The sequence below is a fragment of the Phyllopteryx taeniolatus genome, chromosome 6 (assembly GCF_024500385.1).
Source record: "Phyllopteryx taeniolatus isolate TA_2022b chromosome 6, UOR_Ptae_1.2, whole genome shotgun sequence".
In the NCBI taxonomy this organism is placed as follows: Eukaryota; Metazoa; Chordata; class Actinopteri; order Syngnathiformes; family Syngnathidae; genus Phyllopteryx; species Phyllopteryx taeniolatus.
Genome location: NC_084507.1, coordinates 7,335,114 through 7,407,202, shown reverse-complemented (window position 1 = coordinate 7,407,202; position 72,089 = coordinate 7,335,114). Strand labels below are relative to the sequence as shown.

Here is a 72,089-nt window from a genome sequence, read left to right as displayed (position 1 = left end):
CTTTTTTTTTTTAAATTGTCTCCTGCAAGTTACTCTGCAATCAATGAGGACTATGCATGAAGCCTCACAGCCAAAATCAGAGGAACTACAGTACATGATTTTTTAAGTTGGAATGCAAAACATGTAAAACTGAAAAGATGTTATGAAAACTTGGCATCACGGGAGAGATGAACATCTGAATTTGTTTTGCTCAGTTTCCAGCTGCATACTGTACATGCATCAGGCGCTACAGCCTTTTATCATATTCCTTTGATCTTTCTATAGCTTTTTATATCACATTTTGGAATCCTGCGTTGGAATCAACAAGCGGATCTTTAAATCAACGCTGTAGTGGTCAAGGTGATAAGCATATTTTCATTTATTCATAAATTGCATTCAAAATTAGTTCAGTCATTACATCCGCACATACTGTATTTTTTGACTGTAAGAGGTTTTAAATGATGCTTGTGGATTTTCTACCAACACTTTCGAGGGGAAGAAAGTCCAGATCAACAACAACAACAAAAAACCTAATAATTTTTGTCACCTCTGACTTTAATTTAAAGGGAGTGGACAGATGGTATCACGAGCCTATGCATGCTTAGAATGCACTTGTACACAATGCCGATTACAACTATTGCAAACAATGTACGTTTATTATTTCATGCATAACAATTTTTCAAGACAAAGAAAAGTCAGACTTACAATTCAAAATCAGTTTGGTAAATTGGGGAAAAATAAAAAAATAAAAATAAAATACTTTACATGGCTTTCGTACATTCAAAATGTTTTCCTTTGCTGGCAGAACCATATTTGGAGGAGTGCTCCCAGAATTGTATTTGTACTACTGGAAACAGTAACAGATGCACCTGTTTCATATTAGACTTGAAAGTTTGTTTTATGAGGTGTCAACACTTGGGGGTTCTATGCACAAAACATGTGCTTAGAAAAACATTGTTGCTCAAGTTACTTTCCAAAGGTCAGCTTTTGTTCATTGTCCTGGAAGAATTGATTAAATGATTGGAAACATAAAGTGACAATTTATTTTTGGCATGTTATCTGGTTTCCTTCTTTTGCTCTGGTCATAATTACTGTGGCTGCTGCGGGGCATATGTATGTCACGAGAACTAAATTAAGACTTTTTAGAGCTGGGTTCCACGAATCTGTTTTAATGCGGACACTTGACACCGGCAAACTGGTTAATGAAAAGAATGTGACCTTTGCTTTTCAGTCGGGGGAAATATGAAATATTAATAGTGGAATTTAACGCTTGGCGTGCTCACAAGCTCTTTAAGGACTTGAATATCATTACTGTGTGACAGCTCTACATGGATATGTCCACTTTATGACAGCCTATCTACTTTTTAACTATTTACTTTATTTTATTTAACCTTAATTCAACCAGATAAAGCGCATTGAGATCAGGATCTCTTTCACAAGGGTCACCTGGCCAAGAGGTCAGCAGGACGTCATAATAACAGTTAAAAGGAAGTGACAGCATAGAGTAAAACATACAATGTTGGAGGTGCAATGATGATGATTGTGAGCAACTGAAGACAACCCACGCTAAAGATGAGCGACAATTACAGCCGACAGCCTTGAAAATTGCACAGCAAAGGTTTGAATTCCCTGAGCAGCGTCTAATCAATATATACAGGTCACAGTTTGCTAGCTAAATTAGCTTTTAATTAAGCTGATGTAAAATAGTAATGCAACGCTTTGACATTGTGAGCCTCGTGGCAAAGTAGTTTTTACCACTCGTGTTCTTTGCAAGCTGGGAGGAATGTACAATGAAGACTTGTGACTTAAGTATCCATTGGTAGAAAGACGGCGGCACGGTGACCGACTGGTTAGAGCGTCAGCCTCACAGTTCTGAGGAGCGGGGTTCAATCCCCGTCCCCGCCTGTGTGGAGTTTGCATGTTCTCCTCGTGCCTGCGTGGGTTTTCTCCGGGCACTCCGGTTTCCTCCCACATCCCAAAAACATGCATTAATTGGAGACTCAAAATTGCCCGTAGGCATGACTGTGAGTGCGAATGGTTGTTTGTTTCTATGTGCCCTGCGATTGGCTGGCAACCAGTTCAGGGTGTACCCCGCCTCCTGCCCGATGACAGCTGGGATAGGCTCCAGCACGCCCGCGACCCGAGTGAGGAGAAGCGGCTCAGAAAATGGATGGATGGATGGATGGTAGAAAGACATTTCATTTTTACACATGCACACCTTTGTCAATATGGACACATGTAAGTCTGATTAGAATATTGCATGTACACATACAACACAGAGTGGTGACTGTTAATTCCTTTTATGGTACTAAATCTGACCAATCTTATTTTTTTATGCTGTGCTTTTGCAAAATATGCCATTGTTCCTAAAGTAGACATCATAGGATAGTAATGAATGAATGAATAGCGTAAAAATGGAGAACCACTTTCTTGGCAAATAAATACAGAACTCATTGGATTTCCACTTTGGTCATGAATGTTTTTGACCAAAGTGGAAAACCGTTTGGTTAATCAGTCAAATTCGCCAATTTGTAATGACACATACACTCCACCTCTCTCTCTTCTCCTCATCCAAATTCTCTTCACCTTTAGACACACCTCCTTTCTGTTTTCTCTCCATGTAGCACTCTTGCTCTTCCAGCTCCGACTGTCATGGAGGAACCGGTGCAATGTCCAAGAAGGCACCGAGCCAATAAACCAGAGCGAAAGCCCTATGCCTCTATTTGAATCGAAATCCATCCATCCATCCATTTTCTGAGCCACTTCTCCTCACTAGGGTCGCGGGCGTGCTGGAGCCTATCTCAGCTGTCATCGGGCAGGAGGCGGGGTACACCCTGAACTGGTTGCCAACCAATCGCAGGGCACATAGAAACAAACAACCATTCGCACTCACAGTCATGCCTACGGGCAATTTAGAGTCTCCAATTGAGGCATGTTTTTGGGATGTGGGAGGAAACCGGAGTGCCCGGAGAAAACCCACGGAGGCACAGGGAGAACATGCAAACTCCACACAGGCGGGGCCGGGGATTGAACCCGGGTCCTCAGAACTGTGAGGTTGACGCTCTAACCAGTCGGCCACCGTGCCTGCCCTTGAATCGAAATGTCAGGCAAATTGTAGGTAAACTTCTGAATCGTCACAAAACAAAGGAAACAGGTTTCTTCCATAGTGTGCTTTGGTAGTAAATAATCAAGATTCATAATGTGTTCAGTTATAACAGTTAGATTGTCTTGCATGTGATTTTTTTGGTATAGTTTTTAAAGATAATTTTTGAACACATTTCTCATCATTCTCATTCACGAGACATGCAACAATCACAAATCTTACAAACATTCCAGCACAGCGCTACCTCATCCACACTGCTTCTGTGCTCGGGCTACATCAGGCTGATGACACAGATGTAACATCTCTTATGAATATTATGCTCCTACAGCAGTTTTCAGAGGTGATTAAACATTGTGTTTTAAAGTGTCTCACTGTTGTGAGGAACAAAGAGAGAAGGGTGATCAGAGTGAAGAATGACGGAGAGAGAGGGAGATATTCAAGCATCGCTGCTTTTCCTCCAGGTGTCTTCGGCCTGCATGATTTCATCAGAGCCGCCATAATAAACTTCCTTAATGAAATAAGTAATTAACATATTATAATTGTGCGGTGGATGATTTTGACAGAGATCATTTTCCATATCTAATGCTATGCTAATTTAATCTGTTCCCCTCCTCTGCCCGACACGACCCTTTCTGTGATTAAGTTTCATGCCATCTCACTTTCGCTTTTCCTCACCTCTTCTTCTTCATGCAACCCTCCTCATCACCCACCCATCCTCTGTCTTTCTCTTTCCGGCTCTCCCTCTCTTTTTCCAGTGATGGATTGACTCCTCAGCAAAGGTTCAAGGCCTTGTTGTTGTGGAGTTGCAGGCGGTGGGACATGCACAGATGGCTGGGGGACTGGAGGTTGGGGGATGACGGGTGGAGGTTTTGCATCTGTATGTGTGGTCTGATCTCTGCCTCTTCTGCATGGAAAAGGGAGAGTACATGAACAGGAAGCACAGGCGGTGGGGGTAATGGTGCTGATTGAAATATATGTCTAGGCTGGTGGTCATATGGACCGTCACCGTTTTCGGGCTTCGTTTTTGGTAATGTGCAGTTCAGACTAACAAATCTGAGTGTCATCAAGTGTCATTTTCCTCATGATGAATCCATTAGTACTGCACTTAGTGCAAAATGGCTATGTCTCAATATTTCTTCTAGCCTTCAAAGGAATTCCACGGTCCGATTGGATTTTTTTGCCATTTATATTTTTCTTTAAAGACAAAATGTATACTTGAAGTGAAATTTAGTGCTTCACCATTTATGTCTAAAGTTAACACAGTGTAACACTTGCATGACTACAACATGTAAGGCCGAAAAATACAGTAACAACCTGGGGATGAAGCACGATTTGCCAATTACCTAAAAACAAGTTATAATAGTTATGGCTTGGAATGAAATGCAATATAGAGGAAGATAATTTCATCCTTCAGCTGCCATGTGCCTCATGTTGTCTGGCAGTACCACATTTTTACACAGTGGTGACATGTAAACGTGGACAGTGTTGGAGCTGCCATAATTTAAAATCTATAATTACATGACAGAGCACTAAGGTAGGGCTCAGTTCCATGGTGTGATTTGGGATGGTAAAACCTTATCCAGCTTCAGTTTTTTTGCAGGTGTTTGTGGGATACATCTGTCATCCATCCATCCATCCATTTTCTTTACTGCTTATCCTCATCATACCCCTTTTTAAAGGTGCATTTTGTGTTCTTCCCATTCTATTAGCATAGTCCAGTCCAGGAGTCAATAGCCTTTTTGAAACTGAGAGCTACTTCTTTACTGATTAATACGAAGGGTTGCCAGTTTGATATATACATCAGAAATTTGCTCAAATGACCTTAAATTATAAATTATTATTAATAATTGATTATATTTATTTATGTGAATGCACTGATCATGTAAATGATTTCTCACAGCAATGATCAACAATGATTTAACAGGGTAGGAAACAGATAAATGTCAATTTGCCACACTTTATTTCTGTAACTCTGTAACTGCTTTTTTTCTACCAAACCATGTTGGTGACCCCTGACATAGTCCCATTGGTGTGACAAACCTTGGTCGACCAATTAAAGGACAGCAGTGTATCCTGCCTCCACCGTACCATTGTTTCAAGTTACTTCTTACCACTTGTATACAGTTACATCTCGGCAAATTAGAATATGGTAGAAAAGTACATTTATTTTAGCAGTCATACATTATCCAGTATAGACTCATTAAACACTTGGGGAAATAATTTTTAGAGAGAAAATTCCTGCCTAATTTCTACATTAAAAATAATTTTCATTGTTTCTTGATTATTTGTTACTTAATATTGTAGTTTCTAAAGATGATGAATTTGGCGGTTTTGTTTGCTATAAATTATAATATTCAAAACTATACATATTAAAACAAAGTCTTAAAATAGCTCACTCTTGAGTGTGTGTAGTGCATTGCTGTAATATGAGTTTCACATTTTGAATCCAACTACCAAACTAAATTAAGCTTTTGACACTATTCTCATTTAGTGAGATGTACCTGTATACCCATTGTTAGTCACTCATTGCTGTTGTTAAGGGTTATTTAGGTTAAAATAGGTTAGAATATAAAGTTTTGTAAATTTGAATTTAATCACTACACTTGGAAAAAATGAAAAGATCAGTTGTATTTTAAAAATATCATAATCAGCTTTGGTAATTATCCATCCATCCATCCATTTTCTGAGCCGCTTCTCCTCACTAGGGTCGCGGGTGTGCTGGAGCCTATCCCAGCTGTCATCGGGCAGGAGGTGGGGTACACCCGGAACTGGTTGCCAGCCAATCGCAGGGCACATAGGAACAAACAACCATTTGCACTCACAGTCATGCTTACGGGCAATTTAGAGTCTCCAATTCATGCATGTTTTTGGGATGTGGGAGGAAACCGGAGTGGCCGGAGAAAACCCACGCAGGCACGGGGAGAACATGCAAACTCCACACAGGCGGGGCCGGGGATTGAACCCGGGTCCTCAGAACTGTGAGGCTGACGCTCTAACCAGTCGGCCACCGTGCCGCGCTTTGGTAATTAGTGTGTCCAAAAGAGGACAAATAAATGGGTGTTCAAGGGCAGAGAGAATTGAGTGGGAAGACTTGGGATGCCTGAGGGATGAAAAAAAAAGTCCGGCGGTGGTTTAATCTGTCCCATGTGATGACAGGCAGCTCCACTCATGCACTAATGCCGAGTCTCCAAAGCCTCAAAACCTCTGCTTCTTTGCGCACAAAAAGACATCCGCCACTGATGATGCATATACAACACAACCAATCTACCCCTTTGCCCCCCTCCTTTTGAAATAATATTTATTTTTTACTCTATAAGGGACGTGCAATGAACAATCTCCTGTATCTTTAAACTCAAACGTGGTGCTACAAAAAACAATAGAAAACTAACAGAAGGTAAGAACACTAAATTATGTATAAGCAGTAATTGGTAAAATTGGTTCTAAGTTGAGCACATAAGAACAACTGAGATGCATGAATATTGTAGTTTGCACCAGCGTCAATACTCATGCGTGTGTGAGTGTGTGTGTGTGTGTGTGTGTGTGTGTGTGAGCCTGGGTGTGTGCGAGGTCAGGCAGGAAAAACAGCTGATGAGTAATGTGAATGGGTTCAGATGTGAACGTGGCCAGTAACAATGAATGAGTGACAGGAGACATGCCGCGTGTAATGAGACGTTCACACCTGCGTGTTGCCCTTTGCTGCCAAGCTGATTTTAACCACTCTGCTGCCCAAATACAGACCAGAAAGGTCTGTAAAGAGTGCTGAATTAAAAATTTAAGTAATAAGATTTGAACAGCTATGTTGTAAATGGCGGCACGGTGGTCGACTGGTTAGAGCGTCAGCCTCACAGTTCTGAGGACCGGGGTTCAATCCCCGGCCCCACCTGTGTGGAGTTTGCATGTTCTCCCCGTGCCTGCGTGGGTTTTCTCCGGGCACTCCGGTTTCCTCCCACATCCCAAAAACATGCATGAATTGGAGACTCTAAATTGTACATAGGTGTGAATGTGAGTGCGAATGGTTGTTTGTTTATATGTGCCCTGCGATTGGCTGGCAACCAGTTCAGGGTGTACACTGCCTCCTGCCCGATGATAGCTGGGATAGGCTCCATCATGCCCGCGACCCGAGTGAGGAGAAGCGGCTCAGAAAATGGATGGATGGATGTTGTAAATGTTAATATCCTTTAACACATACATAAGACACCAATGAGTCTGTGGAATGGTCGAGTGATAGCATCCGCTATGTTATCAAGTGGGCGCCCTCCTTCCTCGATGATTCACTGATAGAGGGTTCAAACAGTGAATTCCAGCATCCCAGGTTTACCCCCAAGATGCCACTTGAAAGCCCATGTGAAGTTTTTTGCCTGACCTACAGCCACTGACTCCTCTTTTCAGCAGTTCAGCAGATGTCTTTGACACTGCCCTTGCTTTGCCTGCGCCGCAGCTTGTGCACACCTTCCCATTTCCTCTTCTTAACGTATCTCCTGGACCACCAGTTTGCGTCTGTGAGAGGCACCAGGCTGGTGCGCAGGCCCCAAGGCCAAGACCACAATGTCACTGTGCTTCAGTGCTCCCTGTTGCAATCAATGGGGTCCACTTCCTCCCAGTGGCCAGAATGGGTCTACAAATAGGTCACTTGAATCCAGGAACATCATCTCCAGTCTGACTTTGGCTCACTTGTACTCCTCCGATAGACTGGAAATGGCCAGTTCTAGCTTTCCTTAGCCACAGAGCTCAATACTGCTGAGGCACCTGGGAAGGCCAAGTCACTTCCTTGCATATGAGCTAAACCACAGATATAAAGAGAAGACTAGATAGGCCAGCGCATTATAGCAGCCTGGCTAACTGACATGCATACGTGGCGGCCATGTGTACAGGTGACGTTCCCATCAAAGGCATTGACATTAAATCGTAACTTGCTCATTTCTCAACCGATTTTCATGAGGTTTAGTATTTTTATCAATGCCAAAGCGTGTGCTATCAAAACAGAGCATTTGGGGGGAAAAGGCCCCCAAAATATGTTTTATCCACGAAAGGTTATTTCAAGTTCCCTTGTCGCAATTGTACGGCATTGTGCGTAACCGTACGCAGCACAATGTGCCGGCACTCTTGTTTTTTTGGTATTCTTTCCGTCCCCACACATGGAATGTACTGATGACTTTACCCATATTAGCTTAACGGTGCTTAAAGGCACGCAGCTCAAAAGGTGCCTGTCGTATCTACCTGCGTTCATATTTATGAGCTAAAATAGTCTCTCCAGCTTTGCCACCTTTGAGAGTGGGACTTCATGAAGGTTTTTTATTTTTTATTTTTATTTTTTTACATTCAATTTACTTTTACTTTTTGTGTGTTTTAGTCAGCTTTTCTCATTTCTTGACTAATTATACTAGGCCATCTTTGTTTTTTTCTGTTTTGTTTTGATTTTTTTCTGTGAGCACTGAAAACACAATTATAAGGTCAATGTATAGGTCAAAGGTTGCATTAATTGTAGAACATATTGTAAATATCGTAATCGTGAATGATGCAACCTCCCAAGTCGCTTATGAATCTAGCTAGACATAGAACATCGTAGTACATAAAGGTCCACCTGTCAAATTAGAAAGGCTACACGTGTGTATCCTCCACACCAATGTCTGCAGAATTGTATTTCATTTTAGTTTTACATTTATTTGTGTTTACAAAAGGGCAAAGCAGGGTCACATATTTTTTTTTATTCCATCCACCCTGGCTACTTACTTTTAACTCAAAAGAATGGGGAGGTAAATTGCGTGGCTTCACTGAGATGCTTGGAGAACCCAACTTGAAACTCCCACTGCCTAGCCTCCTAGTATTTGATTTTAATTTAGCTTGATGCTATTTACAATGAAAGATGCAAAATGACCTTTACAAACAACAGGCACTCATATGAGTAAAAGGCCACCAAACTGAGAAAAGTGCTCTTTTTGTTTAGCCATAGTAGAGCTGCCTTTCCTCTCACTTCACAACTGTATAAAGCAGATTACCGTATTTTCACGACCATAAGGCGCACCATATTAAAAGGTGCAGTATCAGTTACGGGGTCTATTTCTGTATTTAACACATACATAAGGCGCACCGTATTATTGGGTGCAGGCATGGTAAAACATACGCTTGCTTAAAACATACGGTAGCATGTGTGCACGCTAAAACAATGTTTTTAAAAAGGCAGCGGTAGCAAAACTGTGTTCGGCTGTCCTTTATTGAAGTATTTAACAATGTACTCACATTATTTTTTGATCAATCCTCATCCACAAATCCATCAAAGTCCTCATGTTCTGTATCCGAAATGAACAGATGGGCAAGTTCTCCATCAAACACGGCAGGTTCCCTCTCGTCATTGTCGGAGTCAGTCTCGTTGCCGTTATCAAGAACATTGCAACAACTCAAAATGCTTATACTTCAAGCCTTTTCTTTGTTTCTTCCTTATTTAATATTTACTGAGATAGGCGCCAGCATGCCTGCAAACCTAGTGAGGATAGGCAGTATGGAAAATGGATAGATGGATACCTGGATGGATGTATTTAGGTAATTTTTTGGTTTACAGGCACTCTTCTATGCCTTGTTCAAAGCATTTCATTTGCAAGGTGCAAAAATGTTGAGCATGTCTGTCTCACTGTCACTTTGCCCTGGATTTCAATCTCTGCTGTTCTCCTGTGCACGTCTGTTTTCTTTGGGGACTCTGGTTTCCTAGCTCCCACGTTCCCCCAAAAACATGGATTTTAGGTTAACTGAGTCTTTACCAATGGGTGTAAATGTGAGCATGAATTCAGAGTGTTCCCTACTTCGTGCCCAATGTAAGCTGGTATGAGTTTTAGCTCAGCCTCTGCCCTGAGCAGGATCAGTGAGAGAAGATAGATGTAATTGAGGAATGTTTTATTAGTTCTTCCATAGCAGGGTGAAAATCAACATGATATATTATTGGAATAATATAAAATGTTATCTTTTAAATTTTTTGGACAGTATGAAAACATTTTTGGGGAGCTAGCTATTACACTGTAATTTCTAACTAGTTCAGTTACTTTAAAAATAGAGTCGTGAAACCAATTGCCTCACTTTTTTAAAGTAAACTTCCAAGCCAAATGAAAGTTAAAGTACTAAACAATTTAAATTAGGTCCACAGATTATATTTAAGTACATTTACTTAATTTCAATTAATATTAATGAATTATGACAAGGAAGTTTACACCAAGATTTCAATTAATTTCAACTAAATAATGGCAAGTAAGTTTACGCTCCAATTTCAAGTAAAATTAAATGGTAAACGGGCTTACACTTATCACATATTGCACATTTCTACGCTGACATTTTTTTTAGCTCCCTTTACTTAGAAAATGTAAGGCAACTAATTGTATCTAATTATCAAGTAGATAAAGAAAAACCTTTTTGTTATTAAGACAACAGCACTTTTCAAATTTGTAAAATACAAATTTGCAATTCAAGTCAATTTGAGTTTCCTAATTCACTGGTTAATCTTTCAGTCTTTGAGATTAATTACTTATTTGAGTTTATATACTGCTTTTTATGAGTAGATTTTTTTTTAAAAAACATCCATATTACTCCTTTTAAATATGATCTACTTGTGTTTTCTGTTTACATTTAATTGGCTTATTGGGATAGAGAAGTTACAAGTAAAATGTACAAGAAAATAAAACACTGCTTTTCAAGTACTTTATTAATCCTAATTTTAAAAAAAAAACACATACACAATTTAAACTGTACAATTATTCAATAGTGCTGAACTTTATGCACAACTTGCTCATCTCTAACAGGAGTTGAAAGACAAAATGCTTTTGTTCCAAGGATAATCCACTTCTTTCTTTCTGGGACTCTTCCGGTCTCAGTCTCCCGAATGCAACCTGCTGATTACACTATGACACTAAGCTCAGTGTTTTTTCACTCCCCCGCGAAGATTTTTATGCCAAATATAATATATAAAAATAAAGTTAATTATATATAGGATATATAATACAACTTTTTGTGAGTAGCAGTGTTGGCTTTATACAGTCCTCTTTGGCTTGCTGTTTATTGTGACATTATGAGACAAGATGACCCCTAACAATTGACATGAGGGGGCTTCAAATAGGATGTTCTCAGAGGGAAGTGGCCACTGATCTTAAGAGTGTCAGTGTCATCATCAGACAGGAACAGAGATGAAAGTCACAGAAAGTATAGAAGTGGTCGTGTTTGAAAATTCTTAAAGTATATGAACCTAACCAACTCGTGACATGTAAACAGACATTAAGTTCCTGTACTTTTGAGGACATCTTTTGGTTGACATCAAGCTCCAAAAATACCTTTTGAAAACACTCAGACGTGTACTTGAGCTTCTTTGGGTAGCTACCTTTAGGCCCATACATGAGGCCCATCAGAAAGACAAGCATTTGCCACATCTGGGATTCCAAAAAGGACCTCAGTTCCCTTAATGTATATTCCAGCTTTACGTTCCCCCATTTTCACAACAAATACTGTATGCGCAGGACAAATGTGCTCAGGGCCTCTTGGATAGCTACAGGTTCATCATCATCATAAATCTGTAAAATATGTGAGAATTAAACCTTGTATAGATGTTAATCGCATGCTGTTTGTGGTATTTTCTCTTTAGTTTCACAACTGAGATTACTGCAGGATCTGAACAACAGTTTGTCAGTCAGGCCATCAGAGACATTACATCAAAAAGAGATTGTGCACCCATTTGTGGCCCTGTTTTATTAACTTTTAAAAACTTGCCCCCTTTCTCTCAGTCACAACCTTTTGTGGATATGAAATCAGTGTGTGTGTGTGTGTATCTATATACATATACACTCACACAAACACACGCACGTGAATAAAAATGTTTGTACACTAGTGAAAAACCCACAGTGGTCCCGGGAATAACTTAAATTTGACTACCGTAATATACATCCATATATTTTCTGTACCGTTTATCCTCACAAGGGTTGCAGGCGTGCTGGAGCCTATCCCAGCTATCTTCAGCCGGAAGGCGGGGTACACACTGAACTGGTCGCCAGCCAATCACGTGGCACATAGAAAAAAAACAACCATTCGCACTTACAGTGACACCTACGGGCAATTTAGAGTCTTCAATCGTCCTACCACTCATGTATTTGGGATGTGGGAGGAAACCAGAGTGCCCAGAGAAAACCCACCCAGGCACGGGGAGAACATGCAAACTCCACACAGGTGTGGCTGGGATTTGAACCCCGGTCCTCGGAACTGTGAGACAGATGTGCTAACCAGTCACCACTATGCCACAGCCTCAAAAGCCCTGGTTGACACGCCTCTGCAACATCGGGGACAGTGCCTCTGGATTGGCAGACTGGGGAGGTGATCCCCCTTTTTAAAAATGGGGAACAGAGGGTGTGTTCCAACAACATCACTCCTCACCCTCCCTGGTAAAGTCTATTTAGGGGTGCTGGAGAGGAGGGTCCGTAGGGAAGTCGAATCTCAGATTCAGAAGGAGCAGTGTGGTGTTTGTTAGCATAACAGGTGTCTTCAAGTGGCCGTGGAACAGTGGACCAGCTCTACACCCTCGGCAGGTTCCTCGAGGGTGCATGGGAGTTCGCCCAACAAGTCTACATGTGTTTTGTGGACTTGGATAAGGCGTTCGACCATCCCCCTCGTGGAGTCCTGTGAGGTGTGCTTCGGGAGTATGGGGTACTGAACCCCCTGATACGGGGTGCTTGGTCCCTGTATGACCAGTGTCAGAGCTTGGGCCCCATTGCTGGCAATAAGTCGGACTTGTTTCCTGTGAGGTTTGGACTCTGCCTAGGCTGCACTTTGTCACCGATTCTGTTCATAACTTTTATGGATAGAATTTCTAGGCGTAGCCGAGGCGTAGAGGGGGTCCAGTTTGGTGGCCTCAGTATTGCATCTTTGCTTTTTGCAAATGATGTGGTTCTCTTGGCTTCATCAAGCCATGATCTCCAACTCTTACTGGAGCGGCTCGCAGCCGAGTGTGAAGCAGCTGGGATGAGAATCACCGCCTCCAAATTTGAGACCATGGTCCTCAGTCGGACAAGGGTGGGCTGTCCTCTCCAGGTCGGGATGAGATACTGGCCCAAGTGGAGGAGTTCAAGAATCTTGGGTCTTGTTTATGAGTGAGGGAACAATGTAACGGTAGATCGACAGGCGGATTGGTGCAACGTCTGCAGTGATGGGGATTTTGTATCAGTCCGTTGTGGTGAAGAAGGAGCTAAGCCGAAAGGCGAAGCTCTCAATTTACCGGTCAATCTACGTTCCTACCCTCACCTATGGTTACGAGCGATGGGTTGTGACCAAAAGAACAAGGTCCTGGATACAAGTGGCTGAAATGAGTTTCCTCCCCAGGGTGTCCGGGCTCCCTTAGCGGTAGGGTGAGAAGCTCGGTGAGTACGGGAGGGGCTCAGTGTAGAGCCACTGCTTCTCCAAATTGAGAGGAGCCAGATGAGGTGCCTCGGGCATCTGATTTGGAAGCCTCCTGGACGCCTCCCTGGTGAGTTGTTCCATGGACATCCCACCGGGAGGAGACGCCGGGGACCATCCAGGACACGCTGAAGAGACTACGTCTCTCGGCTGGCCTGGGAACGTCTCGGGATCCCCTCGGAAGAGCTGGAGGAAGTGGCTGGGCAGAGGAAAGTCTGGGCTTCCCTGCGACCCGACCTTCGATAAGCGGGAAAAAACGGATGGATGGATTTAGCAGCATGCTACCTTTAAATGTCAGTAAACTCACTTAAGTGTTTTTCCTTTTATAAGCCTACCCTACCTAAAAAAATAATACCTCACCAAAATACACAAATGCTCATATTAAACCATGTGTCATTGTGTCTTCTTATCTTTCTGTCTTCCTATTTCTTTCTGTAGCTTGGTCCTGGTGGTTTATGGGGAGACTTCAACGTAGCTAAATCATCATCAGAATGAGAAAGGAGTCCCAGGGCTAATACAATGCAGATACGTTGTCTTCCTGTGTCAGAATATGAGAAAAGGAATTTATTTTAGGCGCTCGGAAAGTCAGAATTAATTTTTTGCTCAAGCCTTTACCCCGCAGTCAAACATAAACTGACTGCAGACTCAGCTGGCTGACTGAGTGAGGACACACATACACATGCGCACACATGAAGACACACAGGCACACACGACGCTTGCTTAGATTCCTTCCACTCTCTGTATAGCCACACATTCATGTCCACACCCCCAATGAAGTGTGTCTGTGAGTCCACAGTAGCCTCTGCATCCTTGATTGACAGGTGGACATGGGCGATACAATGGCCAACAATATTGTCTGACGACCATGGTTACAATGGCTTCTCTCCAGGGAAATGCGGAGCAGTTCTGTCATCATCCATCCGACATGAAAAGAGAAGATTTGAGATGGTGGTTGGGAAAAAAAAGAAAACATTTGGGAGTGTTGAGCTAATCAACATTGCCGGTGGCAGGCGCTTTGATAGGGAAAATGGAATCCTTGATTGTAATATAGGGCACATGACTGATTCATCTCATGCATGCGGCAAGGCAGTAATAAGCAAGCTGCAAACCAGGTAGCTTCCATCCCCATGCATTGTACTTTCATGAGAATTTAGTAGGATTTTGTACAAAAGAAGATTATATTTTGTACACATTTAGATTATGGAACCCAATCCCCAAGGAAATGGTAGCGATTCATTCTTTATTTAAAAAACTATTTTTTAAAAGGAAATTAACAAAAATGCATTTTCCTTCAGCATTACCATCACAGTCTACCTTAGCCAAGAATAGCACTAAACTTCAGCTATTTTTGTTGGGACACACTCAAAATCCCATATCAGTCTCCCCAAAAACATACACCTTCCCTGTGGTCTTGCAGAGGCAAAACCCCAGTTTCAACCCTACCTTCATGTTACACTGCCACAATGCCACAGCGGTTAAGTTAGGGCCGGAGTGATGATGTAAATAGCCAAGTTGTCTCCCCCAATTGAGAAAAACCTTATTCCATTCATTAATGTCTAATGGTAACTGTGAATGTCAAAGATTTTATATATATATAAAAAAAAAAAACTCCACTCAAACGACTACAATGATCCCTCACTACATCGTCCTTCAATCTTTGCAGCCCTGGTTACTTGCACATTTGTAATTGCACACAAGACTCCACCCCCTCCTGGTGACCAAGTGCTGACACTGACCCGCGACAGCGTGAAAAAATCTCTCGACAGGATCAACACACGAAAAGCCCCGGGCCCAGATAACATACCTGGTCGTGTTCTGAGTGCAGCTGAATTCACAGATGTCTTCACGGACATCTTTAAAACCTCCTTGAGTCAGAGTGTTGTCCCCAGTTGCTTCAAAGCCACCACCATCATCCTTGTCCTGAAGAAGTCGTCCGCTGTGGTAAACCATCCATCCATTATTTTTCTGAACCTCTTATCCTCACTTGGGTCGCGGGTGTTCTGGTGTCTACACCAGCTGACTTACGGCGAGAGGTACAACCTGAACTAGTCGCCAGCCAGTCGCAGTGCACATATATACAAACAACCATTCGCACTCATATTCACACCTATGGACAATTTAGAGTCTTCAATCAACCTACCATGTGTATGTTTTTGGAATGTGGGTGGAAACCGGAGTACCCGGAGAAAACATTCACACAGGGAGACCAAATTTGAACCCGGGACTTCAGAGCTGTGACACAGATGTGCTAATCATTCGACCTGAAGTAGATAGATTAAAATAAAATCTAAATATATTATGACATAGTCAAAACTCTAACCATTCATTCCTTAAAAATCCTTTCACTTTTACTTCCAATGATTAAGTACATTCAGTGTGAGAACATACCATTTGATACTAATTTAACTTTAATGTCAGATAGTTTATGACTTATTCAAACAATATTCTACACAGTTATGTTCTGTTAAGATACGTATATTTTTTTCTTTAAATGTGAACTTTGGAAAAAAATCTTCGGAATTCAGTCAGACTATTGTTAAAAATGTACTGCAACCGCAATTTGTGACAAACTGATATATATTGTCTCTGTTGCGTGACTATGAATCCCACTCGAATTCTAGGCAGGACATGCCTCGCTGCATTGTGGTTGGCTACACGACATGCACCGCTGCCATATGATTGGCTGCTGCATCAAAGTAGGACATGCCCTACTGCTTCAAGGCTGGAAAAAGAAGTATCTGACTTCAGTGTAATGGCATTTTTATGAAACTCACTAACCCTAACCAGAAGAACCTATTGTTTTTGTTTTGTATAAATGTGGTACATACTGTATTTGGAATGGTTTATCTCGTTATAGCTGTATATATAGCCTGCCCTTCACACGATGCAGCAGCCAATCGTATCGCACCAAGGCATGGCCTGCACATCATTGTCTGATGAATACCCCCTAAGTCACAACAAAGTTGACTTTTTAAAATACTGGAATTAGATTATCCTCTATCCGCACTCTCGCCAAGACTGTGTAGATGGACAATAAACCACATTTTATGAGACCAAGTTTTAAAGAATATCTCCAATGGTGAGTCACTGATGGTCTAGTGGTATGTTCACCTGACTTCGGGGCAGGCAGCGTGGGTTCCCACTCAGTGATGGTGTGAATGTGAGTACGATTGGTTCTCCGTGTCTCGACATGCCCTGCAACTGACTGGCAACCAGTTCAGGGTGTAAGTTTTGCCCGAAGTCAGCTGGGGTAGGCGTCAGCACCCCGTGACCCTGAACATTATAAGCGGTATTGAGAATGGATGGATCTGCAATTGTTGGCAAAACTGTCCTTCAGAACATGTAAAGTACTGCCACTTCAGACCATCCATCCAGTTTTTATTCTGCTTGTCCTCAATATGATCGTGTGTGAGCTGTAGCCTATCCAAACTGTCTTTGGGCGAGAAGCAAAGGACAACCTGCACTAGTCACCAGGCAATTATAGCACTTCAGACCACACCTCATTCAATTTATTTTATGGCACGCAAAATCTTTGATCTCTCTGGTACATAATGTTATGAGCAGATTATTGACAATAAAGGTATATTTGACTGAAGAAAGTGCAACTGATTTGTGCAAGTCAAACATCATGGGGCTAAGCTACACATGGACAGTCAATGATGAATTTTGCATGAACATGACATTTATATGTACAGTAAATTTTCATTCATTAGAGGAAGCCTTTCTTACGTGTACACATGCTGTATGTCCTCGCTTAGACAATGACATGCTTGTAAGTCTGACTGAACGTTTCAAAATATTAACGTACTGTTAGTTTATAGTGATGGCTGTGAAAATATCGATGTATGTTTGTCATACGATATACAGTACTCATTGATAATAGAGTAAACCCTCGTCTATTGCACTTCCAGGTGCACCGATAATGCATGGATTTCCACAGTTGATGTCATGTCATTCCCCTGTACCTTGCAGCAGTGTGTTTACAGCTCTGGAGAAGAATACCATGAAAACATATTGATACATTTTGAGCTTTGGATGCCACAAGATAGCCTGGGATTTTGCAAGTAAAAAAAAAAAATATTCAAGGTTCAAGGTTCAAGGTGCTTTTATTGTCAATTCTTCAATATGCGTAACATATACAGAGGTTTGAAATTTCGGTACTCAAGGGCCCGCGGTGCTACAAAAGACAGTACAAATAATAACATCAATATAAAAAGCTAAATATGTACAGTATAAAAGGTATTAATTGAATGTGCAAATATCAAAGATCAGGTGACATGTGCAACATCGTCAAGGTCAGAGAACCAAGGCAAATAAGACATAAATTAGATGACAAAACCCCAATGCTGCTAAAGTGGCTAGTGCGACCCTGAGTCTGGCGTGTGTGGGCATGTGTGTATGTGTGGGTGCGTGTGTGTGTGTGTGCGCGTGCGCGCGTGTGTGTGTGTATGTTTTGAGAGGCAAGGAGTGAGGGAAATGAGAGATGGAAAGAGACTGACGCTCTCTTATCAGTCTTTGCAGTCCTCAACAGCAGCAGATAAACAGAAGTGTGAAGGGCAGTTGCACTGCAGGGGGGCTGATTGACATGGCTGGCGCCCAAAGAACATAAACAGATACACACTCAGCACATGCACACATATACACGCTCACACCCATAGAACTTCTCCTTCACCATTGCAAATCTGCTGTAGCTGTAAATAATGTGAAGACTCTTTTAAAAATTATCAGACAGATTTTTGGACCCAATCACCCCCTGACCCCAAAAAATGTTTAGAGAATGGGTTTGATAGGGTTCCTACTACAAAGTACTGATTGGGGCTTGTCTAAACCACATGATGATCTTGTAGTGTAAGGGGCTCACAGGTGAAATTAATTTGTCATTGTTAAGATTTGATACTACATTTCAAATAGTGCACATACAAGAATTTCTAGTGAAGATTAAAAAATTGTTTGTTGTACTGTTTATTGTCATATGAACAGTTGGGTAATTTGACTGAAATCCTAAAACTTGAATGCCTCGTGGATGGAATATTGAGTATCAGCCCACAATGTCACGTGAGCATGGCCAACAAGGATTATTATACTGTATAGACAGTTTTTTTTTATTTGATTGCTTTCTCGAATCTTTCAAAGTTATGAAATATGTGGTGCTCAGACTCGCATTGTGAAAACATAAGTCTGTGTAATGTTTTTTGTCATCTAGACAATGAAAGGAGACTTGAAGGACAACCTTCATGACAAAAGCATGACATTGAGCTTTTTGTTGATATGCTGTTGGTTGTGAAATTTATCTCATAAGAGTTTCTATAAAGAATGTGCGTAATTGTAATGAAAATCAAGCTAATACAAAGAGGTCAAGAAATATCCATGGATAATCCTGTTTGAGCCAAAAAATCTGTATTATGTGTGTGTGTGCGTGTGTGTGTGTGCGTGTGCGCATGTGTGTGTGCGTCCGTGTGTGTCTGATGGTGTTTGTATGTTTATGTGTGTGCGTGCCTGTGTGTGTAAATGTTTAGAAACAAGAAATGATGAAAATGAAAGATGGAAAGAGACAGTAATTTGAACATAATAAAAACATTACACTGCATACAGTCACAGTACATTCAATAGACCAGTCTTCCAAATGCCTTGCACTCATCCTTTACTTCATGTGTATGGTTGCATTTTCCAAAGGAGGAAAATAATAATTTGTAATTCTGCACTTAGGCACCATATTGTTGTATTGAACCTGGCCATCTTGGGTGATCTTCCCAACAAATATAGTGTACATACGATGTGTGTCAGAAAAGGTCCAGGAGGAGTGTCACAAAAGATATATTTAAAATCCAAATAACTACAAGTTTCCCCTTGGACTCCACCTGGAGTCCTTGTTAAGTGTGCCGTTCCTGCTGTGCACGCCTTTGTCTCTTTTAGGGGCAGTGCGGTGCACACATGCAAATAACAAACCTACAGTACATTAGGTAAATGACCAGAAGAGAAAGTTGATTGAACTGCATTAATATTATTCAATTTTCACTGATGAGGAAGGATATGTGTGTATGAGTATTGTCATAGTAATCTGTCTGAATGCGTTCATTCAGTGTTTGTTGTAAATATTTATGTCAGTGAGGTTTTACATTTTGTTAACATTAAGATGCCGATTTAAGTATGTGTTCTCCAACCCCAATTCCAATGAAGTTGGGACATTGTGTTAAGCATAAATAAAAACAGAATACAATGACTTGCAAATCATGTTCAACCTATATTTAATTGAATACACTGCAAATATATTTAATGTTGAAACTGATAAACTTAGAAATTTATGGCTGCAACACACTCCAAAAGAGCTGGGACAGGGTCATGTTTACCACTGTGTTACATCACCTTTTCTTTTAACAGCATTCAATAAACGTTTGGGAACTGAGGACACTAATTGTTGAAGCTTTGTAGGTGGAATTCTTTCCCATTCTTGCTTGATGTACAGCTTCAGCTGTTCAACAGTCCGGAGTCTCCGTTGTCGTATTTTACGCTTCATAATGCGCCACACATTTTCAACAGACAGGTCTGGACTGCAGGCAGGCCAGTCTAGTACCCGCACTCTTTTACTTCAAAGCCACGATGTTGTAACACGTGCAGAATGTGGTTTGGCATTGTCTTGCTGAAATAAGCAGGGACGTCCATGAAAAAGACGTTGCTTGGATGGCAGCATATGTTTCTCCAAAACCTGTATGTACCTTTCAGCACAGCCTTCACAGATGTGTAAGTTACCCATGCCATTGGCACTAACACAGCCCCATACCATCACAGATGATTGTTCTTCTGAAGCCACTACTTCGTTATTTTAGCTGTGTGCTTAGGGTCATTGTCTTGTTGGAAGGTGAACCTTCAGCCCAGTATGAGGTCCTGAGTATTCTGGAGAAGGTTTTCGTCCAACATATCCCTGTACTTGGCCGCATTCATCTTTCCTTCGATTGCAACCAGTCGTCCTGTCCCTGCAGCTGAAAGACACACCCACAGAAGGATGCTGCCACCACCATGCTTCACTGTTGGGACTGTATTGGACAGGTGATGATTTCTCCACACATACCCCTTAGAATTAAGGCCAAAAAGTTCTATCTTGGTCTCATCAGACGAGAGAATCTTATTTCTCACCATCTTGGAGTCCTTTTTGGACTGGTGTTTTTTAGCAAACTCCATGCAGGCTTTCACGTGTCTTGCACTGAGGAGAGGCTTACGTCAGGCCACTCTACCATAAAGCCCCGACTGGTGGAGGGCTGCAGCGATGGTAACTTTCTAGAACTTTCTCCCGTCTCCCAACTGCATCTCTGTAGCTCAGCCACAGTGATCTTTAGATTCTTCTTTACCTCTCTCACCAAGGCTCTTCTCCCCCGATTGCTCAGTTTGGCCGGACGGCCAGCTCTAGGAAGGGGTCTGATCATTTCAGGATTATGTGCTCTTAGGTACCTTAAGTTCAGCAGAATTTTTTTTGTAACCTTGGCCAGATCTGTGCCTTGCCACAATTCTGTCTCTGAGCTCTTCAGGCAATTCCTTTGACCTCATGATTCTCATTCCTTTGACCTCATGATTCTCATTTGCTCTGACATGCACTGTGAGCTGTAAGGTCTTATATAGACAGGTGTGTGACTTTCCTAATCAAGTCAAATCGGTATAATCAAACACAGCTGGACTCCAATGAAGGTGTAGAACCATCTCAAGGATGATCGGTAGAAATGGACAGCCCCCGAGTTAAATATATGTGTCACAGCAAAGGGTCTGAATACTTATGGCTATGTAATATTTCAGGTTTTATTTTTAAGAAATCGGCAAAAAATTTCAACAATTCTGTTTTTTTCTGTCAATATGGGGTGCTGTGTGTACATTAATGAGGAAAATAATGAACCTAAATGATTTTAGCATATGGCTGCAATATAACAAAGAGTGAAAAATTTCAGGGGGTCTTAATACTTTCCATACCCTGTATATATACTTCATTTTTTTCTTTTTTTCTTTTCTTTTTTTAATAGTTTTTATGTGTACCAGCAGTAAATATTTGCTTTTGCAGAGGTTTTGCTTTTATAATGTTTCCAAAGAATATTGAGCGGGCATGCCCTGTGGCTACATGCTGTTCCACACCAAACAGTGAAACCGATACCTTTTTGAGGCTGATAAAAATTGTATGGTTTGAGATAGACATGCATATTATCATGCACATCCACACACAAACACACACACTCACAGTTAGTCTGGGCTTCGCTCTATGTGTGTGTCCATGCACTGAGCTCACAGGCTATGTGGTGTGTTATCTGTTCCTGTGTGTGAGTAATACACTACTACAAAGACAACTACAGTCTCTCTCCTACTCTTTCCTCCTCCCCTGAGACAGAGTCCCAATTTCTCCATTGCCTGCAGTCACAGAGTATGTCAAGGGAGGAGGCTGAGGGGGAGAGATGGGGGAAGAAGAAGGAGGCGAGATTCAGGAGAGGTAGTGGAAATAGAAACCCGATGCTATCAGCCCAGAGAGTCACCGGGGTCATTGTCATGTGTCAGTCAGCGTAACACAATGCTCTGTGATTAGCGAGACGATTGCAAGTGCAATTGGCGATGGCGGGATTCTGTTCTTTGCCGGCACTCGTGACGAGACATGAAATTAACCCCCAGCGCTTTGGCGATAAACATCTAAAATGGTTTGGGCACCTCGGGGGCTAATGCAAAGAGACGGGAAGCTATCAAAATATCAAAATGTGCGTGACAAGCTGCAGAAGGACCTGTTCTGTACAATACCTGCCTTTCTGAGTGCGATTTACCTGCAAAGCCTGGCAGCGAATCACTGAGAAATACCTCTGTCTATGTACGGGCAAGTAATACATTGCATTAATAGACATATTTATTTAGATTAACTGATGTGGGTTTCTTGTTTTGAATTAGATAAACCATTCAATGGAAATAATCATCAGTGATCTGCTAATGAAGGTCAATCAGAGCTAATAACTGAAGCCATTTATTCCTTAAACGAAGAAATTCTCATGAAGTTTCTTGTGCCAAGAATGACTCCATACAGAGTGTAATGTGTATATTTTTCTGACCTTGGCAGGATGATTTGAAGGATAGGAATGCCAGTGTCAGTGGACAGAGGCCTCTGTGTCTGCATGTGTGTCATGAGTCTTGGCTGCATAAGACAGGTAGGTGATGGGTTTCATCGGTGTCCCTGTCATCTGAGGGCATGATTTTCCCCACTGACATCAGCCTGACTGAATTATGATCAGGATTTATCATCTTAATTTATGATGATCTTGGATGTTCCCGCTCACAACCAAGAAAATAGGATGTACTCTGTATGTATGTAGGTAAAAACACATTGATAATCAAACATATTCACGGTTGTTTCAAAAGTCACAAAGGCATGTTACATTTTCAACTAGATAAATAACCCAGCGGCAGTATATAATTAATATTTTGTACACTCCAGATTGATACCAAATCATCATCTTTATTTGGAACTGTGTGGGACAACCCATCCATCCATCCATTTTCAGCACCGCTTATCCTGGCTAGGGTCGCGGGGCGCTGGAGCCTATCCCCGCTGACTCTGGGCGAAAGGCGGACTACACCCTGAACCGGTCGCCAGTCAGTCGCAGGGCACATATAGACAGGGACAACCATTCGCACTCACATTCACACCGTCACTAAGTGGGAACTGAACCCACGCTGCCTGCACCAAAGTCAGGCAAGTGTACAACTACACCATCAGGGACAGTGTGGGACAACCTCCACCCTAAATCTGGATCAGAGGCTTTAGGAACTCCAGGCGATTTTCATCCACCCCCATGGCCTTGCCACCGAGGAGCTATTTCACCACCTCGGTGACCTCAACCCCAGAGATAAGAGAACCCACCTCAGAGACATCAAACTCTGCTTCCTCATGGGAAGGCGTGTCGGTGCCTTGGGGACGGAGATCCGGCTCCCTGGCCTCCGTGGATCACCGCTGTTAAGCCTCCAGGACAGTTGCTGCTGAGCTACCAGATACGCTCCCAGCCAAACGTGAGTTCTCTGAACTTGCTAGCGCATCGCGGAAACAGGCAGGGAGAGAGATATAGTCATATTCTCCCAACGAGGCGCGATTAACAAAAAAAAATATTTTCCGCCTCTTTTTTTTTTGTTTAATTTTTCTGCATTTTTGTTCTTTTTCAACCAAACCTGCTTCGTTTTCTTTCTGAGATGTCCGGAGAGCGACCACCCCACCGCACAGCTGATCTACGGTCGTGAGTACCACAACAAGCGTTGCTAAGATGTACAATATTAGTCCCTATTAATTTTGGGTGAAATTACGAGCTTCCGCCACCCAGCTCAGCTTTGCAACGAGAGAAGGGAGTTAACCCCTGTGTCTCCCGACCACGGTCAGGTGACCGTTGCAGGAAAGGTTAATACTTCGTATAAAGAAACTAAAATACATTAAAATAAGATGCTGTACTTACCATTACTGCTGAGAGTGTGAAAAAAGGCAAAGATACTCCCGCTGCACAAACACAGACAAGCATTATGCAGTAGCTAAGCAAAAACACTATGGTGCTGGGACAAAATGGCGGACGAGGCACGGGCTTCGTAAAGTCGAAACGTCGTAGGTCGAGTGCGTCGTAACTCGAGGACTTCCTGTAGATCCCTCGTAGATTAAATATAAATATAAATATTCTATAAAATTCCACTCTTTGTTGTGTTTTGTGTGTGTTTTGAGTTTAACAAGCAGATGTCCGTCATTTCATTTCATAAAATGTAGCAACATTTAGATAATGAGACTGATAAAAAGCTTTCTCGTCGCGTTCCTTAAGTTTGATACATATAAAAAGTGCCATTGTGCCCTCTACGAGACAAAATAGCTTGATTTATAACGTTAAGCGTCAAATGTTGCTATACCAGAAGCAACGCAGGCGTCGCAGTTGCGACGAATTTTCTTAAATAAATTACGTTTTAACCAAACGCCAATATACGCTACACATTTCATTATGAAATGCTACCACACTTTCGCCATTTTCTGTCTTTTGCGCTTGCATTTTTCTTATCAATTCAGCATTGCCCTTCCCACGCCATCAACCAAGCTTTGCTTCACTTTGGTCTTTTCGGTTGTCACGTCCGTGTGTCTGTTGAGCACAGTGAACAATCTGTTATTCACAGTTGTGCTTTTCAATGTGTCTTATGAGGCGCAAAACGTGAATTTTGACTCACAAATAGCAAGACCGCTTAATTCGAGTCTTGATCAAGGATAAGTGGAAGAAAATGGATGGATTATTGATTGTACTTGAGTCTGTGGTGTTTCAGTGCCTTGTTCAAGGTGACCTCAGCAGTAGTCAAGAAGTTCACAAGCCTCTCTCCAATATACAGATGCAATTTATTTTGTCTATAGCAACCCCCCAGTTCCAAAGGTCAGGTTTTTAATGGATAATTTTCTGCCACTACCACTTTTGTTAATGTCATTGCATTCCCAAAAAGTTGACATCGGGAATCGTTTGGGACTGTTGGACAAAGCTTGTTAATAACTACAAGCCAGGGCTAAACTAAGTACCCTTCCAGATAATCAGACTAAACAAGATATGATTTGGAGGTATGAATCTGTGGAAGGTATTCAAAGTATACCCTTGTGTCTATTTTTCTCCAAATAGTGCAATCATTCACTAATTGAATGTGTTCGGAAGAAGACTTTAAAATATTTAATTAGGCTATGACCTCATTAGGAGTATGTTTAGTGAGGTAATGAAGCAAGTGGCTCATACTCCTGGACACAATGTGATAACTGAAGTCACCCCTGGTGGTCATTAGAGAGAATGCAGGATTAAAGCGCTGAGGCTGCACATCGCAGGTGTATCCAAAGCTACACCACCTGGCACAATTATATTTCTGTTAGCAATATTAAGCCGCTCTTTTTTTCGCTGAAAAAAATCCTCCCATGTGAGCGTGTGTGTCAATAAACATGAATCAAGATGTTGCAGGAGGTGAAAATGGTGCTCCACGGTTCCCTACACGAATTAAGTGCAAGCATTGAGTATGGCTTCCTTCATATTCTGCTGTACCGCAAAAGCTTGTCTTGACTAGAGACATGGGGGCTATTTTGTAAACATCCTTCTTCCATGCCAGCCAGCTTGACTAAGTAGCAAATGCAACTTCTTAGCATCTCCATGCATGTTGGGATGTGGCGAAACAGACCTGTCCCAAGAGATGGAGGGATGAAAGAGAACGGAGGGGGAAGAAGTGGAGAAAGAGCAGGAAAGGGAGAAGCAGGGCATTGCAACATATCCAGATTAACCCTCACAGAGGAGTTGGAAATTAGAGCAGAACTGAATGTGTGTGTGTATGTGTGTGTCTGTGTGTGTGTGTGTGTGTGTGTGTGTGTGTGTGCGTGCATGCATGCCTGTGCGTGCATGCTTTCGTGCGGCGTGTGTTCAGAAAAAAGATGAACAGTGGCATTCTGGCAGTCTGGGCACTACAACAGAAGTGTCCATTTTAAGTCTTTGCTACAAATAGACATCAACAAGCTCAGTGACACATGACCACCTTATATTCCTGGGTGCTGCCCGCTACCCGCCCTACCCATCTGTCCCTCCTTCTTGCCATCTAACAACCCTGGTAATGCTCTCCTTTGCACTTTGAAATTACAACATAGAAATAGAAAGCAGCAACGACGGTTCGAAGAGGAAGGTGGTGTAGAAAATGGATGATAAGTGAGTGAAGGCCTGAAACAATGCATACAATTTACTCAGAATGGTAGTGAATCTCAAAATATCATTGTTGGTTCCATTATTATGATTATTTTATTTTCCTTGATGTGTGAATGAACAATGAGGTGTTTTTATATTAGATTTGCCAGCCACAACATTAGATTTCCTGCATATGTACAATCTAAAGAAACTGTGCAATAGTTGACCCTCTCATGGTGTTGAACAAGATAATGGAAAGAGAATACAGTATTTAAGATTTTTCAAGTAAGCTATTCAATCTTGACTGAAAGTCTCAGAGATGTATAAAGTTAACATTTATTAATAGGGTTGTTCTTTGCATTACTGTTGAAACTTTGAAGTGTCAATCAAAAATGAGCATTATTATCTCTGTCAAGGTTACATTTCTAATAGCTTATAATACACCTCTTTTATTGGCTCTTATTGTAACTACAGGAGATAGACCTTGGAATCCAGAGCTGTTAATACAAAGACATTTAAACTTCAGTTGATGTGTGTGATTTCGTCTCAGTGGAGAAAGGTAAAGGAAGATAACATGACAATAATGTTTGCATGTTCCGATTATTTTTAATTCTAGTCTTATCATTAAACAAGTCGAATAATTTAAAGATTTTGAACAACTTATCAAATTTTAAAAAAGTGTACTACAATAAAATACCATATTTTCCGGACTATAGAGCGCATCAGAATATAAGCCGCGCCCACTAAATTTGTAGAAAATATATTTTTTTTACATATACTAGCTGCACCAGACTATAGGCCGCAGATATATACGTTGTGAAATGAGATATTTTCACAGAAATATTTTATAAATGTTTATTTACATACCTTAATTGATTCCAAACAGTGCCTGTAACACGGCAGTAAAACGGTTCAAACATAACAGAAAAGTCATTGTTTTTATTCATCCTCCTCCTGTTCACTGAAACCACTGAAATCGTCTTCTTCAGTGTCGTAGTTGAAGAGCCTCAGAACATTTCCATCACACACCATTTCAGTCTCTCTGTCGGTGTCACTCTCATTGTCATTTTCATCCTGAGACACAGTTACCGCTGAAGTTGTGCTGTTCTCCTCACGTAGCAGTCCAGCCTTTCAAAATCCGTTGGTGATCGTAGATTCTTTCACACTGCTCCACGCTATTAAGATCCACTGGCAGACCTCAGAAAAGGATGCTCTTCGCATGCGGCCAGTTTTTGTGAAAGATTTCTAGCCGCTGGTCATCCAAGCCTCCCACTCACCTCGGAGTGCCACTTTAAAAGCACAATTCACACTGATGTCCAGTGGCTGCAAAAACTTTGTTGTACCTCCAGGAATCACAGCTGGAATTGAGTTTGATCTCTTGATGGCTGCTTTCACAGAATCTGTTATATGGCCCCTTAGACTGTCCAAAACAAGCAATGCTTTTTTCCGGTGAAAAAAATCTTCCCTGACACCTACTGTAACACTCTGTCAGCCATTCAGTCACTAAGCTTTCTATCATTCACGCTTTTTTGTTAACTTTAACGACAATGCTTTTTGGGAGTTTTTCTTTTGGCATAGTCGTCTGCTTAAAAATCACCATTGGTGGAAGCTTTTTTTCTGGATGTGGTGCAGCTCAAAACACACTTGAACTGCGTTGTCTCGTGGCCAGTTCTTTTCACCATAATAGATGATGCTCTTGTCTTGTTAACAGTTTGAGTATGAGGCAGGTCAAACGTCAAAGGCACTTCATCCATATTTATGATGTCATCTGGTCCGATGGAATTCTCGGCTCCTTTTGTTGCAATGAATTAGTGGAAGTTTGCAACTTTTTCCTCGTAGTCGGGAGGGAGTTGCTGACAAACAGTCGTCAGACAGACCTTTTCGTCTCATGAATCGAAAACACCTTGAAAACCTTCAATACACATTTCCCTGGCGATTTTTTTAGCTTTCAGTCAGATCTGCACGGTTGATACACCTAGGCCGTCTGCTCACTGTGTGTTCACCCAGTCCTCATGAACCTTTTCAAGTTCGGGCCATCTGCTCTTATGACCTCTGAAAGCCTTTATCGTCTTTTGCCATTGCATTAGTTCTTCACGCTGCCGTCTCCAACGTGTCACCATCGATTCGTTAACGCCAAGCTTACATGCAGCAGCTCTATTTCCCTCCTGGATAGACAGTTTGATTGCTTTCAACTTAAAAGCTGCATCATACTCTTTTCTTCTTGTACTTTCCATCATGAGGGTGTGAAAAATAAAAAATATTTCGCGTTTGTGCATTTCGTGCTGCGTTTTGGGTTGAGTGCGCCAAAAACGAGCGGTGTCTTCTTCTACACGCTGGAGGCATCTGCGCATGCCCAAACCCAAGTGCATTATGAGAAACAGTCATATTTTAAGCATTTAGCCTTGCATTACGGTCAGACAAGCTTGGCAGTATATTTAAACAAGGTGGGTCTGTCTTGTTTTTGCACTTATTGCGCCCCCTGATAGCCGTTACCAGAAAAAAAAAAATCTCTATTTTATCCGCATTGTTTTATAGGCCGCAGGGTTCAGAGCGCGGGAAAAAAGTAGCAGCTTATAGTCCGGAAAATACGGTAATTATTAAAGTTTAAAGGTTTAACTCTTCAAGAAAATAACAACTGCTTATATAGTAATTATACGCAGTGGTCTCTTTCAATGCCACCGACTTATTATACATTTTTTAAAATCCAAACGTTGAGTGCCAAAGACGTATTAATACATCTTTGACGTTTATATTAAGGGATATAAAAGGCTTTGAACTTTATCAACTGACATTTACAATGCTGCAGACAATGTTAATGAGGCAGAAACGCCAGCGGAGGGCAGCTATGCCCCATTTTAAAATGGAACAATGTTGGTTGTCACGACCAGTCAGAATCCTCAGATTGTTAGAGAATTTTACACTCAAACAGATAATGTATACTGTATGTATATATTTTGCATACTATGTGTTGTGGTAGTGAGCAGAACTATGTGTGTGTCATAAATGTGATGGATGAAATCGATCTTGTATGTATGATGCAGACAATGGTCGTCATAAATGGTGGACTACCATATGGCAAGCGTTTTTAACATTTATAAGTTTGACTATCTGGAATTAACGAAGATATCAACAACATCATTCTGACTAATCATAATTAAATGTTTTAAAAATATACATTTCAAGATATCTGTAACCCAATTTTGACGAGTCGAAATGGCAGATAGAGATATCAATAATTCAATTTCGCTTAGTCAAAACTGAATTACAGATATCTGCAATGACATTCCCCTCCTTGAGCCGTCACCTTATCGTGGTGCAGGGCTTTGGGTGTCCCAATGATCCTAGGAGCTAAGTTTGTCTGGGGCTTTATGCCCCTGGCAGGGTCACCCATGACAAACAGGTCCTAGGTGAGGGACCAGACAAAGTACGGCTCAAAGACCCCTTATGATGGCGACAATAATTGGATCTCGTTTTCCCTCACCCGGACGCGGGTCACCGGGGCCTCTCTCTGGAGCCAGGTCTGGAGGTGGGGCTCGAAGGTGAGCGCCTGGTGGCCGGGCCTGCACCCATGGGGCTTGGCCGGGCATAGCCCGAAAGGGTAACGTGGTTCCCCCTTCCCATGGGTTCACCACCTGTGGGAGGGGCCATATGGGTCAGGTGCAGTGTGAGCTGGGCGGTGGCCGACGGCAGGGACCTTGGCGATCTGGTCCCCGGCTACAGAAGCTTGTTCTAGGGACGTGGAACGTCACCTCTCTGGCAGGGAAGGAGCCCGAGCTGGTGTGCGAGGTCGAGAAGTAGATATAGTCGGGCTCGCCTCCACACACATCTTAAGCAAAGCAAAGCAAAGCTAATTTATTTACATAGCGCATTTCATACACAAGATAACTCAATTTGCTTTACATGATTAAAAGCATTTCAAAACAAAGAGGGAAAAAAAACAGCTTATAAGCATTTAAAACAAACACAAAAAAAAGTACAATTAAAACAGAGTACAGTGCAAAAAATATCATTTAGAAGTGGAAATACTCTAAAAAGCATGAGAATAAAAAATAGTTTTTAACTTAGACTTAAAAAAATTCACACTGACGTCACTGGCTGACGTCACTTCTTTTGGCAACTTATTCCAATTTGTGTGCAGCATAATTGCTAAATGGTGCTTCACCATGTTTGCTTTGGACTCTGTGCTCCACTATTTGACTTGAGTCTGTCGATCTCAGAGCACTACTGGGTTTATAAACCATGAGCATTTATTTTATGTATTCAAGACCTAAACCATTTAGTGATTTATAGACTACTAGGAGAACTTTAAAATCTATTCTAAAGCTGACTGGAAGCCAGTGTAAAGACTTTAGAATTGGAATAACATGCTCTGACCTCTTTGTTCTGGTCAGAACCTGAGCTGCAGCATTCTGAATGAGCTGCAGCTGTTTACTGCTCTTTTTGGGGAGTCCAGTCAGAAGACCGTTACAATAGTCAAGTCAACTTGAGATTAAAGAATGGATGAGCTTCTCCTTGACACATGCAAGCCTTCACTCTAGATATGTTCTTTAGATGGTAGAAAGCAGTTTTAGTAATTGATTTGATATGACTGTTGAAAGTCAGGTCGGAATCTATCAGAACACCAAGGTTTCGGACTTGGTCTTTGGTTTTTAAAGAGAGTGACTCCAGGTATTTGCTAAGAGCAATCCTATTTTCTTTATTGCCCAAAAAATTATTTCAGTTTTATTGTGGTTTAATTGAAGAAAATTTTGGCTCATCCAGATATTTATGTGTTAGACAGTGACAACACCTCAATTGAACTGTAGTCATCTGGAGACAGTGCTCGATATAACTGTGTGTCATCTGCATAGCTATGATAGTCAAAATTGAAGTTCTGAAGAATTTGACCCAAGGGTACCATACACAGACTGAACAGGAGGGGTCCAAGAACTGACCCTTGAGGGACCCCATAGGTCATTGCCATTCGATGAGATTGAACACTTCCAATGGTTACAAAATAACTCCTTTCCTCCAGGTAGGACCTGAACCATTTAAGGACTGTTCCATTTAGTTCTACCCACGTTTCCAACCTGTTCAGCAGTATATTATGATCCACCGTATCAAAAGGTGCACTGAGATCTAACAGACCAGAATTGACACCTTTTCCGAGTCAGTCCATCCATCCATCCATCCATCCATTTTCTGAGCCGCTTCTCCTCACTAGGGTCGCGGGCGCGCTGGAGTATATCCCAGCTATCACCGGGCAGGAGGCAGGGTACACCCTGAACTGGTTGCCAGCCAATCGCAGAGCACATACAAACAAACAACCATTCGCACTCACATTCACACCTATGGGCAATTAAGAGTTGTCAATTAACCTACCATGCATGTTTTTGCGATGTGGGAGGAAACCGGAGTGCCCAGAGAAAACCCACGCAGGCACGGGGAGAACATGCAAACTCCACACAGGCGGGGCCGGGGATTGAAACCCGGTCCTCAGAACTGTGCGGCAGACGCTCTAACCATTCTTCCAGCGTGCTGCCTCCCGAGTCAGTATTCAACCTTATATCATTTAGCACTTTGATAAGAGCAGATTCTGTACTGTGATGAATTCAGAAACCTGATTGAAATTCAAGAAGTCCATTTAAATTCAAGAAATTGCTGAGTTGATTAAAAATTACTTCCTCAACAATCTTGGCTATGAAAGGGAGATTGGAGATGGGTCTATAGCTTGCTAACATCCAGTGTTCTATTTTTTAGAAGAGGCTTAATGGCAGCCACTTTAAGAGCTTTAGGAAACTCTCCTGACTTAAGTGAGCAATTGATTATTTGCTGCAAATCAGCTGTCACAGACTTCGAAATAGCTTTGAAAAACTCTGATGGTATTGAGTCAAGACAGCTCGTTGATGGTTTCAGCTGCTGAACCGTTTTCTCTACAGTTTTTTGGTCAACTGTATCAAATTCTGACATGGTAATAAAGTTTTTCCTGGGTGGTGTCAAGGTTGCTCAGCACCCTGAGTCCAGCCTGTGTGTGTGCGTGTGTGTGTGTGTCTCATGAGTGCTTTGGAGGGTTGATGTGTTGGAGTCTAGCAGCTGCACCTTGCCTATTGTTTTGCTTCCTGAAAACCTAGTGAGTTATCTCTACCTAATTTTTCTTCTTTGTCCCCAGTCTGCCATCTGCCCTTGCTGCCTGCAAACCAGTGCTCACCTCTTGCGGTCCACCGACAACACGGACTTCTACCCTGCCGGACCGGTCGTCGTTGGAACCGTGCCAATCCCGGATTTAGTTCTCGGAGTTCCTTTGTTCGCTTCCAAGCTGCAAAAAACCTTTATTCACAAACTCACCTCCCTGTCCTCTCTCATCTGGGTCCAACTTGCAACCTGAATCCTGACAGCATAGTCTGGCCTGTCATGGATCCAGCGGAGATGGAAACCCTTCGCCAAACTGTTACCGGACAGATCATGCTTTTGGAGCAAAACGACCAAGCCCTCACCCTGCTGATTCAAAAGGTACGTGACTTCTCACAAGCTCTCACAACCCACCAAAATCAATTTGCCTCACTCCAACCTTACGCACAGCTGCCTGCTGCAGCATCCACCGCTTCCACTGCCCCCCGCACCCACGTAATGCGTGAGCCATATGTACCTGAACCAGCCCCTTACGACGGCAATCTAGGGTCTTGTCGCACCTTTTTGGTTCAGTGTTTACTTGTGTTTGGACAGCAACCACAATCGTACTCCACTGACAACGCTAAAATTGCCTACCTCATTGGCTGTCTCCGGGGTACAGCGCTCTTGTGGGCCACGGCGGAATGGGAGAAACGTTCAGCCGTCAGTGCGTCATACTCTTCTTTTTCCATGGAGATGAAGAAGATTTTTGACCACCCGGTACGCGGGAGGGAGGCCGCTAAAGGGCTGATGTCACTCAATTAGGGCTCTCGCTCCTCTTTTTTGATGAAATGTTCACTATTTGTGCAACTGCTGGTTATTGTATTGTGTTGAGTTGAGTACACTGTCACCATAAAGCACTCTTATCACAAGTCTGCACTCACGAGTCAAGCAAGAAATTGGCTCGTATCTCGAAAAAACTCCTAAGTTGGGTCACTCCTATCTCAAGGCACCACTGTAATTATAAACTGCTATGATGGCCAGTCAATTTGTACTACAAGACTCAGTTACTATAAGATGATCTTACAAATGTTTATTTGCCACTTTCCATTTGTATTCAAATGCTAATCTAAAAGCATGTTGACTTGAATTTGTAGAGATCTATTGTACTTATTATTGGATGGGTATCACTGATATCACATGATACCTTGCTGCTGTGTGTTACACTGTGTGTTTGTTTTGTGTATTAGTAGTAGCAGAAAATGAGAGGGCTGTAAACTCCAGATACATTGTCAGATACACAAGGGAATAACAGTGAGTGAGTACTGTTGGTTTGTTTGACAGGGACCTCTTACCCTTGTCTTTCACAGCTCAGATAGACAGAGACAAATACAGTGGGATGGCCAATAGAAGCAGATAGCAGACAAGTGAAAGAGAGGGTGAAGCATAGACAAGGGAAAAAATAAAGCTCGACCACAAGGTGTGGAAGATGGGCCTTGGGAATATGTGTTGTTCCATCAAGGAGCAAAAGCAAAGAACCAAAGAAGGGATCGTAATAGGTTGAGGAGAGGGGGTAGAGAGAATGGTATGGCGAAAGCGAGAGATAAGAAAGCTTGGCATAGCACTAGGTTGCCAAGGGTTTATTATTCTCTGTAGCACTCAATCAAACACTGGCCCTCTGAACACACTGAGCAATGCCGGCGAATCATCCTGGGGGCTTTCTCTGTCTCCTTTCTTTATCTCCATCCATGCCTCCCCTCTTCACCCCTCCCCCATTCCCTCCATCTTTTTTTCCTGCGGTGTATGAGTGCTACCCATCTGTCAGCTGTCAGTGCCAGTGAGAGATATACAGAGCTGTCACTTTGTGTCAGAGCGTGTTTGGGAGGCCCTTTTTGCAGCTGCCGCTCTACACATGCTTTCCCTATGGCGGCGAGGGGTATGATGCTTTGCAAGCACAAATACAAGCACACACAACAAGTCACACCCACCTGACTGATATGTTCTTTCAATAGTATCTGCCTTTATTTAAAATCTTCAGTGAGGGTCGCTTTCCACTGTCATCGTTTGAATATCATTTTTATGGTTCTCGTTTGGTTTGCAGAAAAGTTTGAAAAATGATTTCTTAATAGCTCTGTGATTTTTCCTCTCACCCAAAGTTAGCTGGGAAAGGATTCAGCTCAACTGCAAACAAAGTGAGAATAAGCAGTCTAGAAAATGGGTGGGTGTTTGATACCTGTATATAAAACCATAAAACACAAAAAAGGCATAGATCTAATAAAAAGTAATGTTGCTCAGACCTCGTCTAAATCTTGGCGCAAGCTGCTGTAGACCGCTGTTCTAACACGATTTTGGTAAATTTGATCTGGGCACAGGTAGACAGCTAATGAGCTTTACGGACAGATTTAAGTCACCAGCGGTTATCACCAGCTCATTCTGTATGAGGGTACCCACACACATTGTCTGTTGCCACACCAAGGCCAGAGAAGTGACAATGCTCCACTCACGCATGGATTGCTGCAACTATTCATCGTCCTCTTCCACACAGAGAATCCATGTCTATGTCAAGACTGTCAGTTGTGCCACATTTAAAGGAAATGAGAGGAGCCGCTTTGATGGCAGCGAATGAAGTCGGCTGTAAACAGTCCCACAGTGCCTGCCCACTCTCAGATCCACCAGCTTGAGCTCGTCCCCGAAATAACCAACTCCGGTCTAACCTGCCTCTGCCTGCACAACATTTACGCCGGTTACGAAAATAGGGCCCCAAGGGTTGGAGCGTAGGGTGCGAGTGCCCAGGACAAATATATGCGCCACACTGCCCTGTGTACCTGTACCATGGGTCTCTCTTCAACCAGTCCAGTTAAAAGCCATTCAAACTTTTATTAAAACTTGGCATTGAAAGGAAAAAAATAAACAAGTAGCAGTGAACAGAACTACAACTATTATGGGAGTGAGTTGCGAGAGGCACAATTTTACAAAGATGGCACATTTGAGTTTATGGTGTGCCAGAATAAGTGGGAAGCAGGAGCAAGGCAGCCTATCCTGTCAAGGCACCTGTTTCAATCAGGATTTTTCAAGAACACAGCTAATGTTCCTTCTACTACCATAATATGTATTTATCTCTTTTCTTTTGTAAGCCATCCCAGCGCAATTTTACGCCACAGCCAACACCTTCCACAAGTCTGGCACGCAGGCCGAAATGAGCATGTTATATTCTACCACTGAAAAGGCTTTTTTTTCGAAATCATTTTAGAACCACTTTATGCCTATTGCTCTAAAAAAACTACAATCAAATGAATGAAAAAACATTTAACAACTCACCCCAATTTCTAATTGCATTATTGTGCATATTTGTAAAAAAAAAAAAAAAAAAAAAAAAAAAACACTAAGTTGAAATAAGAACAGATTCAATTGTGTCATTTGTGATGGAGTTAAAGATTAGGCGCGGTTGGGTTAGATATGTATTAATGTGTATAGTTACACATTAATTACAAAATTAATTGTAGGCCTTTGCTGACACTCAGACTGGTTTTCCATGACAAGAGAAAAGGGGATGTGCTTAGCTTCCTTCCAGGCCTTCCATTTGTGTATGTTGACAAGATTGCCGGGTTTTGTGCCTATTGTGCTTCTCCTGCCATTCCAGTGCCAATTGTGTTGGGTTTTGGGGGCTCGTTATTAGACGGTGACAGTTTCTGGGCGGAAACAAACACGACTCTGACGATTAACACCGTGTCACCGTGTCAGCTCATACTGTAATCCTGGTATTCTGTCTATCACATGTGTACAGAGAAAGGAGGAGGGAGGTTAGAGCAAAGGACAGTGAGAATATCATAGAAATAGAGAGGCAGTGCGAGAAAAATCATCGCCTAGATCCCAGGAGAGGCAGATAAAGCTGTGCTGTTCATCGAGGACATTATGTACGTGGTGGCGTACTGTAATACAATGTTAACATTCCTTACAGTCCTGGGCTCTCCGCAGGGAGGAGCGAGGCCTGCTGGGGGATCTGTTTAGTTGATCAGACATGCCAGTGCTTTCACCAGGCATGGGAATAGACTACTGCATGATACAAAGGCAGCGCAGGGTGTGACAGACCAGAATAAGATAAAGGATACTACTGAGTAGAATAGCATTGTAATACTAAGCATGAGTAAAGGTAGACAGAGAAATAAACATTATAGTAAAGCATAAAGATGTCAGGATCACTATTTGTTTGAATTGTTTGTGTTTTAGGAAACTGTTTTTTTTGCTTTTGTTTTTGTTTTTTTCCAGATTTGATTTGATTAAAATGGCCAACACTTGGGCCTCCACCGTCCAGTAGCATTGTAGATAGATCGAGAATAACTCTGCAATAACACACATTTTTTGCTGGGCGTTCCAAAGGTAATGACATTCATGAGACACTGGGGTGCAGAAAATAGGGTACAGCAAGAGTCTCATTCGTGTTCCTCAAGGTAAATCACTCTAATGTAGCCTCATAGGGTTAATTACTGAAACGTTTTGGACCTTTTTCAGTGCCATATAAGTAGGCGTATGTTCCAAGCGCTAAAGGTCAAGTGTCAAGGGTACAAAATCATTATGTTAAAAGATACCACTGTGGTGACAGGCCACTGTGTATGATGAAAGTGTACACTGATAAGGCACTACTAGAGCTTTGTTAAACATTCCATCATTCCAAAGCCAAAAATGCTCATAAATGGCCTGACGAAATCATTAGAAATGTGTCAGTTTAATGGAATGAATACATGTCTGCAGTGGCATTATTTTTTAAGGAGCTCTTGTAGCCTATCTTATGTATTGTAACTCCTTGCGTTGTAAAAGTGGACCGTGAAAGTGGACTGTCTGGAACGTGACTGCTTTGAGAGTGTTGCGATGTGAGTGATCGGACAATATAAAAGCGACTGAAAGTATATTATTCCATTAGACACAGCCGGTTTGTCAACAAAGGTAAATCCGAGCTAGTTTGTCTGTACTCAGCACCTCCGACTGCAACTGTGCTTCACCTTCACACTTTCAATCAGCTTTTCTATCATGGAGGTGTCACATTAACATACATGCATGCACACATGCCATTAAAAATAGATGGCATCTTGCAGATGGGAATGTTTGTGTGCAAGTAAACACACCTACACACACACACACACACACACACACACATGCTCTCTACTCCCCCCTGTAGCACCTCTCAAACCTATTATTGGCAGCAGTTCAGTGACGGCTGTGTGACTGCCAGTACTGCGGATCTGCTCCTGGAGCGAGCGCTCCCCATCAGTGCTGGCTTGATTACCCTGATGTATGCACACCCAGACACTTGACAATCTCTCAACATTTACATATGCAGCCTCAGCACTCCACACTACTTCTGATCTGAGGTGGATGTGTGTGTGGATGTATATACTGTGTATGTGTGTGGGTTGGTGTGAGTGTAGGGGAGCATGTGTTTGCGAGATTTAGTGTGGAGGTGTGCACACTAGTGCGGGTGTTCATGAGGCGAGCGGGGAATGGTGAAGAGAAATGGCAGTTCTCGCTCGCTAAACGTAAAACAAACAAGCTTTAATCAGATGCCGAGCTCCTGCTCTTCAAAGACTAGAGCAGAGTAGGAAAGAGAGAGTGATGAACGAGAGAAAGACGCCTCACCTAAGGGTGTGCAACGTCGTAAACACACAAACAGAGCATTTACCAGTCGTCCTGTTATTCACTCTTATGTCAAACACATACTGTCGCACTCAGAACTAACACACAACCGGGGATTGAGTTGTGTTAAAACTCTCACAAAAGCATGCGCTTGACTGATGTTTTTCTTTCATTTCAAATGAAAAATCATCACAAAACAACCCTCCTTTCCCCCACAAAACCTAATTCAAAAGGGCCTGCCTCTCGTTCTTTCTTTTCGCCGTCAGTGTCAACGTGAGGGAAGTGTTGGTGTAAAGCAGAAGCGGAGAAAGAGAGGCGGTGAAGAGAGGAGGTCTAGGGAGTTGCTCTGTGTCGATCCTTTTTGGCTGGCGGTTCACAGGGAAACCAGGCTCGGCTGATCATCATTAAAACGCACAGAACTTGACATGTTTATTTAATAGCTGCTCCCGGCAAAGACGGCAAGCTGCTGCTATCTTTCAGCGTCACATGTTGATGTGTGCCACGTCTGCAAAAGTGTGTGTTAGCATTACTTTAACCAAAAAGTACCTTTAACTCAATATGTGCTCTGTGATGTTACATTTAACTGCAAACCGTACGACAAATGCCCGGTCAAGTCCCTTGTTTTAACCATGAAGAGGATTGGAGTCATCACTTCCCATAAATGTCAGATTTAAAATATATAGACATATATGCAACTTCTCCTAAGTCCACCATTTAACATCAATGGCTTAAGTTAACAGGCAATCGTTAGATTGCCACTCTCCTGATTTCTCTTTCAGTCAGCTTCCACATAAACAAAACCATTACAATGGCTGGTCATCCACACACGACACAATAAGAGAAAATAATTTACAGAATACAATAAATTGAGTAGTAGTATATACTACTAAGCAAAATTCTAGGTTTTGAAGGTCTTTCTAATATTTTGAACCTTCCAGGTGATCTTACTGGGAAGCGTGAAAATATTTGAAAGAACACCTCTCAGTATGATCAGTATCTGCAGCTTTATATATAAAAAAAATAAATCAATTTAAAAAGAAAAAGTATGGAGAATGGTACCAAAAGTAATAATAAAGCTTTTTACATGCAAAATATGTCATTGATTATTTTCTACAGAAAGTTTGTAAACATTATTATTATTATTATTTAATTTTTTTAATTCCACCTTTCACTAAACAATTTTCACATTTGTAACAATAAGGACATCAATCACTGTTACATGGTCAAGGCTGTTGCTACAATTTCATCTTGGGTTTGTGAAGCATAGCCCCACTGTATATGTCTTTCATTGTGCAGTTAATGTTGATGGGGGGGAAATGGATGGAATAACTAGATAACATTGTTGCCATTCGTGTTGCTGTAGCTCTTTCTTAAAATGGTGGGTAAAACGAAAGGTGAGAGAATAAAATATTTTTGTTGAAGCCTGTGGTTAGACTCAAATGTATAGAAGAAAGCATGTGTGTGTATGAGTGAGCTACTGCAGGGCGGAACAAGGTGACACCTTTCCCTTTTTGTTTGTTTGCGTGTTTAAATGCAGTTTTGATGAAATATTGATGCTGTCTTCCAAAATGCCTTGTAAAGGATGACTTCTCCATCTGTAGCAGCTCCAGGTTAGCATTAAGTATGCTGCCTTTGTCATAAGGGAACCAGGGCCGCTCCATGTGTTAAGCTGTCAACCACATCTAGGCAACATCCCACCCTCCCGGTCTCCCCAGTGAGACACCTTTAAACTGTGTTTTCACAAAGTGGTACAGTTCGGTGCTTTGGCAAGGAAAACCACTGGTGTTTTATACTGGATGAAAAAAAATAATCTGGGGTACCTACTTCTAAGATACTTCTTCTAGGCATTGCTTGCTATTTTAAAATAATCGGAAGGAGAGTATGCAGGCGCGTTTTGTCTGAGGCTGCTTGTTTTTTTCTTAGTTAAATGGTATACTTTTAGCAGGGTCCATCGGTAGAACCTGAGCAGGATTACACGTCTTGGTGCGGTAAATCCTCGCTGGTTGGGACCTCTCTCTCCTTTTTCTCGAGTTAGCTAGCTTGCTGGCAAGCGCGCGTCATCTGCAATACTGTGATGGATCGGACCCTGCTCAACTTTCTCGCCGCTTTAGAGCGCATCGTTTTCAGCCGTGAGTGCGCGCACATGTTTTTGAGAGAAAGGCGGATGTGCTAGACTGGTAGGACAGCCAACGTGTGGACATTTTTCACGGCTCAAACATTTAGTTATGTGTAGGCATTAAAAAGGTGCTAGATAAAGTGGCATCCCTTTTCTAGGTCGTAGTAGAGGTATTTGATTGACAGTTGAATGTTGAGCGGCATATGGTTTCAGCATATTGAGCTGAAACCATTATTTTTATTTATATATGTATTTTTAATCATTCAAATTTGTCCAGGTTGTTAACTAAATATCTCTGACACATGTCAACTTCACAAGACATTTATTTTCACTCTACAGAGACTTTAACACTATATCTGTTCCGAGTGCATGGACAGTCTCCGCTGCCATAAACCTGATGTACCTTACATTTACACAGATTGGTGTGTTAGTGCATTGGTGATAGCCATTATCTATTTGTAGGTAAATACCATAATAATACATACCACACAGTGTAACTCTGTACACATAAAAGGTGAAAGCAAAAAAAGGAAACATATTATGTTTGGTTGTTTTTTTGCTTCAAGAACAATCCAAGCTTTGTTCGAGAAAAAAAAATTGTTTTCCCATTCGATTCCATTTACTTTCCTTGTTTTCTAGAACGGAAAATTTCCTTTTAAGCAGTTAAACGACTGCAAGGGATCTTGCTCTACCCTTTGGGTACCCTTAACTGCCATTTTTTTGGCTCTACAATGTAGTTCTGTGTAGATTGTAGCCTTTCACAATGAAAATGTGGAACATTGCAATTGCTTGTTATTTCACTTTCATGAAACCATCAAATGCAAGACAGAGTAGCAGTCTGGCATGAATGATGACCACATTCTGATGTTTTGTGTATTTATTAGTGCAAATCATTTGTCTTTCTTCATCAACAAAGACATGCTTTCTTCTCAGGTGTTGACAAGGAGTCTGATGATATTGATTGCACATTAGAGAGCCTTCCTGGCTGATTGATTGGCAGCTGTCAAAGATCTTAACTGTCAAGTACACTGTCACCCACCAAAGAATCAACCAAGAGCCCCTACTGAGGAATCAGATTGCCCCATCCCTCATCTCACTTCATTCCTCCTAATGCAGCCTGACTGAGGAAAGGTAACTGATAGTGCCTGTCGACAAACATGAGTCTTGTTTGTGGTTTGGAGATGAAGCCCCACCGCTGCAGGAAATAATGTGTTAGAGGGCATCGACTCTGACACCTGTAGGCTTTCCTATCCTAGCGGTGGTGGTGGGAGCTGAGAATCTACTGTCAATCACTCATCCCAGTGTAATTACAAAGGTGAATTATCCCACAGAGGTCTCGTGAGTGGTCAGCCAGACACCCACAAGACTTCCTGTCACAGGAGATGGCTAATTATAGTCCCCACAATACACCAATGGGGGGACCGGGAGGGTGGTAGCTGGGCGCTTTGGCATCCAAGGCTTCGTAATAGGCTTAATTTACAACACAAATAGCATATTTCAATCTTCTGACCTGATGCTGAGTGGAAACAAGCAAAAAAGAATATATCGTTGAATTGAGCATTTTCCAATTCTTTGACATATTACTTTTATGTGTGCATGAACTGCTTGTGTGTTTTTTTTGTTTTCTTTTTTCATCAGTAGCGATATTTGTGTATACAAGCCCCATCTATTGGAACCTATCAAAATGTGAACATACAGTGCTGAGAGAAGCTACTCTTTCCCAGGGAGGGATGGTTGTCATAAAAACAAGCCGAGTAGGGATTTGGTCGTGTCACTCAATAAATCAGTGGGAGTTTAATTACTAGGCTGGTGTGGAGGAGCAATGACAATGAAAGTGTGTGTGTGTGTGTGTGTGTGTGTGTGTGTGTGTGTGTGTGTGTGTGTGGGTGTGTCAGAGTGTGTGTGTTTGTACAGTGAGAGATGAGAGGCTGTGCCAGGCACCAGCTCCGTGAGTTAAGCGGGATACACGTATAGCTAATCGGGCAGAATTTCAGCACCCCGCCTTTCCAGTCAAAGTCAGCAAAAGCTCATTTATCTCTCAAACATTATTCTGACTGATTTTCCAATGGTGTGGTGTGTTAAAACTGAATTTTATTCCCTATTTTATTATTTGTATGATCAGGGCCGACAGGCAACTAATTGTATTGTTTGTAAAACAATGAGAAAGAAAACAGACGGCAACCACCGGTGTTGTACCCGAGCGAGTTCAATGAACAGAAGTTCATGAACTAGTTCATATTTTGGACACATGTGAACTGAACTTAGTTCATTTCTGCCTGGTGAAGGTTATTGAGAAGAGGTACATTTTATTAAAACTATGACTTTAGTTCAAAATGTTGTATTGTGAACTATGAACTGAACTAGTTCATTTTTTGGAACGGTGAACTGAACTTTGAACTAGTTCACTTAGAAAAACAACTTTCCCAACACTGGCGACCACAATGTAGTGACCAGATAAACTAAGAGTTAACGGATTTCCATTTCTTCTTCTACTACTACTACTACTACGACAACTACTTGTCTTCTTTGTCCTTTTGGCAGTTTGGAGGTCCCGTGGCACAATGCTGCCTTGTAAAGGTCAGTCTTGGTACGATGACAGGTGTTTGGGGGAGGAGACTGTGATTGTCAGTCGATATATTGTATGTGTGTTATACAGTACGCTAGTGTCGGTCATATCAAGTACTGTAAGAGCAGTACGCACTCATTGACTATTTTTTCCTGTTTTCATGTGTGGGTACTCTTAAAAAAAAGCTAATCTTTAAAATTGGTATGTGTGTACCCCAGTTCGGCATTCTATCTGGGCTGGTCCCTACTAAAATGCAACAAACTCATAAACATGGCTGTTCCACTTTTATGGGGATAGTGTGTATAGAGATGATGTGATCTGCTTGGAAACTCAGTCTACCACAGACTAATCCCCTTTCTGATGCGCATCTCTCCTCCATCTCTTCCTTTTTTAAAATGTCCTGGGCAGGAACTTTGCAGGCTAATCTCTGCCACATAGTCTACCGCACACTGACTCTGACCCACCACCCCATCATCCTGTAATCAGAGAAAAGAGTGACAGACCTAACGGAGGCAAAAAGAGGGAACACAGAGACACCAGAAAGAGAGGGGACTATGGGGGGTAAAGAAGAGAGAGGAGACATTGAGGAAGCAGAAAACAAAAAGCAAAGATGAACAATCCTAATTTGGATCAAAATTCAATTGTACACCCTCCAGTATAGTACTGATCTCCTGCATATGTCTAGACTCTCTGTAAAATGAAGAAACACCTCCAAAAATATCTCATAATGTAAAATGAGAATGAATGTTCGTGTATCAAAAATGGAAGGTATTCTGCACTTAATCCAAGGCTTTTTTTTTTTGTATTCCATTTATCAGTCAAGCACTTGCTAGGTACGTAGCTCCACCCTTTGGGTACCATTTCATCGCAGTTGTTATCCCAATGAAAAAGTGCCACAATGTGGTACTGTGCATATTAGAGTTTTTGGTGACTTTCAGAGCTTTTCACATTCAAAATCCAGAAAATTGGATATTGACCAACCTGAAATCATGGACCCGCTGCCTCTCACCAGGAATTAAACTTTATTGATTAAAAAACAAACAAACATGTTGTTGCACTTTTATGAAGACATACAAGAAGAACAAGAAGAGTAGGCATTGTTTGATGATGATGCCGGCACTTTGGACAACTGGTTAGCACATCTGCCTCACTGTTCTGAGGACCGGGGTTCAAATCCCTGCCCCGCCTGTGTGGAGTTTGCATGTTCTCCCCGTGCCTGCGTGAGTTTTCACCGGATACTCCGGTTTCCTCCCACATCCCAAAAACATGCATGGTAGATTGACTGAAGACTCTAAATTTCCTGTAGGTGTGAATGTGAGTGCGAATGGTTGTTTGTTTCTATGTACCCTGTGATTGGCTGGCAACCAGTTCAGGGTGTACCCCGCCTCTCGCCCGAAGATAGCTGAGATACGCTCCAGCACGCCCGCGACCCTAGTGAGGAGAAGCGATACAGACAATGGATGGATGGATGATTAAAAAACATGTTGTTACACTTTTATGAAGACATACAAGAAGAACAGAAGAGTAGCAGCATTGTTTGATGATATATTAAGTAGTTTATTCATGTAACTCCTCTTTCTTATTAAATACAATGAGACGTGCAGTACCTTTTAGGTACATTGTGTAGACAAGGATGATACTGATTGCACATTCAAGCTGCATCTTTTACTAGATATGCGGTTAAATTTAAACAGGTTCTTCCTTACAACATCCAGAGCTGAATTAAATTGATCAGATTGATTGTGCCCTACCAACACCAAACTGTTCCAGTCCGTGAAATTTATTTAATGAACCTTCTGCGTCTGTCTGATCAGCTGTGTCATATTGTTATTATTATAACATTTTTGATTGAAGAAGTTTTCATCTGGTGCGCATTTAAGGAATGTTTTTCAATAGCCATTCAGGGTTCCTGCAGCATACGCGAGACAATAATAATAACAGAAGGTATCAAAAAAAGTCTATTTCAACATTTGTTGTTCTTCAAAGTAAATGTTAATTTCGCTACTGATTCTTAACGTCTCAAATTGCGTGAATAAATAAATGTTTGATGACCTCCGTGTACTAACATGAATGTCAGAGTGTAACAACTGACTTCCATTGAGCGATTCACTTCAGTGCAAAAGAGCAAAAGTGACATAGCCATCAATAAGAGAATGAAATGGCTGCAGAGGTGCAAAAAACAGGTTTGACAGAGGAAGGATACATTTATCACAAAAAGCAATGGGTCATGTTTCACAGTGGCACTTTGGGGAAAAATTATAACAATTTGTAGCTTTAATTTGCAAGATTGCAACTGTGAGTTAAAAATACACAGCAAGTGAATGTTCTATATTGTGTGACCACACACACACACACACACATACACAGCCCATGAGTGCCTGCTGGCTTCACTTTTCTGCTGTAGCATGGATGAAAAGAGTCGGCATTACAGCTGTCAATTCAGATGGAGATCAGGTGGCAGGAATGAATGAGGAGACAGAAAATAGTAGCTCTGGGTTTACATGTATGCACATGTGCACCTACACAGAAGAATTAATGTGTACATGAATGCATGAGTGCTTAGCATAAATTTAATTCAAAACATCTCCCCCAATTAAAGGATGCGCTCAAAGATATTTACTGATTGCTGAATTTTAGAATGCCACCATTCAATGTCTAAACAATGGCAGATATAGAAAGCATGTTTCCAAATGTCTCATCGTTCAACACAGAGAATATACAGATTGTTTCCAGTATGTAATAAGTGCCAATATTCCATGCACACTTTTGCATTTGAAATTACTCAAAGTGTTCAATGTGCGACTGACAACAAGAGAATTTTCCCAAAGAGAGTAATTAATTTTCTGGCACCTCAGTTGCGGGAGCTTGCAAGGCAAATGAAACAATGGGGGGCACACTCCACTGCAGATTTCAGTGCTAATAGACAGATGCCAATCTATCTCTCATCCTCTCTCTCTCCCCCAGTTCGACATGTGTCCTCCTTGGCTGAGAGACTCCAGCATTTGTTTTAGCGCACACCCCCTGCCACTCTTCCCATGTGTGAGAGCCTTGGGCAAAGCAGTCCAAAGAGACACCAGCACCTCCCAGTTTGTCATCTTCCAGTATGTGCATGTGTGAACGGACCCAGAATGTGCTTGAGCTGATACACAGAAAAACACACAATGTGGCCATAGATATGTTCAGAATAATTTGTAGTGGAAAAAGCGTACTGTGATCTCATTAATATTATTCATGATGAAATTTTACAAAAAGAACACTCATGTGTTTGACAACTGTATCGGCATGCCAATAGGGAACTCAGTTCTGTGTTTGAGGGAATGCATGCTCCCAGTGTGGTGTGTATGTACTAGTGCGCCCCCTAGCTTTCAGCCGAGACTCATTCATTTTTTCCCCCTCCTCCTCCTCCTCCTCCTGCTCCTCTCTTGCCCTACATATCAGTCCCGGAGAGAATAGCCCTGTCTAACACCCGGCTTCACAGAGACACTGTTTTGTCATGTTTTATATCATTCTACTAATGGCAAAAAGGCAGCCCCCTCGACAAAAGACCTCTCTTTCCCTAAAGATCTCTGGTAACAAATGTGCTGCGAAAAAAACAAAACAACAACACCAACAAAAGAAAAAAAAGGATGACTTGACTGAACTAAAACCTCAGTTTTACCAAGTAAAAAGCTCTTGTTTTAGTAAGAAGCCAGACAATAATCACATTGTAAATACAGGGGAGAAAAAGAAAGAGGGAAGAAAAAAGAAAGGGATGAATAAGAGAGGGAACCAACAGATGGTAGCTTTGGCGAGTCCTTTATCATGTACTTTATTCAAAGTGTGTCTTGAAGGCACACACACCCAGCAGCATCACACACACGCAAGAGCACAAACAGGCTGCACACTGAGACTAGACTTACATACACACACACACACACACACGCACACACACACACACACATATATATACAGTATATATTTTCATATAATTTGATCAATAATGGTTAAGACAAAGAATTTGAATATATAATTTTGTTTTTAATGCCACATTGGTTTTATATGTATATACAGTAAATGTCTCCCATGCTGAAACATTCACGCTTAGTTATATTTTCAAAAAGTTATGGATGATTTAAAATGTGAGGCATTTATAGTATAGGCAAACCTTATTGACAGAGCAAATGGTGGTGGCCCACTAAAATACACTTCTTGCATAATGGTAACGACAGAAGTGGATAATGGTTAAGACATTAACAGCTTCACAAAAAATCGTGTGCGTTATACAATTTACATGTGTTTCCCTTCAAACTCTGCGTATAAAAGTGCAAAAATGATACTAACTCCTCATTAAACCCATTACACTCTTGTGTTTATAAAATCACAATCACTGTAAAAGACATGTAATAGTTCAGCCACTTCCCTTAATTCATACATATACCAGATATAGTTTTCCATCTGCAAAATGGCAGGCTCATCCGAGCACTCCAGCTCACAGATCCAGTTGGTGTACTGCAAAAATATAATGAGGCTCTTTTCAGTGGCGTTAATGGTTAAGACAGCTTGAATGACAAAGAAGGACTGTTTGTAAAAGAACCAAAAAAGGAACTCTGAAGACACGAAGATGCATTGTCTTAGTTTTCATGGAAAAGGCATATTGAGCAATAGGAGAAAAATACAGAATATTCAAAAATGTAATTTAGCATCTTCAGGAAAAAATCTTACAAATCAGGAAGCTTCATTTGAGACACTTAACGGGAAATATATTTTGACCATTAGAAGATTGAAAAATATAACTTTAGAATGGCTATTTTTCTTAGAAACAAGTATTACTGTTTGAATAATAACTGCCAATAATTCAAAATATCATATCAGTAAAATTAATTTTAAAAAAGGAAATTCAGTGGTGTATGAATTTACCGTTAGTTCAAATTAGTATTACATTATATATATATTTTTTTCTTTGTGGGCAGCATGATAGACTATTGGTTAAGACATCTGCTTCACAGCCAAATGGTTGTGGGTTCAAATCTCATCTCAGGCGTTACTATTTCCCATTTGCATGTTCTCCCCATGCTTGTGTTGGATTTCTCAAGGTACTTCGGCTTCATCCTAAACACTTTAGGTCAGTGATTTCCAACCTTTATGGAGCCAAGGCACATATTTTAAGATTGAAAAATGATGTCACGGCACACCAACAAACAAAAATGTCACAAAACGTCCATCCATCCATTTTCTGAGCCGCTTCTCCTCACTAGGGTCGCGGGCGTGCTGGAGCCTATCCCAGCTGTCATCGGACAGGAGGCGGGGTACACCCTGAACTGGTTGCCAGCCAATCGCAGGGCACATAGAAACAAACAACCATTCGCACTCACAGTCATGCCTACGGGCAATTTAGAGTCTCCAATTAATGCATGTTTTTGGGATGTGGGAGGAAACCAGAGTGCCCGGAGAAAACCCACGCAGGCACGGGGAGAACATGCAAACTCCACACAGGCGGGGCCGGGGAATGAACCCGGGTCCTCAGAACTGTGAGGCTGACGCTCTAACCAGTCGGCCACCGTGTCACAAAACGTGGATACATTAATTACTGCATGTACTTCCTGCCGTCTCATAGAAGAGCATTTATTTGTTCAGTCTGTCTCAAAACCACAGGGCTCGCCGGTGACACCGCGGCGCATGTGTATTGCAGACTCCTCGCTACTTCGCGCAATTGAATCATTCCAACTCCCCCTGAAAGCTGTGACACTAATAAATATATCTACTATTATGGTGCTAAAAGGGATAAATAGATGAACAAAGATACATTATTTATTGTAAATAAAGAAGTTTTGGGGTAATTAAGTAAAATTTGATCATTTCACACGGCACACTTGAAAAGTGCTCACGGCACACTGGTTGGGAATCACGGCTTTAGGTTAGGTGAAATAATGCACGTTGCATGGACAGTTAATTATGATAGCAATAGAAATGAATTGTACTGTGAAACATGAAACAAATACTACCAAGGATGAATGTATGATTTTATTCGACGATTAGGACAGCCATGCAGGCCTTTGAGAAAGTGAGAAACACACACACACACACACACACTTGTAAAGTGATCTATTTGTGACCATGTGTGACCTGCGACTGTCGATCAGTGCAAATTTGTGAGGCAATGAAGCATGCTAGAGAGTCCTGTCACCAGCAGAGGCCTGACATCACCCTCATCCCCTTCATCCACTGCTGTGTGTGTGTGTGTGTGTGTGTGTGTATGTGTGTGTATGTGTGTATGTGTGTGTGTGTGTGTGTGTGTCAGTGTGTGTGTGTGTGTTTTAGCTGTGTGCAAATAGAACATGAGATGTAAAGGGACGAGAGAACACAATGACTGAGGAAGGATTCGATAAGGGAGCACACAAGGCTCATCAATTTAGTGTCATCTCAATGGATGAATTGTTGGGAGAAAAAGTCTTTCTGTTGAAGACTGCATATTTTATTCCTCATTTTCCCTCTCTCTTATTTCACACGGCCTGCAGATGCCTTAATTGTGCTCTCTCTTCAAGGCAGCTTTTTCACTTGCTCTTGATAAGTCTTTGATATTCTGTGCTTCACTAATTGTAGTCGCTGCAGTACATCTATCTTTTTTCAATTTCCTGATAATTAGCCTCTAACTCTTTCATCTGTCTTTTCAAGTGCACTAAATCTCCCTCTCTAATGAAAGTTACACGGAATCCAACAAGGTTGACGGCTGGTTGAAAAAAAAAATGCCGCCTCTCTCTCTCTTTCTCTTCTCGCCGAAGGCAGGCCCTGTCCTTGGGTTTCGAACGAGAAAATATTCAACCTAAAAAACACAGGAGCCGTTTAATAAGAACACGCTTGGAAATAACTCTGATTTAATGGATGGGAGATGTGAGGTGAGTGGAGGAGCTAACCTGGAGCGATCTGCTAAAAAGATCAAAAACACTCAAAAAAATCAGTCAAAGCCCCTGCTGCTCTCCCAAAAGACTGCAGTCCTATCTGCGAGCTCCAAGTAATGAGCCTGACTAAGATATTACTGAAAAGAGGTTTTATGTACAGCATATGATATCATGTTAACACAACATCACTGGAGTGTGACATCCCAGTTTGTACTCCAGAGTACAAATTAGACTTTGGTAGAATTTATTCTTTGTGTATTTTTGAAAAACACAGAGAGCCTGAATATAAAGAAAATGAGCGCTAGATTTGAAGTACAGGGAACGTCTCTTTAATAGTTTTAGGTCTTTTGAAATAGGCTTCCGTGCAGGAAATGTGTTATTGGTAGCCTTGTGAAGAGAAATGCAAACAGAGACAAGACGAGAGGAGAGGAGGGAGAAGGAGAAGGAGAAAAAAAAGACATCAAAATTGATTTTTCAATCATGCTCGCTGTTTCACGAGGGCGTCACGTGTTCTAATGTCCTCATCCCTCTTGTAGTGATGTGAGTTATTCCACACCGGGCCATTTTAAACTAAGAGGAGTAAGGTGGCGGGGTGGATGGGTACGTGTGGGGGTTAGTGTGGCTGCTAAGTAGGGCTCACAGTGGTAAAAAGGAAAGGTGGGGAGGGCTAAGGGGATGGTTAACAGGGTCATTTAGATTGGAAGGGAGATCGATACGGAGAGGTAGAGAGGAGGTGTGTCTCTGTCACTGTGATGTGTGGCTTCTGCGCGATTATGTGCAAGGGGGACAGTGTGTGTGTGTTTTGGTCTGAGTGTGTGTCTTGTGAACAATGTCACTTTGCTTCAACGATTATAACTTGCGGAATTGGAATTTGCTGTGAATGCTAGAATATAATTCATGAATGAAAATGTGTACTTTTGTTGGAATTAGTCTGAGTGTGTGCGTATGTATTTTCTCTTGTTGCGTACAGTTGTGTGTGTGTGTGTGTGTGTGTGTGTGCGTGTGTGTGTGTGCGTGTGTGTGCGTGAGCATCCAGAAAACACGCAAGTATGGGAGGTAAAATGGTTCACACAACATCAGCTATCACCAGAGAGGGATACAAATAGTGAGTAGTAAGATATGTTACATATTAAACCATCAGTACAACACAGTCATTTTGAGTTTTGTATTCATCACTTGACCTTAATTAACAAACACAAACCATGTACTTTGCACAGAAATATGAAACTTGAGCACTAGTTGCGATCAGTAAACACTATTTACGAAACATAAGTACAATCCTGAAAGGAGCACACTAAGTAGGTCTGGCCTTATAGAGGTCAGAGGTCAGGGTGAGTGACTGAGCAGCTTGTGAAGATTGCAAGCTGTGTGTTGATCAAAGTCTCCTCTGCAGGCAGGATGCTTGCTGACACAGCTGCTTTGATCCAACTGAAGGACATACTCTGTAAACATAGCTAAGATAGAGAAACACTTGAATCTACTTTCATAACCAATATTTATTTAAATGTCATATCTTGCTTGTATTTCTGGCATTCCTTCAACTACAACCTATTCGATAATAGTACATACAAACTGGGACAGCACCAACCGTCACAAATTCATTGACATTTTCCACCTGTGAAATCAGAGATGAGATATAGTGAACAAAAGTGTATAAACATTAAGGTCTAGTTTAAAAACAACAGCAACACAAAGGTCTTTTGGATAGTGTAAGTTCCATTACAACAGGTTCCAGGAGGCAGATCTACTTTTGGTTTCTTTAGGATTTCAAAACAAATAATTAATTAATAATTGAAATAATCTGTTGCTGGGTCAAACCGTCTCCATTGTAAATCCTTTATCAACCATCCAGGCATGATTTTAGGTAACATTTTCTTCTTATTTTCCTTTCGGCCTGTCCCGTTAGGGGTCGCCACAGCGCGTCATCCTTTTCCATGTAAGTCTATCTCATGCATCCTCCTCTCGAACACCAACTGCCCTCATGTCTTCCCTCACGACATCCATCAACCTTTTCTTTGGTCTTCTTCTAGCTCTCTTGCCTGGCAGCTTCATCCTCCTCCTTCTACCAATATACTCACTATTTCTCCACCGGACATGTCCAAACCATCGAAGTCTGCTCTCTCTAACTTTGTCTCCAAAACATCGAAACTTGGCTGTCACTCTGATGAGCTCATTTCTAATTTTATCCAACCTGGTCACTCCGAGAGCGAACCTCAACATCTTCATTTCCGCCACCTCCAGCTCTGCTTCCTGTTGTCTCTTCAGTGCCACTGTCTCTAATCCGTACATCATGGCTGGCCTCACCACTGTTTTATAAACTTTGCCCTTCATCCTAGCAGAGACTCTTCTGTCACATAACACACCTGACACCTTCCTCCACCCGTTCCAAACAACAGTCCAGCTCTGGACTGTTGAATCCAAGTATTTAAAGTCCTCCACCCTTGCTATCTCTTCTCCCTGGAGCCTTCCCCCACCACCTCATTCATGCACATATATTCTGTCTTACTTCGGCTAATCTTCATTCCTATGCTTTCCAGTGCATGCCTCCATCTTTTTAATTGTTCCTCCACCTGCTCCCTGCTTTCACTGCAGAACACAACGTCATCTGCAAACATCATGGTCCACGGGGATTCCAGTCTAACCTCATCTGTCAGCCTATCCATCACCACTGAAAACAGGAAGGGGCTCAGGGCTGATCCCTGATGCAGTCCCACCTCCACCTTAAATTTGTCTGTCACACCGACAGCACATCTCACTGCTGTTCTGCTGCCCTCGTACAGATCCTGTATTATTCCAACATACTTCTCTGCCACTCCAGACTTCCGCATGCAGTAACACAGTTCCTCTCTGGGTACTCTGTCATAGGCTTTCTCTAGATCTACAAAGACACAATGTAGCTCCTTGTTTGCATTGTTTGAGACTGTTCCTTCCTTCAGAATGAGTGTAGTCTATAACACAAAAACTCAAGAAGACAAAAAAAAAACCAAAAAAACAAAGGAGTAAATGAACTGAGGTCCTTTGTGACTTTCCATAATGACGGCAGTTCGAAGTTTTGTGTGACTATAAATGCATATTATCCCCCAATTTTTTTTGTTGAGTTGTTTTAGTTGAGTAGTACAAGTAAAACCTGGAAGGGTTTCAAATTAGGAGGCTCCACAGTATGGACCAAATTGACATATATTTACACAAATATTTCAAAATTGATTGGTAATCAATCAATAACTCACACATTAGCATGCCATATTTTACCTGAGTTGCTTTTTTAATTTGGTTTAGGTACAAATAGTCGATGTACTAATGTGTCAATTTCAGCCATGAGGCCAAAGACTTAGGACTCATGACTGGCGTACATCTGGCGCGACACGTGGCGTAACTCTGCGCGGAGGCGGCTGAGACTTGGTGTTGATCATTTCTTGGACCAGCGCACCCCAACACATCTAAAAGAGGGAAGTCTGTGCTGTTGCGGATCACAGGTGAGTTCAATTCTGTCCAATTAAAGTGGCTCCTCTCATTCCCTTTAAATGCGATGCCCTAGAAGCTCACTGAGTCTTTGACATGGCGGAAGAAGAAACTGATTTGCTCAAGTCCGTATTTATGAATGGAATACATCTGACATCCACCATACATGTCCACGGAGCTCAGAACCTGTCTGCGTGTCCCCCAGTCAAATTAACCAAAATCGCTTTACTGTAGACCAGCGGTTTATCTACTGTGCCGGACTTAGATGTGGTCCCAGCAGGTATGAGTTTTATACTGATATTCTGCCACGAAATCGTCACATGCGCCGACACATGCGCCGCTACACCGTTATGCCCAGCTTGTCGCAGACCGGTATGCCAAATTGGCAAATATGCGGAACAAGCCTTGCGCTTGCATGGAAATCAAGATACGCCCGTTTTTATGATTCACCGCAGATCCACCGTCTACGAAAATACATCCCGTAATCTCTTTGTTCGCCTTGTTATTTTCTGTTAGAACAGAATTCCTGCAGTTGTCTAGCAAATTTGGATCTCAATTCTATGCTATCCTCCCCTCTGTTATCATGCTGGGAAAAGGCATTCCCACAGCAGGGACAGGCTCCTGCATTACTCAATTGTTCATGTTCACTGTGTTAGGAAATGCTACTCATTACACCAATTCAACCTTGTCTTCTGTTCTATTGGACCTTTCTGAGAACACGACTCAAACCCCAGGGAAACACCCAGAGTCTCAATGTTCATGTGTTTGTTTTTTTCCAGTATAAACTTTGGGACCTGACAATTCAATGTGACATTAGAGGCATGCATTGCATATTGACAAGCCTAGAATGAAAAACTAGAGTAAACCAAAATCCAAAGTGTAGACCATTATTGCATTATTTTATAGTCTGTTGAGAATATGTGTGGTTCACATGGATTACAAATGAATAAATAAAATAAACTTACAAAAATTGTTCCCATGAATTCAAAGACGTTTAAGTAATCTTAAAGGATGAAAAGGTCAAAATAAATAATAATATTTCTATGAATTGTTCTGCTTTTACTTTTTTCTTCAGATACTCATCCAAGGATGAGAAGAGGCTCCCTCTAGACATTGCCTGTTTTGTTTCACTATTGTTAATTAAATGAGTAAACTGTGGTTTCTGTGGTTTCAGAAATGAACCCCTCACAATAAAACTATTCAGAAGAGCTTACGCAATAGATTGTGACAGCTGTGATTGACAGTTTTCCACCAGAATGTGCTAGCATGTGGAAAAAAAATATTTGATGATCGCATTTGATAAGTCAAAATGCCAAATTGTCTGCAAATGTCTTGTCTTCAATGAAATATGATGACGGTTGACATGAAGTTAAACTGTTTTACACATGAGAGCAACATCACAAGGGAATATGCATTCCCAAATTGAAACACTGTATGGCATACCGACGAGATGACAATTAAGTTTAATAGGCTTTAAAGTAAACTGTTGGATGCTACCAGATTGAAGAGCGCTTCACACAGCAGGAACCAGATAATTACACTGTAATTATTATATAGTGATGGGGATTTCTTGTGAGTGTGTGTGAGTCTTATGATGATTGTCACTGCCCAGCTCGTGTGCACGCCAGTCCTGAGTGATGTGAACATAGACCAGCTGCTTCAAACTCAAGACAAAAGTGTACATGTCAAATCTTGATAGCTAAGTGTGTAATCCAGAAGCGGGACTTATTTATGCTAACTTTTCCGAAACACAATGGCACAACCAAACCAACTCGGGGTGTCAAACTGAACTTTTAAGGACAAATAGCTGCATTTACTGCAAGCCATTTTTTCCGTTACCATTTTATTTGAGCTAATTAAATGTCATTCTCAAGCGTCTGAAAATTCCCTGCCCCTTCAAACTTTCAGAGTATGTAATTTTTTGTAAAACAGTCGCACTTTAGGCATTCTCTACCAGGCAAATTAAATGGGACCCTGTGGGGTTGTGTTGTAGAGTATTAAGTAATGCTTATTGATGCTTATTCTCAGAGGGAGCTGTGTGTAAAAAAAAAAAAAAAAACACCCTCGGCTTTGATTAATTTCCTCCCATGCTCTACGTAAACGATGAAGCCGAAGCGAAATTGCTCGTTAGCTATGACTGAGGGAGACTACAATTGGAGCGTCTCTCTTTAAAACCTCATGCTGTTTTCTGTATACACACAAAAAAGACTTTTGTAAAAATTATGTCAGGCGCTCATGAGCGCCATTCATAACCTGTGAAAGTCTTGTCTGTTTTTACTCTTTGAGGATAAAAACAGGATCGCCACATCAGCCCAAGCACACCACATATTTTATACAAAACATAATAACTGTAATTACATAAATAACCATAATGAATCTTGGGCGACTACAGCTTTCAAGGCCGATTTGATGAGCACCAAAGTGCACATCTTCATTAATACCTACCTCCTGCATATGCTATGTTATCATAAAAATACCTGTGCATGCATTATTCATTAAGAAATAAAGGCGTATTGAATATGTCTTCTTGAATTCAAAACTAAAATAAAGAAACATACCTAGATCTTTTTGTCCCACCTCTCCACAAAGTTTAGTGGAATTGAAAATAATAATAATAATAATAATAATAATAATAGTAAAAAAAAATAATGGAAAAATGGTGAAAAGAAAGTCACTCTTGATCTCAGGTGACTGCCAAGATTTGCACCAAGGCAATCCTCAATTGGGCCAGATTTATTTATTTAGCAAAATCCTCCTGATCAACAACCAAACAGTAGCTGAAAATAACAGTGTATATAGTGTAATTTATGTATTACTTGGCAGGATCCAAAGATTGCCACCCTTGTTTTAATCACATCACTTAAATATGAGAAACAACTGAAATTTTCTAGTATCCTTCTCTCTGTACCATCCGTTCCGAAATGTTCCTGTGTGTTTCTGCTTGACTGGCTGCAGGACTGACACCGCTCCCCACATCCAAACATGTTCAGTCGCTTTACTGCTTGCCCCTTGTGCCAGTCTGTCATCCTGCCCTCACTCTTTCATGGCACACACACACACACACAAACATGCACGCACGCGTGCGTGAACACGCATGCATGCACACACACATTCACGTGCACACACACGCCTTGGTAAAACTAAACGAAAAAAGCATGAGGAAAACGGTAGTAGCTGTGACAATTTTCAGCGAACCTTCATAATCTCCCTCTGCTCTTTAACACAAATGTGTAATACAGTATAACATAAAACACATGCAGCAGACACAAGTTAAGAGCCTCTTGAGGGATATATGATAGCTTTACTACCTTTTATGCATCGAGCACTCCATATTGCTTCTCATTTGACTCAATGAGTGAATTAAAAAGGTTCACGCTGATGTTAGCTATGAGTGATGTGAGCTATAAGTGCTTTAGAACAGCAGTGATACACTCTTAAGACATGATGGCAAGCAGAATTAAACCATTCAAGCTGAAAATCACAGCAAATCACTGCACTGAGTTGGCTTAAAGCTTTAACTAAATACTGTCATTTTATCCACTTCTTCAGTGGTACAGTCACTTAGATGATGGTTAATAATGATAATATTACAGTGTCAATAACCTCTGGTGAAAATTGACAAAGGAACTTAAATATTGAGGATGTTTGACAATTAAAAGCTGCTGGTGTCAAGAGATGACACCACTGAGGCTGCAACCGAGCAACACAACCTTATCTTTAAATTGTGGTTCTGGGAGATTGGACAGCCTCTCGTTGCACTGGGCCAAACATTTATCCAAACAAATACAAACAATGCTTAAAAGCCCCTGAACAATCCCATGGACATGGAAATACAGGACCTCAGCGTGGCCTTTGACACAATCTTACACCCCATTGTCTTCAATAGACTCTCCTTCTTTGGCATTGGGCACACCACTCGAGACTCGTTCGACTCATGCTTCGAAGACAGCACTCAGTTTATTCAGCGAAAATCATTTTCATTAGTCCCCACTACAGATGTGTCGCTACTCATAATTATCTACGTCCTCCCCTGCTGCGTCATTTTGCCTAAATGTAATATTCTCTTTCATTGCATCATGGGTGACACCCAGCTCTACCTCTCCTGTAACCCCAACATCTCATGTCACCCTCTTCCCTTACCTCCTGTTTATCATATAATAATGGATTAATAATAATAATAATAGGTGGAACGGTGGACGACATGTCTGCCTCACAGTTCTGAGGACCAGGGTTAAAATCCGGCCTCGCCTGTGTGGAGTTCTCCCCGTGCATGCGCAGGTTTTCTCCGGATACTCCGGTTTCCTCCCACGTCCTAAAAACATGCAAGGTAGGTTAATTGAAGACCGTACTTTGCCCATCGGTGTGAATGTGAGTGCGAGTGGTTGTTTGTTTGTGTGTGCCCTGCGATTGGATGGCGGTTTCGGGTGTGCCCCGCCTCTCGCCCGAAGATAGCTGGGATAGGCTCCAGCACGCCTGCGACCCTAGTGAGGATAAGCGGTACAGAAAATGGATGGATGGTTAATAATAATATATTTATAAATTAATTTGCTGGGTAAATTAGTTAGTCGCCTGCTTTGCAGCTATAACTGCTTACACTCTGTTCAGAATATTTCCATTCTCCCAAATGAGCATTTGAGAGGTCAAGGGGGTCACTGGTCACTTATGTTGGAAGAGAGGATCTGGCTCACAATCTCTGTTCCAGTTGATGCCAAAGATGTTTGCTTGGGTTGAGGCCAGACCTCTCAAATTCTTCCAAACCAAACTCATGCAGCCAATATGACCCTTCGTTTGTGCACTAGGACAGAGCCTTGACCAGCAAAAGCCTTCTTTAGACTGTTCCCACAAAGTTAAAAGTGCAGTATAGAATTCTCCCAAAGATTGAACAACATACTTGTGTTCCTCTTCAGAGTGTCCACTGTAGTGTATAAGTTACAAAACATCCTTGTCCTCAAAGGACTTGCATTGTTTGGGAAATAAGCACACAATTTATTGTAGTGAGCTGCTGTGACACCAGTCGGACACGCATAAAGCAAACAGTGAAGCAGCACGTTTATCCCGCACCAAGCGATTTTCAGTTCTAAACTTTATTTTGCAAAGGAAAACAAAAGTGTTATTTATTTTAGGACAGTGTTGCATCAGTCAATTTAGTTCTGACCCAAGAGCTGTGTTGCCTCATACACACACGGAATGGACCCTTATCCCCAGAGCAATGCGTTGTGTGATGTGTTGGTGTGCCTCCCCCTGCTGCTTGTCTGCCACTTGTCTGAGCGTCCGACTTGTCCATGGTATGTTCTGCGCCTTCCCTTTCTGTCTTAAAACAATGACGGTCTTGTGAAAGCTGGCCTGTCACGAGCCTTCAATAGCAGCCGGCTAATTGCTGACCCTAACAGTCCCAATTAGCACTTACAAGCTCGGCGCAGGGGCCCATGGGAGCTGTCTGCGCAGATGTGGGGACGAGTCACGGCCACAGCTGCAGCGTCTGAAGCACAAAGCAGCCACGCGGCAACAGCAACGCACAGCTGTGTTGCCCTTTTTGGCTTTATTACCCCTGTTGCCTATCCCTCCATCTCCTTCCTTCTTGTACATATCTTTTAATGTCCGTCTGCCCAGTTGGGCTCTTTACTGACGTCCCCAGAGCCCTCCTCAAAGAGATCTCTTGAAGTGTGGGGAATCAGAGGCAGAAGAGCGCTCTGGGAAAGCTGGCTGAGGGAGAAAAAAGGAGGGCTGAAAACAGTATTACAACAGCAACAAGCGTGTAATCAGTCGTCTTTTCTAGTGGCTTCTCAAGGAGCGTGAGAGCTAATGTGCACAATTTAGACGGATATTTTTGATAAAGCCCCGCATTTAGTAACTGGAAAATATATCTGGCTGCCTGTTCCCCTTTGAGTGTGAAATGTGATAAAGACATATAGCTCCCCACTGATAAGGGATATGCAAGGGGGAGGAGTTGAAGTGGTTGGCGCACAAAAGAAGTCTGCCGAGACATTGGGAGTTTGGTGATTCTACAAGACTACAGCTAAAAGTGAAAAATAAGGGGAGAAGGGGAAAAAATAGTAGAAGAAGAAGAAGATGCTTAATGTGGGCCGGACTGCTCGTCCCTCATCTATTCTGTTATCTTCATTATTTGGAAGGCATTAAAAGAGGCCAAGGATGGCAGCTTTGGGAGAGGGGCTCAGGAGGTGGGGGAAGTTCTATGTGCTGGGATACTAATTACAGTGTCCACTAATAGCGCCTCAAGTAAACCAGGCCAATGCATCTTGCTTGATGAGAACATGCATCAACCAGCTTAATTGAGAGTAAAATGAGGCAGGCATGCCACAGGACCTATTAATCAACATTGATGAATGAAAGTGTAATTAGATGTGGAAATACAAAAGAAGGGGGGAAGCAAAAGCAATCGGTTAACTTAAAGTTAAGGCTACAATTGTTAACTAACATTGCAACATTGGTGCACGTTAGGCTTTTATTTATTTTTTCATCTTTCATGGCAAAATGCAGAGAAGGGAAGTTTGCTGAGCCATCATTACGTAGTTATTGTACTTTCCACACATAAATAGCCAGTAATGCTGCACCTGCAATTGAGGCTGCACCTGCTAAGGAATACTAATTAGTTTATTCAACAACATCAGACATTCATCTCTGCTCTCCTCCTCTGCCTCATGTGGTCATACTACCACTGCTACTTCCTGGGCTGGATTAAACAGGTGTGACACTGGAATTGGCCAAACTATCCATATAAATAATGTCTCGTCTCCTGCAGTGCACTGCAGGCAAACAACCATCATCGTTTTTTAACGTGATCATGTCAACACTTCAGAGGGTTACTTAATGTCATGAGACTCATGAGAATGTGCCCATGATGTAGCGTGACATATTCAGCCTTAATCTGTGTTTATTGTTCATCATATTTATCTTGTGTTGCAGCCTTTTCACTCCCTGACATTGACATTCATTGCAGGCCCTGCACAGCCCCATGAGCTATGTGAATAAACATAGCAAACACAACACCCTTGAAATGCCATAATCCCTTTTGTTTTGGTGGAGGTTCTTTTCGCTGTGTATGCAAGTAGGGGAAGCCGCTCTCTCTTAGCACACACGCGCGTGCACGTCCATTCACATCGGCCCGTGCGAATAAACTCGCAGGCACAAATCAACACGCGTGCACATACAAACACAAACACTTCCACTTTCTCTTTCAAAAGCTCTTATCTATTTATAGACTTTGATACGTAAACCTATGAAATCTCACCTCGGGCGAGACAATCGGGCCTGTTCTTCTTCAATCCGCTAGAATCAAAAGACAGAAAGGAGAACAAAAAGACAGAAGACAAAGAAGAGACAATGTAAGAGGAGAGAAGCAGAGGCCTGGCTATAGTGTGGGGTTGATAATTGCGGCCACAGACAAGGCAGATTAGGACAACATTTACACCAAATGCTTCCTGAAGAGGAGACTGACAGAGGAGGCAATGTGGTTTATTGTTGAGCCAAACGCTCACATTGCCTCCCATCGTTTTGCATCAAAAGAGCACTAAAGCACTGCTTCGCTAGTGAGGGAGGAAAGGAGGCCGGCTCATCTGTCATGGGACGGTGCACCCCGTCTCCGAGACACGCTACAAGGAAGTAGACGTTGGAGGAAATAAAAAGTCAGATTTACCAAATGTGGTGAGCATTCAACTCTAACGCGGCCGAGCAGCACGGGACATCAGAGGTCAGCTCCGTTTTCTCCTGCGCCCGCTGACATCAACTAAAATGGCCTGGCTGAAATTAGCCTAACCCCCGGAATGACATCTCTTTCTGCGTAAACCGTGTGGACGCGACGAGCAGTTTAACGTGAAATCCAAATCAACACATTGTTTTTACAGTGTCAGAAGCAGCCAGGGAATGACCATCACTGCCTGGCTCGGGGATATTTGTTGTCAAAATGGTAGCACTGAAAACCGTTTGAAATAATCTAATCCAGAGAATCTTGACTCGTTTGGGTCATTATGCAGGCTTGACCTCATTCTGTAGGGATGCATCTTAGCACGGCAAAGGGGAGGTGCGAGTGGACAGGGTTGTCGGCAGAAACACGTGAAACTTCGTCCGTCAATAAGCGTGACGCATGTTGGCCTCCGAAACGGGTGGCTGCCTGGTGGAAATAACGCGACACCCGTTGACTTGAGAGTCCTTTACGCCGCTGGCACCAAACAAGACAACACAAATAGCATCAGTAGTAGCAGAGGAGAAACATGCTTTAGGGCTTTAGAGCAACAGTGAACTATTGTTCTGAGGAAGAGGCAGCCTTTTCACAGAAAATCATGTGATGACCAATTATAGATAACAACAGACATTAACATAAGAGATTTATTTTAATTCTTCAAAATGATCTGCACTCATGTCCACCCGCATTCTGCTTTCGGGAGATCAAAGCATTATTTTTGTTGTAATTTTATCATTCATTTATTTCATCTTTCATCGTCACTAGATTTCCAAACGAAAACTCTCCAAATCGGGTTTTTACACATGCAAAGTTAAATATGACCATCATAATGAGGTTGTATGGATAATTAGTGTTGACCGGACTAAAAGTCTTTGCATTCACAATACATAAATGTTTGAGGCTCTAAAACATGAAAATGTAATTGCAAGCGTATGAATTTCTATTTCTTCAAAATGTCATGTTTTTGAATATAATTATTATCCATGCAGCCTATAGGGGAAGCGAACACATTTGGTCATTTTAACTTAATGGTTGAAATGGGTGCCACATGCCTCATTACAACCCAACGGAACAGCAATTTCCTCCAGTAGTCATCACAAAGTTAATGATGATAATGAAAAAGTTGTAATTAAATGCAAGACAATTATACGTACAAAATAGTGGCCTGCAATTATTGTAAACCTCCTGATATAGAAAACTGATGGAAATGCTACTGCAGTAAAAAGGAAAAGAAAAGTAAAAAAAAATTTTTGTACTGACTTTCCTAACTTTTTTCCCCTTTTTTCCTCCCTAACTTTGATCAGCTGAATTCCTATATAAAGCATAACATGAAGTCCGTATGGTAACCTGAAAAAAATTTGAAGAAACTCACATTCCATTGGCCTTCTCTCCTCCAATATTTCTTCCCAGAACTGCTGATTTCACCATCATCTCCATCATTGTATCCTTGCGTGGCCAAAGCAAGAGGCAATCCTCTTTGCTGTCTTCTTCTGTCTCAGAAATAATAAATACACTTTTTTAATGGCTGGCTTTATGTTGCTTTTGCAGCAGACCTGTCACTTGGGTAGTAACACTAAAGATGCAATCATAGTTGCTGGTGGAGAAGATGGACGAGTGAGCGGGACAGGTGGACAGGTGAGATAAGGAGGTTTTGTGAGAGGCAGTCAGAGCAGGATTTGTGTGGCTGTCTGCTGCCGGACGCTTAATAGCTGATGGCAAGCTGTGATTGTGATGAACATTTTAAATCTCTGGTCCACTTTTACCTTGACCTTTTTCCTTCCTCTCTTCTCTATTGCCAGGTTGCATGTACCTCATCTGGAGGGGGTCATTTTGAGCCTTTGTTTCACTCTGTATGTAACTTTTGAATCTTTACCCTGAGATTTACTCAAAACTGGGACTATTTTTACTCAAGTGAGGACATCCAAGAATTCTTACAGAAGGTCTACTAGAAACATTTCTATCAGTATCCAGGAGAAAGTGTACTGATTTTACCCATCACTGTCCAATTTATGATGAGACTAGCTCCGCAGAGCTATATTAGCCCCTAATCATGCTGTCACTATTGGGATACAGGTTTGTCATGAATGGATACAATATGTGGGACAAAGGTTAATTTCCAAGTTTGGGGAGGAAAAAAAGAGAGACTAAACCACTTAGCAAAAGATGAAACTCAGTTTATCAAATGAATTGATAAAAAAAAAAAAAATAACTCATGCACTATATTTATTTCAGAAGTTTATTGAATGGCAAATAAACACAAATAGAATATTGTAGGCAGTCACTGGAAACTGAATAAAGTCAGCTCTCCATCGAATAATAGCTAAAGAATAGAAAATATCTGACTCTAAATTGCCCGTAGGTGTGACTGTGAGTGTCGAATGGTTGTTTGTTTGTATGTGCTCTGCGATTGGCTGGCAACCTCCTGCCCGATGACAGCTGGGATAGGCTCCAGCACGCCCGCGACCCTAGTGAGGAGAAGCGGCTCAGAAAATGGATGGATGGATGGATGGATAGAAAATATCTAAAGCGTCTCTTAATCTGATATACAGTGTCCCCTCACCGCTTCGTGCTTCACGTTTTGCGGCTTCAGTGCTTTGCGGGTTTTTCCAAAATATTCATTAAAAAAAATAAATAAATACAGCCATATTGGCAGCCATATTGCAGAAAGACGCGTTGTTTCATGTTGATGCGCGCGAGAGAAGGTTTCCCTGCATGCCAAACAAAGAGATGAGTTGACTCAGAGGCTTTGTACATGCCTATACATGCCTGTACTGTTCAGGCACTCATACAAGGCGCGTGATTGGTTCCTGGCGCGACATTGACCAATGAGAGCACGAGTGGATTTATCCCGTGAGCTGATCGGTATCGCATCATCGCAGCCTCACCCAGCATCTTCCCTTGTTGTGTCTCGCCAGTCTCGTCCACGCTGTTGTGTTCGCAATAACTTTTTGTTTAAGCGATAATTTTTTGGATTAGATAAGCAAGCCCTTACAATGCAATTTAGTGCACATTACTAACATTGAATTTTAATTTAATCAGAATCATCAATGAATCAATCCATTAGTTACTCATCAGCAGTCTAACACATAAATGCTTTTACATTATCTTTCCCCTCAGAAATGTGTCTTAAGAATTCGCTCCACTTAATAGTTTGCATGTTTTTTCCCAACTCACTAAACTATGGAACAACAACAGAAGCATAGCTGTCGCTGATCATATTATGAGGAAAGCACTAGAAATGCTGGAGAGAAGACATGACGCCATGCGGCACAAGAACAATACCCAATGTAGATTCCACTGGCTACAAGATTAGGTACACCTGCATAATGTCATCCAATATTAAAGGAGCAGCTGATCATTAAAAAAAAAAAAAAAAGTAACAATCGTGCAAGTGTGTTTTTATTTTTCAATTCTAAACTAAAAAAATAAAAATAGGAAAAAATATTTATGCGGCTCTTGGATAGGACTGGATTTTGCAAAGGTAACTATACTAACAAGGAAAATGAATAATAATAATCATGACCAGCATTTGTTATTTTAATTAATTATTTTTTTAAACATGAAGCCAAACTGTATTTTTCTAATGTAACAGTTGTGTTGAGGTACGTGTCACAAGTGGTTAAGAGAATATTTGTACATTTCTATCCCAAATCATGTGCACTCAGTCTCAAGTACTTTAGCCTCGTGGAGAGTAATAACTGCTCTCTGGCCCACTCTCCGATGAAAGCGTCATCCCTTTGTTTTCTATGGCTCGCGGAGTGAAGTTTGATGAATGTGGGTGGACTTGTCACACGTGGGTGTGTTATCTGCATGTTGTGTGAAACGGAGACAAAAGAAGACGAGTGGATGAGGAGACTGTGATTTTGATCTCTGAAGTGCAAAAATGTTTCTTGCCACTACACAGGAGGGAGTGGGAGTAAGATTAGAGCTGTTGAGGAACAGAAATAAATTGATCAGATAGCACAATGAGAAGAACAGAGATCTTTGTTTAATATGTGTTATTGTTTTTTTTCCCAGGTTCTGTTTAACATTTCTAGGCTCTTTGCCTCCATAAATAAAAAAAAAAAAAAAAAACAGCTACTGTAAATATGACTGCCTTTGTTTTGCTTCCACGCTTTTGTTGCAATTTGTGTATGTCTACATGCGTGTGTGTGTTTGTGTGTGTGTGTGTGCTTGTGCTGGTCCACCTGCCTGGTTGGAGCTCTCGCCCCGAGGCCCTTGTGACTCACTAGAAGGAGTCGGACGTGGCCTCCAAAAGCTGTCGGGACCGTGCAGGCGACACATGAAAGCTTTACCTACACTTAATCAGCATGGAGAGGTCTGCGTGTAGTTTGAATTATGTTTCATTGATGATCGGCTTTCGAACCAATTTTTCTCATAGGAAATCAAGAAAATCTCATCAATTTTAGCCTTTTTGTGGCTTTAGCCATTTTGATACTCAACAGTCAGGACAGAGTATGCCTTTGGAAAAGTTATTTATTCATTTATTTCATTATGTTTTCTGGTCTTTGTCACATTTCCTCATTGTCATCACGCTTTTTGTGACATCACACACACAAAAACACCAAAGAAAATGAAAAATACAAGTTAATCCTCGATGCTCACTTTGTGAGATTTGCTAAATTCTCAGGCACATGGAAATTATGTTTTTTTTATGTTGTTAACTTTAAATTATTTTCTCCTCTGCTTTTGTTGCTTTGGATACATCATAGAAAATAATGGCAGGCCATTCTTTTAATGTTTCTTGAGATTTAAATAAAGTATAAATGAATAAACTAAGTTCATCATTGTTTAGAGGCTTACTTTTCTTGACAATTTTGGTAGGAGTACAAATTGCATGACCTCAGAGGCTTTTGACGATGCACAGTGCGCAAAGAGCATTTAAATGCATGCACTCTGTTTAAAGACAGAAATGTTCATTTCAGCAGGAAACGCTTGATGTGTTGTAGGCGACAGATCAAATTAATTCTGTGACTTTACTCTATCGTCCTGAATTTGCCCCTGCCAGCCTTATTCCCCCCACCGTCCTCCCACTGTGCAACATTTTACTCAAATCTGACAGATGCGCAAGTAATGATGCCTCCCACATGCGAAACCTCCTAGTCGACGTGCCCGTGTCTGAGAAGGCACCAACACTACCTGAAGGCGCTGATAGAGATGATTGCAATCCTCCATTGCCATTTAATGACGGATGAACCCACAGCTCCAAGAACATTTGACAAGCTGCTGTCAGATGTGACAGGCGAGACTGAGTGAATGAAGGCAGGCAGGCAGGAAAGAGGCGGAAAAAACACACAGGTGGATCTGCAGACAGTATAAAGATGATGGCAGCTGAAGTGACATGGAGGGAGGGGTAAGGGGGGATTGTAAAAAAGATCACCGTTCAATCTGTGGCATTGACAATATGGTTTCAGCCTCTCGCTGGGGAGACATGGCAGGCTGGCAGGTGGGCTGCTGCTGTCTGGGAGATCAGGCCTGACATGCAGAGACTCTCACAAGCCAGACTTCTGTAGTTTCATATTGAAGCTGAGGCCACGGTGACACATGAACTCAGACAGGCACATACTGTACGCATGTAAATTATTATTATTTTTATTTTTATATTTTTATTTTTTTACATGTCTGTGGAATGCTTTTGCCAAAATACCCAAAAGATTAAGAATTATTTTTTTAACACATTACAGCGAAATTGGCTTGTTTAGGGGTGGGTCTGTCTCATGCAGTGAGGCATCCCTCATCCACCCCACATACTGCGCAGCCAATGGCAAGCCCGGTTTTGGTTAGATTGAGCGCCAGTGGGCTGGATCTGGCCGGCTCGCAGGCCGGCTGTTGGTTTCTACTTGTCGAAGCAGAGCCCATAGTGTGGAGACCAAGCGAACGCCCAAGACAATGAGACCATTTTTGTGGCGCATGTACACGTCACCAAGTATTAACTTGACACGATAGTGCTTTGGCTGCCGCGTCAAATTTGTTCTTTCGCTCTGGAACTTCAGCCAGCTGAGCTGCCCAGCTGCCATTATCTGAAAAACTTGGTGGTGGGTATTCATTATTTTAATTTGCCCCCGCTGTTGTTTAACAGTGGGTTGGAAATGTAAAAAGATACATTTTCAGAAATGGACAGATAACTTGGTTGTTTATTTTCACACTTGATGGGATGATAGGCACCCCAAAAACCCAACTATCGCTAAACAAACATGAAAATTTTCTTTAATACAGTATGCAGAGGTTGGTAGAGTAGACAAATATTGTACTCAAGTAAGAGTACTGTAACTTTAGAATAATATGGCTCAAGATAAAGTAAAAAGTAGTCCTCCAAATAATTACTTGAGTAAGCGTAAGAAAGAACAAACTGCACAAGTAGTGAGTAACTAGTGTGTGTGTGTGTGTGTGTGTCTTTTTTAAATCAGACCATGAACATCAAACAAAATAAAAAGAACTATATAGAATATGAATGTGCAAATTCAGATATTGCTGAACAATATCACTTAATCTAAAACATAATAAATAAAATCTTCTTACAATAAACACTTTGTAAAATAACAAATTAAGGCAAATTCAGCTCCAAGAAATGGTCCTAGACTATATTGTTTCTACTTATTCAACAGCACAAACATTAATACTAGAAAGTACAAACTACAAAAGTACTGAGTAACAAGTGAGTAACTAGTGTGTGTGTGTGTGTGTGTGTGTTTGACAGAGAGCGAGAGAGAGAGAGAGAGAGAACAGAACATACCCCAGAAGATGCATGTTTACTTGTGACCATAAAATAGTGCTAATGTTGCCAAAACAGCCAAAACAACAGCAAAATCATCTGCAACTTATCGCAAGGTGTTTCTCAAGTTAGAAGTGGGCTGAAATGTCCAAGTTTGGGCAGTGACAAAACTACGCTGCATTTGAAAGCTGTTGTTTTTCATTGTCTGTAATGTAAACACCAGTCGTGCGCGGCTGTCACAATCCCCTTAGATTGGCCTTCAAAGCTCAACAGAGGTCTTTGTGACTTTCTTGTGTCATTTGATTGGTGAACTTGAGTCAAACATCACTGTTGTGGATTGGGTCCACGGCACAACAAAAGTCTAAAAATAGATCGCGCACACAATTATTGATAAATGAAAGTAGAGCATGTATATTATTGTAAAGGAGTAAAAGTACCGTTTCTTCTTCACATAAATACTTGAGCAAACGTTAAAAGCATGCTTCATTAAAACTAATCTGACAAATAAAATTTGTCTAAAATGTTAATTGAGTAAATGTAATGGAGTAAATGTAGCCCCTTCCTACCCACCTCTGACAGTTTGTTCTCTTTAACAAAAGTAATTTGCAGTCTTTTACCTGTCTGAATGTTAGTTGGCCACTTTCTGATTCATGGAGGAAAACAATGGAACTGTACCATTTATTATTTGTAGGCAGGGGGGAATGATTGTGTGGTGAATTAGGTGGTAAAATGAAAAAATAAACTCCTCTGACAAAAGTGAAAAAAAAGGGGAAAAAACATGGCTTGCCGGATTTGTGCTGTAGGATGGTTCCATCATGATGAAAACAGCAAAAATAGAAAGCACATTTCTCTATCTGCATTTTTATCCATCTGCTGTATGCACCAAAATTGTGCAGGTTAGGTAGTTCCTCAGCATCCGTGCCATAGTTACACAGTTTGCCTATCAAAACAATACCCATTCACCCTTAATAATATGGTACAGTTTTTGCAGTTGAATTTCAAAGCGTCTCCGATCACTTTCCAAGACGAAACAGCCGCCTATCACCGCTGTTTTTTATGCACATCCACAGTGGGTTAGGGTGTAAAGTTTCATTTCTGTCACTAATTACTGCCACAGTGCCAGCATTCAGTCAAGGCTCCAAATTAGACGACTCAACCACAACAAGGGCGACGTGCCCAGCAGTCATTTGTCAGACTAATTATTTGTCTTGGGCTTGTAATTGCAGCAGGAACAGGTACTCAGGTAATTGTGTGCTTAGCTGCAGTGTTAAATTTTGCTTTCCCTCCATTTTCAAGTGAGATGAAAGGAATAAAGACTGCCGTGCTGCAATACAATATTCAATACGGCCTCCCAGACTGACTTTGATTCTAAAAATATGTGCCACAATTTAGACCTTGAGATTTTTTTTTTTTTTTTTTTTTGAGTCGCTCACACCTTGATGTTAAGATCATCTGCATGGATGGTTGCTCCCTCCACTTGACACTGTACTGTACGTAAATAATCAAATCTCTAGTGAATGCTGCATAATAGGTTCATTAATACCAGTCCTCAGTCAGTGAACTTAAAATATGGTAGATGTTAAAAGCAGAGGACTTCAAATCAGTCTAAGTCTCATATGTGGGCCATTTGTATGGCAATTCAAGGAAGCACATTTCTGCTCTGTGCAGTGTTCTGCAGCTGCATAGAAATACAAACACAGGCCACTGTCATTTATAATAATGTCGGCTCACAAGCACTGTCACCTATCATCATAATTATGACTCTGCTCTCTCATATTCTTATTTTTAAACGTGTATTCCATGATATTTCACAGGGGTTACACAGGGCCGACTGGACATGATGTCAGGTTGAATATTATAATGAGCAAAAAATAAATAACTCATCAAGAAGTATAAACACAGGAATTTTTATATTTGCCCTGAATCCAATCGCAGCCCTCCCGCTGTCCATGAGACATGTCAGATGTGGACAACGGCTGCTGAATTCCATGCGTGTCTCCTCCTGACGAGCAAATCAGTCTCACCACGCGATTGTCTCTGGCTGTCTTGCAGTGTTGCTCCTGTGCACAATATTGCCCAGGGGCCCCCTTGTTCTTTTGTGTCACAGAACACGCAAGGCCTTTGAGAAGGATCTATAACTATCAGCGACAGCCGGGGCCAAGCGTGCCTGGCCTCGTGTAGAAAAGGCCACGTCTACATGAAAAGGTAGAGACAGAACATCGTCCTCTACCTTCCCTTACCTTGCTCTAATATGCCGCATGGCCTGGTCACGTCTTTTTCATGTGCACTGGGCCAGGAAATGTCAGCTCTATCTTTAATATCTGCAGGCACACTGACAGCCTCTGTTTGATAAACAAAATGTTCCCCCTCTCATGAACAGAATGTGTTTGGGTGTCCATCAGCATCCAGACACCACCTTTGGCTTCTACTTTTGGATCAAAGTGTTTTGTGGCTCATCGCAGTCACACTCTGTGTAATGTGCATGATCAGTGTGTCTGGGGAGGATACGAATAAGGAGAGAACGTTTTTTTCTCCCACTTTCTCCCGCCTTCCTCTCTCTCCTTCCTTTCTCTCCTAGCGGTGGAGACACCACGGTGCCATCTGCTTTGCATTTGTTTAACAAAGATTTATTGTGCAGCAAGACACTAATCCAAAACACTCACACACGCATACATCTCGCCTTCGTCTTGTCACAGGCTGCAATGAAAAAAAAGGGAAGGATTGGAAACGCTCAGCGCTTTCTTTGTCAACTCTCACACTGACGAGACGAGAATGAGCCGGCTGCCACACAGAGGTTGGAATGCCAATAATGAATTACAAACTCGTCATACACGTGTTTAAGTTGAGGTGAAAGTGCAAAACTTATATATGAGTAATTCAAAGCTGGAAGAAAATCACACACATTGGGCTCTACTTTTGTAGACAGCACATCTGCGGGGGGGAGTATGGCAAATGCCAGTGAATGCTGATTTCATGTGTATGACAATTTGGCAGACCAGTCTGTGCCAAGCTGGGCATTCCGGTACAGTAGAGGGAGTGTCCTTGGACATGTGCCTGGTGAAGTGAGAATTTCTTACTCTAGCTTAGACCACGTCTAACTGCAACGACCTTGTCTAGCAGACCAGACTGCTGTTCTAACACGATTTTGGTGAATTTAATCGGGGCACAGGCAGACAGATACTGAGGTCCACGGACTTATTCAAGTCACCTGCGGTTATAACCAGCTCTTTCTGTATTTATTGAAGGTACCCACTCACATTGTCTGTTGCCACATCAGCCAGAGCAGTGACAATACTCCACTCACGCACGGAACGCTGTGATTACGCATCATCCTTTTCCGCACGTAGATCTCTCCATGTGAGACTGTCAGTTGTGCCACATTTAAAGCGAATGAGAGGAGCCGCTTTGATTGGCAGCGACTGATGTCGGCTGTAAACACTCCCACAGTGACGAAACCCACCCAACCTTCACTCCGCCGGGCTGCCATCGTCTACAAAACTACCAACACCTGTCTAACCTGCCTCTGGCGCACAGTTGTACCGCCCACCATACCGGATTTACACAGTTCACAAAAATAGGGCTCACTTTCTTTAACTTGGCACTGTGTCACCCTATGGGGCAAATTGCTCACAAGAACATCTTTTGGATGAATCCAAGGAGGTGTAGCCTGGCGTGAAAGCTCTTCTTACATACACTGAATCCCTCTGTCCTCTTTGTCACTTGCATGCCAGGTTGAGAATGGGGTCGCAAGGGCAAGATCTGTACACCCCTTCAACTGGGTGAGGCCAATCATGTGGGTTAGAAGGGCACCTCAGAGATGACAAAGAGGTTAGAGGGCCCCTAGAATGAGGCAGTGTGATTGTCTGCATGTTCCTCTGCTATAAGAAAGGGCCAAGGGTCCCCATCTGCCACGTGGTACTACCAGGGTGTGATCATTTAGGGGCGAAACACAGCTAGGCAGACATACACACAAGAGGTGAGTATGTGTCTCGTGTATATGTTCTTGTACAACCCAACAAACACACATGCTTACAAAATGACATACACACATGCTCGTGCAAGATCTATCCCAGAACCTCCTCTCCAGTGCCAGTGTTCAACAATTCAACCCTCCAACCTTGGGGTGAAGCCCCTGCCAGTTCACCTGCCAGGACTGGACAAGCAGAGCACTTAGTGCCTCACGAAGGCCAATCTCACCCCCGGCCCTCCACACCCACTGTGTTGGGGTCAAGGAGGCTTCACCCACGCTCGTGTTCGCTCTCTGCCAAGTAATGCTAATGATGTCGCCCATGTTGAAGACACGACAGCACGTTCCACTGACCCACTCATGGTACTGCATTTGTTATAACAAATAACGGATTTTTCCAACTGTTTGTTATTAAAGTCAAGCAGAAGTTGTTATCGTTTTTTTTCTATGGTGGACAAAAAGTTAAAACATTTTTTTAATGCACAAAATCAGAACACATTTATTAAATCCAAAACGAATGCACAAACAGCAAATCTAACAGACAAGGTTAGAAACAAACAACAGACAAAATTGGCAGTACCCTTCAATCAAAGAACGAAAACCCCACAATGGTCCCTGTTATAACAAGTAAGGTAATAATAAACAAACATACTAAAAAACACAACTAATCAAAAGCAGGTATGGCTTTATTGTGGTCTATCCAAATTATTTTGGATTATTATTACGAAACAAATGAAACTTGCCGGGACAAACTAATGGTACCCTTTACAAGTGGTTTTCTAAACCAGAATAATTTGAAGCTGCGACTTATTGCCCTGAGAAG

The 72,089-nt window shown here is 41.8% G+C and overlaps 1 long non-coding RNA gene across 1 annotated transcript; it reads left to right on the top strand.

The window, feature by feature from the left end:
* The first annotated feature begins 32,312 nt into the window (after nucleotides 1–32,312).
* Nucleotides 32,313–71,610, top strand: LOC133480221 (uncharacterized). The gene is made up of 3 exons (XR_009789224.1): nucleotides 32,313–32,646; nucleotides 52,742–52,902; nucleotides 70,747–71,610. It is a non-coding gene; the product is annotated as an uncharacterized LOC133480221 (long non-coding RNA).
* The last annotated feature ends 479 nt before the right edge of the window (nucleotides 71,611–72,089 follow it).